Source organism: Giraffa tippelskirchi, chromosome 1 (genome assembly GCF_054371585.1).
Source record: "Giraffa tippelskirchi isolate mGirTip1 chromosome 1, T2T-mGirTip1v1.2.pri, whole genome shotgun sequence".
NCBI lineage: Eukaryota > Metazoa > Chordata > Mammalia > Artiodactyla > Giraffidae > Giraffa > Giraffa tippelskirchi.
The window spans coordinates 162,236,591-162,308,679 of record NC_137275.1 but is presented as its reverse complement, the minus strand read 5'-3'; the positions used below and the strand labels follow the sequence as shown (position 1 = coordinate 162,308,679).

The window sequence follows — 72,089 nt, the reverse complement described above, 5'->3', positions numbered from 1 at the left end:
TCTCTCTCTTTGCAGTGACAACACTTTTTGCTTGTTAGTGTATCCCTCCATGACTCCTCCTTTCACATATGTGGATCCGAATCCGGAGTCAAAAAGTGTATTTGACGGACACACGAGTTTTATGATTCTGAAATGAAATCGAAAAAAAGATAATTTGTTGGCTAGATATTTGCCAATAAGGCTTTCAGTCACTAAGAGCTGGGAAGAGTCCCTGGATATCATGGATCTAACAGACTATCTGAGCCCCTGAGTCAGTGATTCTTAATTTTGATGACCCTCATACCTGGTTCCTGATTAGGCACCTGCAGGGGCACTGTTTTGGGGGTGAGGGAGAGCCCAAATTTGACAGATGGTTTCTGTCTGTTTCAGAAGTTGAGAGCTTCCCAGGTGGATCAGTGGTAAAGAACTGGCCTGCCAATGCAGGAGACATAAGAGACGTGAGTTCAATCCCTGGGTTGGGAATATCCCCTGGAGGAGGGCATGGCAACCCACTCCAATATTCTTGCCTAGGGAATCCCCATGGATGGAGGATTCTGGTGGGCTACAGTCCATAAGGTTGCAAAGAGTTGGACATGACTCCAGTGACTTAGCATGCATGCATGTGTAGTCAGGTATAATGTATATTTGGGACTTCTGTAGTTTCCACCAGCAATGGTTAAAGGAATGGGCTCTGGAATTAGGCCTATCTGGAAATTAATTCCAGGCCCACTGATAATCGATCAGATGTGTGACTGTGGGCAAGTTTCTTAAACTTGGTATGTCTACAAAATGGACATATTGCTCAACTCAGATAAATTAATTAGATAATCTGTTAATGCACCTGGCCTAGATGGGTGCTCTATAAATGTAGGAGTGATTTTATTTTACACAAATAGCCTGAGCATTGGTCTGATTTTAGTCACTGCCATTCATGCTAAATGACACTAACTGCTTTAATGCTTTACAGTTCTGTTTGTTAAGTTCCCCATCTTCCTCCAAAGTCCAGGTCCTCTAGGTTCTATATCTGAATGTCCCTCCCCACTTCTCTCCCACAGTCTGCCTTACTTACTCTGATACAGTTGCATTGTGCCACTTTTTGTTCATTGAACACACCAAGCACATTCCTACCTCAGGGCCTCTGTACTTGTCATTTTCTCTGTCTGGAATGTTCTTCCATCAGAGAGCAACATCTCTTTAGGTCTCTGCTCAAACATCTCTTATCAGTGAAGCCACTCTATATAAGATAGCACCCCTTCCAGACACTCCTTATTCCTCTTGTTGTTTAGTCACTAAGTCGTGTCCCACTCTGACTTAAAGGCTTTTTTGTTGTTTGTTTGTTTTGGCTTAAACAACAGACACTTGTTTTCTCACAGTTCTGGAGGCTGGAAGTCCACAGTCAGGGTGCAAGAAATGGTTAGGTTCTGGTGAGGGCTGTCGTCCTGGTTTGCAGACAACCACCTTCTCCTTGTGACCTCACTGTGTTCCTCAGAGCCTGTCTGCAGAGAGACAGTGATTGATTTCACGTCTTACAAGTCCACCAATCCTTTCAGCTAGGACCCTACCCTAATGATCTCATTTAACCTTCATTACTCTCTAAAAGCCCTTCTCCAAGTACAGTCACATTGGGGGTTAAGGCTTCAATATGTGAATTTTGAGAGGACTTAGGTTTTTTTTCATGGCACTTATCTCCATCTGACATATTATGTACTACCTTATTTGTTTGTCTGTCTTCCTTCTATAAAGTCAGGGGATTTAATCTCTTTTATTCACTGCTGTGTCTCCAGAACTTAGCTGCTGCTGCTAAGTCGCTTCAGTCGTGTACAACTCTGTGCAACCCCATAGAGGGCAGCCCACCAGGCTCCGCCGTCCCTGGAATTCTCCAGGCAAGAACACTGGAGTGGGTTGCCATTTCCTTCTGCAATGCATGAAACTGAAAAGTAAAAGTGAAGTCGCTCAGTCATGTCTGACCCTTAGTGACCCCATGGACTGCAGCCTACCAGGCTCCTCTGTCCATGGGATTTTCCAGGCAAGAGTACTGGAGTGGGTTGCCATTGCCTTCTCTGCCAGAGCTTAGAACTGGGCTTAACACATGATAAGTACTCAACAAATGTCTGTTAAATTAATGAATGAAAGACCCTTATCTGCCACTCACAAACGGGTGACTTAATCATTTAATCAGCACATATTCACTCACTACATGTCTTCCTTAAGGTGCTGTTCTAGGTGCTATTGGAAATACAAAGAGTTTTAAGATATAATCCTTACTCTTAAGGAGCTTACAGTCTAGATTTAGAAAAATAACATACACAAAATGACAAACTAAATAAAACAATATAAAAATAGCTAAAAATACAAGGTAGAATATAAACAGCATAGACATTGAGATAAATCAGGAGTCAAGGAGAAGGGTATTCCTTGGATGGGCTGGGCAGAGGTTTCATAAAATGTGAACAAATCCTTACGAGATGCTGGACTGTGACTGGTGGAGTACTGAGGGGCTGGTAGCAGTGGACAGTCAGAGAGGAGGTATCAGTCAAGACCTGCAGGTATATTAGACGGCATTGGGCAGGTCAGTATGGGTGGGTGGTTTCTCACAAAAGTGGAATTTGAGGTTGTGGATGGCTTTGCAAGCTGGAAGAGAGTTAGGGCTGGTGGCACTGGCCTGAGGCACTGAGCTGGGAGTGAGAGTTGGAGGGTAGACCACATGATGTTTTCAGATGATGCACCTGTTGATGTAAAGGAGCACTGAATTTGGAGATACCTGCCAACAGAGGAGGCTTTGCAATCAGCCAGGCTGAGGACATGGGAGACTGAGCCACACACCAGACAGGAAGGCTGGCTTTGAAAATAAACTCTTGATTACACAGAGATTGGTTAGACAGCTTGGGGATTATCCAGGCCTCCTGTCTTATTTTTCCTATATTAATAGTTAGTGTTTTGGTCATTTCACGGTTCACTGGCCCCTTTAACCAGGTAAGAAGGGCGAGACTCAGTTGTTTAAAACTTTTCTCAACTGCAGTTTCAAAATTGGTTTGTAGAGGACCAGAGACTTGGGTGCAGGGCTTTTATGAATATTTAAAAAATAAAGATCATAGGGGAAGTCCCTGGCGGTCCCATGGTTAGAGTTCTGCACTTTCACTGCCAAAGGTACAGGTTCAATACCTGGTTAGGGAACTAAGATCCCAGGAGCCTTGCGGTGCAGCTGGAAAAAAAATAGGTGAGCATTAAATTTAATATTTTCTAAATGTTAATTACATCAGGCTGCCTGTCTATCAAGGTAGTTTACATCACCTGCCCATCCCCAGTCTCACATGCCCAGAGACAGCGATGAGGACTCTCTCCTATAAACTGTTTCAGCTGTTTCCCCTCAGTGCTCACAAGTGTATTTTGTTTAGAAACTGCTCCGCTGGCAAGGTGTAACATCAGAGTCAGACAGGTGTTTTGCTGGTCTGGGAGGCCCTGTAAGGTCAATGGCCTACTGCTTACTCCTGTAAGAATTATCTGCTCGTGTCTATTTGGAGACACTGTCTGCTCCCTTCTCCCCATACTCAAATGATCAAGGCAGAGTGGTTTTAGTCTCTGAATTACTTCTTGTTGCTTCAACTGGCTGCTGGGTGTTCTTTTGCTAATAGCCTATGTGACGGATGTGAATTTAATTTCTCAAACACATTAGAATGATCTAATTATGACTTGGAATCTTGGCAAGCCTTCAAATATGGACTTAGAATTTTTCTTATGATTTCACTGACAGTTGAATTAAAAAAAAATCATTGCCTACAAAGGAAGGAAGCTCCTTCAACGTTCTAAACCTAAGTAAGAATGAAAAAATGCATTCATAGAAATGCCTTCTAAAGCCCATTAAGATCTGCTTTCCCAGAGGCAATAATTGGTACAGTATTATGTGTAGCTTTTCCCTCTATTCTGGGTTTTTATTAGTGGCTGCTCCAAATTTCAGTATGGCCCTGCTGAAGCTTAGTAGGATTGACTCAGATTGAGATTAATTACCTCTTGATTGGATGAGATTCAACTCAAGGTAGGGCTGGGACCCAGGTCCCTGGGGATGGTTATCAAATAACACAAGCAGCATCGCATGAAAAATCCCTTGCCTGTCATCCTGAATAACTCTATTGCACATGATAAATTGTACTCCCAAGTTCTTTTGTTAGATTATTGTAATTATTGAGTAATTTTATGAGTAGCCTATTGTGGCTTTTTTCATTTAAAGTTTTGAAAGCAGTTAATAAGAAATAGAAATGAAATGATTGGCACCACCAAGTCATCACCTTCCCCAAAGCAGGCACCACACACTTTGTATTTTTCATATCAATTTAATTAATTTCATAGTTTTTAGAGATACTAATTTTACAACAGAAGTAAAAGCTAAATTGTACTTTTAGAAAAAACTTTTAAATTCTATTTCTAATTTGTTTCAAGTATGAGAAATTTGGTTAATAAAACTTTGTTTTACAGACACACAGACAAAACTAGCATTAATTTCATTATGGTGTAAATGTATAAAAAATTCTAGATAAAATTCCACACTTAATATCTTCCAGGAAAATTTATCCACAATATAGAGTTTTAACTGTATATTTCTAAATTTCCTGAAACTTATTTTGCTTTTCTGAGTACAACACAGAAAAATCAGAGCTCCTTTTTTTTTGTTCAAAGAAAGTCACTGGTTGAGCTGAGGTTATGTGTGCAAAATTTCAACCCAGAAGGATAATATTTTTCGAAAGGAGTGAGAACAGGGTTTTGAATGGAAGTGTGTGTAACTGGAAGAGGAGGGGGACGTTGCCACGTGTCCCTTCTGTGCTGCAGAAGTCACTGTTACAGTAACGTTAAGCTGCACTCAATGAGGCAGTTCCTCTACTTCCGTCTTGACTTGAAAAACATTTGAAATTCAGAAACCGTGATCCTGTAGCCAGAAGGGAAAATTAAAACATGTTAACTGAGGAAGTTCATTAATTTTTAAAATCTTTTATCTTCAGTCAGCAACCAACATATTAGAAAGACTTTAAAAATGTTTCAAAACACCAATAATCCACAGGGACAAATTGCAAAAAAAAGGAAACACTACAATGAAATTCTGCATCTGGTTGACATTTAAATAAAGCTGCCAGAGTACAGACAAATTTCAGGACAACTCTAGTGACATATTTTTAAAAGAGAGTGCAGAAAAAACATATTTGGCTGAGCAAATCTTAACACCACATGTGAGGGAACCATCAATATTATTACATTATAGATTTGCCAAATGACGCGGAGCATCTGGGAATACTATAGAGAATGCTGTAACTGGAACTTGATTATGTGCTTTCATATAGTGGACTGTGTACTGAGGCCAGTTCTAGTTCTTTTGAAAAAGATAAGCCAAGTCTACTGACTCAGTTCAGTTCAGTTGCTCAGTTGTGTCCAACTCTTTGCGACCCCGTGGACTGCAGCACGCCAGGCCTCCCTGTCTATTACCAACTCCCAGAGCTTACTCAAACTCATGTCCATTGAGTTGGTGATGCCATCCAATCATCTCATCCTCTGTCGTCCCTTTCTCCTCCTTGTAACTCTTTAAATAGATGAAGGTTAAGTATACAGATGTCTGCATGCATGGTGCAAACTGGGCTGAAGAAAAACCGTTAGAAAGAAAACACAGTGACAATGAAACTTGTGTTTGAGTTCCTGGGAGGTAGTCTGTTCATGTCAGTGTGAGGCAGGTGAAGGTGTCTTAGGCTGGGCTCAAGATGTGTCTCTGACAAAAGGTAAAATTCTTTGAGTGTAGAGAGTCCAACTGGTTCATAGATCTACACCGGTTCATACATCTACATAGATCTACACCAGCACTGAACTACTTTAGCTAAAAAAGTAACTAATTCCAGGCTCGTACAGTGTAAAAATTCTAAACCTTTTAAAAGAGTAAGTAATTACTGTGTGTGTTTGAGGGAGTCCTCCAAGTTGGCTGGAAAAGCAGGCTGCACTAGAAAAGCAGGAATTCAGTTTGTAGACCCTAGAATCTAGAGCCATGATTCACTTCTGCCACCTGTGTCTCTGATTCTAGTCCACTGGCATCAAGCCAAATGCTCAAAGGAGTATTTTGCTGGAGTGATTTATCACAAGGTTGTGAATTCTAGAAGATATCAGATCAGAGACCCAAGAAATTCTATCCAATTACTGTAATTAAATCTTACCAACTCAGTCCGTGGGGCTGAAGCTTTAATTGATATAAAAGCAGTGGACTCTCTGAAGTATTCTTCTGAGAATGGAGGAGCAGAAAGACTAGCCCATGACAACTGTTAAATCTGGCTAACGGATATATACATATTGTGTATCCATATGGATATATGAATAGCATGGATATTACACTATTGGATTATACTAATGGACATTACACTATTTGACCTGCCTTTGTATATTGTTTAACATTTCCATTATTAAAAGCAGAAGAAAAAGAAAGGGAAGGAAAACAGCTTAGCTTAAAGTTCTAGCTGGAAACCAATCTTAGCAGACTGATATAAGACAGTTAAAGATGAACCTGTTCTTCCCTGCATAATGAGGCAAAGGATTTTTTGGAAGAGAAATGGAAAGCCTGTGGGTCAGTTTGTTTATTTAGCAAGGTTTTGTTACCTTTCAGCCTCCCTCCTGCTCTTCAAAGTGAGAATAGTATTTCCTTCTCAATGCTTTCACACAGATAAAGAAATCTATAAGCATTCCAAAACTTTGTTTCCCATTGGCCACAAAGAAAGTAAAGTACTGGTTTTTATTTGGCAAATGAAGGAACATAATGGCAGCGTCATTTCAGAGAAGGGTATTGCTTGAACAGTCATTAATAAAACCAGCACAGTAGTCCCCTCTGTGGCTGTTCACAGCTATATATAATCTTATCAACTTGCTTACCCAGGGCATGATCTACTTGATTTGACAAAATAAGACAAGGGGGACCTCATTAATACCTTATGTTCAAAATGCTTTATGATTTTCAAATAATTCCAGGTTTTTTTTGTTTGTTTTCATTTTGAACTTAGAAAACTACTGGTATTGGTAAAGAAAAAGTATTTATTATCTCCATGTTATAAATGAGCAGCTGAGACATAGACAGGTCAAGGGCCTTAACCAAAATTTCTCAGGAATCTTGGAAATGATTTTAGGTCTTCTATGCTTTCAGAGCCTAGGGTGGTTTACACAGCTTCCTGTAACCTTGGCATTGTGTGGATTTGTCTTGGGTCATTTCTTAGTTTGGGGGATTGGTTTCCTTCAGAAGCAGCTGGGACCTAGGTCTTGCTAACTCCAGGTGGGAAGTGTGCTGGAATGGGAAGGTTCAAATTCAGATCTGGGTTCTGTTGTTGTCCTAGCCCCCTGGACAGGACAGCCTCTTAGAACCTGCATCTTTAACTGTCAAATGAAAAGCTGTGAAGAGTCGATAACACCAAGCTAGAAGGGTCCAGCACCAAAACTGACAAACTGTGTGCCCTCAATAGTTGTGAATCCTACTTCTCTTATCCTTTCTGGGAAATGCAGTCCAAGAGTCAATGCAAGAAAGCCCCCTCTCCATTCTTCCAGGTAGATGCTTAAAAGGCTAGGAGTGGGATTTAGAACCGCCCCCCCCCGCCCCCAACCAACCCCCGCCACAAGCAAATGACGCTTACAGTCTCTCTCTCTCGCTGATGACCCTTCAGACTTCCAATCGATCAGTGCTTCTGACCACCGACCTCACTTAGAAAAGAGCACGGGAGGGCTAGGGCGATTTCAAGCGGAGCTCTGCGTCTCAGCCGGGTCTAGTAAGTGCTGGTTAGCGCGCCCGCCCCATGGCGCCCCCGTGTGGCTTCTTGTGGTAGGGAGGATGCACCCGTCCCTGTTTCGGAGGAAGCTGGATCCTTGGGCAGTGGCCTGGCCCAGGGGGTCCCTGGCATTGGACAGTACAATCGGCTGGGGTCCACTAGGCATTGTGGGAGGATCAAAGCATTCTTGCGGAGTCTGAGGCAAGCACCCGGGGTTGCAGTTTTGTTAGCTTGGCCTCACCTCTCCCATAAATTTTCTGCGAAAGAAGGGGCAGGGGTGGAGGGCAGGGGGCGGGGTGGGGAGGCTTGGTGACCAGGAGGCGAGAATGCGAGTTTCTTGCACCTGCACTCCCATCCCGTTAAATCAGTGTGAAGCAAGTGACATCTCCCCTTTGCGTGCCCCCTTCAAACTCCTCATCTTCCTTCCTTAGAACACCCGCCTGCTGTCTGGGGTCATCATTTCAAAGAGAGCATTTCCTCCTGGCTCTTCAAGTTTATGTAGCACTTTGTAAGAGGGGCGCGCTCAAGCTGGGCTTTCGTCTTTCCCCATCCCCTCTCTCCCCACACACCTCCGTGGAGAAACCATCACACAAGCCTTTTTCAATTTCTCACCCCACCCAGAAGTATTTTTTAAAAAATATGGGAAAGACCTTTAGAGGTGATTTGGTTCAAGTCTTTCATTTTGCAGAGTAGCCAATCAAAGCCTAAAGAAGTAATGGTGAGTAAATTGGCCCAAGGTCAAGGGTTACTTAGTTGGCAAAACCAAGACTAGAACAGGAAAATCCCTGGAGACTCTTCTACTTTTTTTACACTGCTTATTTCATAGAGGAAAAGAATCTTAGAACTGTCTCAGGCAGGTCAAGTGCTGTGTAGAAGTGTCTGTGTTTTTGCCAGTTGGCTTCGAGACCTGTGATCACACTTCAGTCACTTGGATGTATGGATGGTTGCTTGCTATCTATGTGAATCCCGGGCGAGCAGGAGCCAAGTACAGTTTGATCCTCTTTTCTTAACCACTCCATCTCCATCCCCAGTCCATCAGGAGGGAGCATCTGTGCTATTTGTGTCACACTGTTGGAATCTTCTACTAGGTTAGAGTAAAGCTTGACCGTAGGGATGCTTCTGGTAGAAACTGGAAGGAATTCAGCCAGCCAGCAAGGACACATTTCAGGGAGACTTCCTGGGGTTAACAGCAAAGAAAATATTTTGGCCCTCTCCAGAGCCCAAACTCAAACCCCAGAGGGAGCTTAGCACAGAAGATAGGGATAGGGAGGCCTATTTAAGTGACCTGGTAATTTTTTTTTTTTCTTTTCTTAAAATTCAGGCATCTGGACTGAATCTGGAAGTTACAGCATCATGGAACCTTGATGACATGTGAGAACCCTCTTTGTCACTTGAATGAATCCACACTGGATCTGGGCTCTAGGGAACTGAATCTTTTGTGAAACTACTCCATGTCCCTTTCCTTCACTAGTTGACATTTTTGGGTTTTATTATCACATACTTGACTAGGATTTTGATTAGATAAGATCAGTAACGGAAATATTCAGGAGCAGAATATCACCAAGATGTCAAAATCAACACCAAGTTTGTTTGTTTCTAATTCTTTTCCCCTTCTCCTCTTCTTGTCCTTCTTGGACTTTCTTCATGCCCTTATGATCTGAACCATGAGTCCATCAATTGTAGTTTATATTTGTTTCTGTTTGAGAGAGAACTTGGAAACCATTGAAATTTACTCTTTACTTTAGTCAAGAAACCAGAAGCCCAGGAAAGTGAAAGGATTTACCCAATGGGTCCTACCAGGGATGAATTAAATTTTCACCATAATGCCTACACCACAAACATTTTGCTTTCCTCTTCTTCTCTACTTGATATTAATAGTTGGACTGTTGGGAAAATATGGAGAGTGATTTGAGTGTGGTTAAAGGCTGTCCTCTAGAAATGTTAAGGCCCAGTATGGGATGGGAGTAGAGGTGAACAGTTCTCAGGGATAAGGGTTCATGGTCAGGTAAGCATGAGGCCCCCAGGGGCTGCAGGGAGGCCCCCAGCAGGAGCTCAGTGTGCCTCCTGGTGTGGCAACAAGCAAGGACACGCCCACGGGAGGGAACCCAGGCCCCACTACAAGCCTGAGCCTCTACCTCCCCTGATGGCCATTTGGAATGGGTACTAAGAAGCCACGGACGCCTGCAGTTGCTTCATCTCCTAGAAGCTACTTGACCCCCAAGTGAATTGAGCCACATTTCCCAGCATGGAGGATGGAAGCTGCCTGGGGTTTGGGTCAGGCTGGCTGGCAGATCCTTGGATGTTCTAGGATTGCTTCACACACCCGGCATCTAACTCCATCCGCATCCCACAAAGGGCACATTTTTGTTTGAATGGTGTGAAGACTTTGACGTGAAGGGGGAGTTACTGTGGATCCTTTGGTCCCACGCAGTCACTGTGGAGCTGCGTGTCTCCTTAGCAAGTCCCATGCACACTCTAAAACTCAATTGTCCTCTCCGTTTGTAAAACGAGGGGGCGTTGACTAAGTGCGTCCCCTTCTGTCATAAACGCCTGTGATTTAAACTTTGCTTCCCACGGAGGAGGGATGAGAGCGCAGATCACATTGTCCTTTTTTGTTCAGCATTTTTTCCCTAGACATGCAGAACAGGAAGCAGGGAAAAGGAGACTTCTAAAGCCTCGCGGAGAACAGTTATCTTCCGCTAGCTGCCTCATCCCCTGGCCCCCTCCTCTTGGCTTCTGACAGGTCATATATTTGATTACGCAAAGCAAATTGGGAAATCGAATCGCCGCAATCCCATCTGGGATTATTTATTTCGCTGCGTCCACAGCCGGTCGAAGTTGTGACGTTAAGAGTAGCCTTCCGCGAGAGGAGGTGGATTTGAGGTCGTCTTCCGAAAAGAAACCGGAGCATTTATCAGCCACAGCAGAGCTCTTCTGCGATGCCTACACGGTTCCAAAAACCATTCACCACCCGGGGCGCTGCCAGCAGGTTGACGTCGCGAGGCCGCTCAGGCTGGCGGTGCAGCGTAGGCCTCACCTCCCGGCCTGGATGCTGGAAACTCGGGCGAGGACCCAGGAAATCGGCCTCGTATTTCCCGGCTTCGGGCCCCCTCGGGCTCTCCGCAGGCCAGTTCCTTGAGTTCACATGATAAAACTAAAACAAATAACTCCTAGGTACTGACCGTTTAGTGCGGGCGGGTCACCGTGCCAAGGAGTCTGCACATATCTTTTCCTTTAAGGTCAATTTCACTTTGCAGTTGTGCAGAGGGAGTTAAGGACCCTCCTCGTTGTCCCCAGTCAAGGAACCGCAGATCAAGCATTTTAACCCCTGAGAGCCTATTCCCAAACCCGGACTCTCGGCCTCCAAGTCGATTACCCTAGAGGAGCCTGGGCCCAGAAACCCCGCTCCATTCTAGCAGCCGGGGCCTCAGAGAACGCGGCGGGAAGTGGCCGGGCCAGGCTTGGGAAGCCAGGCGTCCTGAAGTGGGACCTGAACTGGCGTGGTGGGCAGCCGGCTGCGATTCTTAGCAATGAATTGACGGGCGAGCGCGGCCAATTTGAAATATGTTTTTCTTTTCTTTTTCTTTTTTTTTTTTTGAGAATAGAAAAGAAAGTCCCTATCATTTTGAAAGAGGGAAACTGCCCCCCCCCTTCGGAGAAGGCAATGGCACCCTACTCAAGTATTCTTGCCTGGAAAATCCCATGGACGGAGGAGCCTGGTGGGCTGCAGTCCATGGGGTCGCTAAGAGTCGGACACGACTGAGCGACTTCACTTTCACTTTTCCCTTTCATGCACTGGAGAAGGAAATGGCAACCCACTCCAGTGTTCTTGCCTGGAGAATCCCAGGGACGGCGGAGCCTGGTGGGCTGCCGTCTATGGGGTCGCACAGAGTCGGACACGACTGAAGCGACTTAGCAGCAGCAGCAGCAGCCCCCCCTTCTGTCTCCCCCTGCCAGGTTCCCTTGCTTGACTCGATGTGGGGTAGGGGGAAGTTAGCATTGCGTGTGTCGGAGATTCAAGAGAAAGGAAAGGGGTGCGAGATGAGAGAGATTTGGAGGCAAGGGAGAGGGAGAAGAAGGGGCCCCCAGCGCCGCCCAGCTCAGAAGGAAGACATTCCCGAAGCTACCCCCACCATGGGGGACTGGCGGAGACCGTGGCGGCCCGCAGCTGTGTAATTTACAAGAGAGACGCCGAATTGCACTTTGTAATTTGGTGTTGGTTTATAAACCAAAAGAACTGTTTCTTCGCCTAATAGATCTGCAGTCAGGGCCTGACCCCTTTTCAGAGAGGGCCCTGGGGAAAGGAGCTGGGTTCCTGGCGCCCTCACCTGTCAGTCAAGTTTGGGAGACACTAGGTGGCCGGGCCCCCTGGGGCTGCAAGGGCGGCCGCCCGCTGGTTAAATAACGTTTGTTAAACTCCCATTGTGTGAAAACTGTCCTCTTTATTACAACGGGCCAAAGATGGACATTCTTCCCATTTTGCAGATAAGGCAACTGAGGCCCAGGGATATAATTAACCAAATCAGGTAATGGATGGAACAACCAACAACCAGCCCAGGCTCTCTCACTCCTGCTGCCTCTGTATATTTAGTTTACTAACCAGTTTGTGCAGTCGTGGCCCCGCCTCCATCCAGATAATTTCTGATTTAATATTAGAGTTCCTCAGATTTTCCTAAACTCCTCCCAAGATAAAAACTTCCCCACTCCCACACCATTTCATCTCTCAGCAATTGGAGGGATCTTGATCTTCTTGGGGAGTTCAGGGTCAGGGAATGGAGTGTAATTCAACGGGATCACGATTACAGTTGCTTGCCCACAAAGTACCACAGGTGGGGTGCAAGGAGAATAGGACAGGATGGGGAAGGTACTTGGAGATGGGTGGGAAAGTCCGGAGGAAGCAATAGGGCTGTAGTGTATATTTTTAATGAGGGAGGAAGGGTGGGGGCTGGCATGAAGTGGAGGGAACGGTCCAGGACCCACCCATCTGGATCCAGAGAGCTCCACCCCTCCAGAAAATTCTCGGGCACTGCTTTCCCCAAATCTAGTCAGAGGCGGCGCAGGGGAAGGCACAACGGGCTCAGACTTCTGAGGGCCTCGCACTCTCGATACGCTTTCAGGAGCTGCCTTCATAGTCCTCAGGTGACCCCCTTCCCCCAACTCCTATCCCTTGTCCTAGTTTCAGCCCGCACGGTTTACTGTTCACAAATCCCACGTGTTTCTTCCTTGTGTAGCAGCTTTTACAACTCGAACTAGTTCAAGGGCTGCTCGCCTTGTTTATTTTCTGTTTAGGAAACAGCAGATCCCGCCCCCTTTCCCCTCTCATTCTCTCTTGGTTCCCCTTCCCCTCAATCGCGTTACCCAAAATTTGCAAACTTTTTTTGTGCCTTCCCTCTCCCTTAGGGTAACCACTAGTTTAGCAAACCTACTTTCTTAATTTTGTTTCTTAATATTTAAAACAACTAGCGAGGGGCTAATGATTTCCTGTCCTACGCCCCCTCCCGCGGTAAAAGCACTAAATTAAATAAAAACCCAGTCCTCCAACTGCTTGCCTAAGCAGCCAGCAGTGTTGGAAGTTTGTAGTTCGTTAGCACGTCTTGGTAGAAGCAATGAAAAGGCTGTGCACAAAGGTAAAAACGTAGCTAACGGGGAGACGCAGAAGGGCAGGTACTAAAATCAGAAGCCGTGCAGGGAAATAAAATAAAAACTAGGAAACCATTGTGAGTTTTTCTGGCTTGAAGCGAAGGGCTTCTCGAAGTTTGAGACTTAAGAACAGAGGCCGACCTAGGACCTTGCATACCAGTCCATCGCCCTCCCACTGCGTGACCCAGGGCTCCTCTTTGAACTTCAGTTTCATCACTGGAAAAAACGGGACAAATAACACACTTCTGCCCTCAAAAATTCAAACTCTAACATTGGTGAATAAATGCGCATTGATGAGCATAAGAAACTACGCACAAGGTTAAGAATCACAGTGTTACTAGGTGGTGCCAAACAGGAGTCTGTTGGCTCTTTGTCCTGTGTTTGAGCGGACACAGCTCCCATGTCACCCTCCGAAATGCCCAGAGGGACTGAGCAGCCGACAGCAATAAACAGAACTGTTTCTCTACTTCCTTCGCTGGGCATGGAAAGCAGCTCTAGGGAGAAGAACCCGCACAGAGAGAAATCCCAGTGCTTGGTAACTAGGGAAGAACTTTCCGCATCGCCAGAGGATCTGGAATACCTGCGCCTCCAGCACATCGCGTTAGTTTCACAGTAGTCTTTCCTAAGCTGCCTCGTTCCCACTTCTTCGAGCTTGGTTAATTCTGCCTGCCTGCCTGCTCAGTTGCTCTGTCGTGTCCGTCTCTTTGCGACCCGCCAGGCTCCTCTGTCCATGGGATTCTCCAAGCAAGAATACTGGAGTGGGTTGCCATGCCCTCCTCCAGGGGATCTTCCCGACCCAGGGATCAAACCCACGTCTCTTGCGTCTCCAGCATTGGCAAGCGGGTCCTTTACCACTAGCGGTTAACTTCTAACTTTCAGTAATTTCCTTTGTTTAACAAATATCTGTAGCTGGCCTACTATGTGTTCAGTGCACTGGCATTCAGTTTTCTAATCTGTCTTCTAAACCAATCCTAAGAGGCACTGATTATTTAAAGGTATAACTAGAAAAGTGTCCAAGTGACTTTATATTTAGTTCAAGAAATAAAATACAGCGTTGAATTAGAAGACTAATTCCCCTTTTTAGGCTTTCGGAAACTTAACCGTTATTAAACACTTACGTAAGAGATTTACGAAGGAGCCCTTTTCCCTCTTATAAATACATTCACGAATACCAAAAAGTTCTCTTTAAAAGGCGGTTTCGTTTAAAAAAAAATGCTTAGAGTGAATATATTGTACTTAGATCTCTTAATGGCACGTATATCCGTTCTCTCCCAAACCAGCTCATAGGAATTCATATAGAAAAAATATAAGTGACTTGGTGACCTGCCTGTCTCACGGGCGTGGTGAACGTTAACGAGGAACCACTTTTCACCTTGAGGATGAGAGGCGCTAGCCCCCAAAGTATCTGCAGGTCATTAAGTCCTCTAAGCCGGCGCTGCGGTGCCAGGTAACCATTGATTTATTCCTGCAGTAGAAAATAGGATGCCTCTGTGCGCTTCTCTTATTTACGCTCCTAACACTGGGTTAATGATGGAGTCGCGGACACACTGGTGATGCTGATGACTTAAGTTTTTCTGAAAGCTGCCTTGTCGTCTGTTACTTTCTCTTGAGGACAACGTGATTTGTAAGACTGTTGTCTGCTTATTTTCTGGCCCACGAGATCATTGGCGACTTCGCTCCCGCCGGCGCCGTCACACTTCGGTTTTAACCTCGGGACAGACTTCCCGGCTGCACCGAAGGCCGCCAGGGAGGATTCTGGCGGAGCGCGGCGGGAGGGGCGCGGCGGCCGCGAGGAGGCGGGGAGCGCCGGGCCATAGCGCCTCGGCCAATCAGCGTGCACACCGCCTGACAACTGGCCAATCAGCGGGCACAGAGCTCGGGGGCCCGAGCGGATAATACTAGGAAAGGGAGCCGAGGCTGGCGACTGCAGCCAGGGGCACTGCGCTGTTCGCTGCTGCTCGCGCCCGCCCGTCCGCGCGTTCCGGGAACTCGAGATCGAAACCTGGTCAAGACGGCCCAACCTTCCAGTTCAGCTAGGGTCAGAGAAAGCCAGAAGCAGAATTAAGCGAGGTGAAGCGCCTGGGTGCTGAGGAATGATCAGAGTTCGGGATGTGCGGAGCGTGGTCTCTAAGAATTTGACTCACCTTCTCCATGCTCCTTCTCTTCCACTGCTCGTCCACTGGACTCCGGGCCTCCAGCTGTCAGCCCCAGATTTCGTGACAGGGTGTGGCGACCCTGATTTCTGTTTGCAAGCACTGCCAGCAGCCCAAGAGCAAGGTCCCAAGGCTGGATTTCTTTTGCCTAGGCTGCTTAGCCGGGGCCTCAGAGTCTTGGTGAGTTGATGTGATGTTGCTGGGGTGGGCAAAGGGCGTGAATCATCTTTCCCTACCTTTCCTATTCTACTTGTATGTCTTGTCTTTAAGTGCAAATCATGAACGATGTACACAGAGCCCGCCTGGCTTAGTGCTGCTTGGCTGAAACACTGTTGATGCTGGACGGGTGTCTGCAGCTCTGTGCCCAATGTCCCCATGGGACTGTTGGCAGCAGAACAACTTTGATTTTTAGTTGATTAAATCTGGAGTATCCTGGGGTGGGGGGAGTGTGCTGGGGTGTGGAGTGGGTTTGGGGGAGGATAAGAGAACCTCTCCAAGCCCGACAGGTGTAGGAGGATGACAGGTGTGTGGGTATTGTGGGTGGTACCTCGTAGGGTCCGAAGGTCCCTTGTGATCTGAAAGAAAACAGTTCTTCCATGGACATTTTTATATTCATCATGGCTATACTAGTTGCACATATGGCAAAGCCTGACTAGTGGCCAAGGCCGTGGTAGTTGAACACACTATCTTTACCCAGGGACTTGTCCCAAAAGCGTGTGTAAAGCCAGAGAGGGCTGTGATTAAAGGTCAGGTGTTCACAGAGCACTTAGAATGCACAATAGGAACCTTGTTGGGTTGGGGATCCGTGAGGGGGCCTAAAGATACAAGAAATAAATGCACATGTGGTCTGGATGTGAAGGACATGTAGAGAAGTGGGCTTCTCAAGAGGTCGGAGGCGGGCAGACCAGGCGCTCTGGGCCCCAGGCCTGGGGCCGGTGCCTGACGGCGGTCGGTCGGTGGGTCTTTGGATGTTTTCTTGTCTCTCCAGAGTGCAGGCCACTGAGCATAGGCCCGGGCGAGGCGTGGTGCGCCATGGCGGACGGGCAGCCGGGTCCCGCCGTGGACTGGGAGATCGACGTGGAGAGCCTGGAGCTGGAGGAGGACAGCCGCGGGGCACCGCCGCCATCGCCGCCCGGGCCCAGCCCGCCGCCTGCCTACGCCTACGAGGACGACGACGACGCGGAGGACGAGGACGACGTCGACGCAGAGGACGAGGGCGACGGGGAGGAGGCGGCCGCATCCCCAGGGGTGCCGGGGCGGCCGGAGCGGCAGGGAGCCCTGGCGCCAAGGCCGCCCACGGCACCGCAGGCCTCGCAGGCGCCCGCCGGGCCCCCGGAGCGCGGCGCGAACGCGGGCGGCGGCGCGGAGCCGCGCAAGCTCAGTCGCACGCCTAAGTGCGCGCGCTGCCGCAACCACGGCGTGGTGTCCTGCCTCAAGGGCCACAAGCGCTTCTGCCGCTGGCGTGACTGCCAGTGCGCCAACTGCCTGCTGGTGGTGGAGCGGCAGCGCGTCATGGCCGCCCAGGTGGCGCTCCGGAGGCAGCAGGCCACGGAGGTGCGTACCCGCCAGCCGGCTCGCCCCCTCCCTGGTGTCTGGGGCCGCGGTGGGGGTCGGGAGTCGGGGAGGCGAGTTCCGCACACTCCGGCCTGGGTCTTCGAGGCGCCTGGCCCTGCCTCAGAAGGATGTGAGGACACCTCTGCCCACGCTGGCCTACGATGTCGGGAGGCAGGAAGCCATGGCCATCGCTGGGGAACTTGGCAGAAAAGATTTTGTGTTAAGAAGTAGGCAGAGAGGTCTTGAGAGTGGTTTAGTTCCGTTGGCGACATTATGGGAAAAGTAATTTTATTTCGACTTTTTATATTTTAACGTTTATTTAGTTGGTGTTGGGGGGAAGCGGAGGACAGAGGCCGATGCAGCGCCCTAAGTCCATGGCCGTATTACCCAGGTGATCGAGAGAAAGAACCACCCAGCACGTAGAGCTCACAGCGCTTCCGCAGTCACGGGCCATTTAGGAAAGTGCAGCCTATTTACGTGTGTGTTCAGTCGTGTCCTACTCTGCGACCCCACGGACTGTAGTCCACCAGGTTTCTCTGTCCAGGGGGTTTTCCCCGGCAAGAATACTGGAGTGGGTTGCCGTTTCTTACAGATGAGACCAAAAGTGACGTAGGAATTTAGAAGAAACGTCTGGCTTCGAGAACTACCTAAGAACCAGTTGACAGGTCTCTGCCGCCAGCGCGAGGCTTATGGCTGTGAGGAGAGCCTGAATCTTCTTTAAGGGAGAGAGAGGGTCTTCTTGAACCTCGGCCTGGGACTGTGTGTTTCCTTGTGTCCCTGCGCAAGCGCTCTCCGAAGAGAAGTTGCGCGGGCAGCTCCTACTTGGGGGTGGAAGGAGAATTTTTGATGTTACTTTTTGGCAAGAAGGGGCCGGGGAGTGGGCCACATGCAAGCCTTGGGCAGTGATCCTCATGGGAAGCCTCCCAAGGGCCCCAGGGTCGCTGGACTCCAGAGGTGCCTGGGCCGCGGCGCGGCCTCCTCCGGTGTCCCGCGTGTTGCAAGGCGGGCTCTGCGTTCGCTCGCGCTCCCCGCGGCGTGTGGGTGGGGAAGGGCCCGGAATTCCACCTACCGGGCGGTGACAGAGGGTGCGCCCGACTCTGGTTTTGCTCACCTTCGAGGGCCCAGTGAACAGCTTGGAGTTTTGGGCAAACCTGAAAACTTTCAACTTTTTCCCGTCAACCCTCTGTACCCGATCCCATCAGCCCTGCTTCGAGAAGGAACCTGCTCCACATCTCGGGCCAACGTCGGGTGCCCGGCGGCGTTTTTGGCCCTAGGCTGGGCTCCGAGGTCACAGCGGTTTGCCGCAGCTCTGTTTTAGGGCCCGGCTCCTACCATCTCATCCACTGTGGATTTCACTTCCTCCCCGGCTGTCCCCCCACTTCTGAATGTGGACTATGTCTGGATGACTCTCGCACGGTGGCCCCAGGGAAAGCCCGGGCCCTTGCCCCCCAGTTGGAGGGTTCGGACAGAGCATCTAGCTCATTGTCCTGGAATTAAGCAGTGCTGATGTTAATTCGTTTAGAATCATCTTCACATGGGATGGCAAAATAAATACGTTCAGAAAGAGGAGGATTGATTACTCATACCTCTCCCTTCCCTTACACTTTTTCAGGGCTCTGTTGATTATGTTTCTTGTGTTTACAGGACAAGAAGGGGCTTTCTGGGAAACAGAACAATTTCGAGCGCAAAGCAGTGTATCAGAGGCAAGTCAGGGCACCCAGTTTGCTGGCCAAAAGCATTTTAGAAGGTAAAGCAACACAGAATTATCTTTTTTTAAACTGTGTTCTCAGTGATTCTCATTATTCAGGCACATGGCATTTTCACTTACCTGTGAAGGAGCAGTCTGAGGGGAAATTGCTTTTTATTGGAAAGTTTGGGTTTTGGAAGGAAATCAGGATTTGGGAAAATTAATCTCACATACCTCCTTTTTTTCCACTGGTAATTTTGTTTTCTGCCTGGTAGTTAATGGGTTAACATGGAGTACATGTGAAATTTGCCCTAGTGTGAGGGATGTACAGATACACTGCCAAGTGATCCCAGAGCAGATGTCCTGGAAGGAAATAAATTAACAGAAAAGAAATCTTAAGTTTCATTTGGAACTAAATAGAATGAGACAAGTGAGTTTAACAGCTACCCACTGCCTTTAGTCTGGGCAGTCCAGCCTTTAATCCCTCTCTTTTTATTTGTACTCCTTTTCTCTCTGGATTATCTACTTAAATTGCAGTTATTCCACACTTCATTTTGCTATATTGACAGTTTGTAGATTGTAGAACGTGGAAAAAGTTTTGAATCACACGAGAAGTGGAGGTTGAATTTGAACAGAGTGATGTCTCTCCGTGTGTTTGTTTTCTCTAAAGCTTGGGGATATATTACTTTTTCTTAAAATACTACTGATTTTAAAAAATGGTTCAGTTTGGGAGTGGAATTTATTTATTGATATAATAAATAATATATTGACTGTCTCTCACCATTTAAAGAAAAGGAAAGTTTATATTTGCTCTAATTGCTGCCGTTTCATAAGGCTTAGGTTGAAAAGCAGATTTTTTTTTTTTAAGTAGGCATTTGAATTGTCTTTCCTGTGTGGCTTCTGAATTGAGCTGTTTCTGGACAGGTTTTAAAGTTTGCTCATGTCTCACACTGCACTGTATACTTCTGACCTTAGAATGGCTTCTCATGCATTCAAAATGAATTTGGTTACAAACTGGGTAAACAGATTTATAACCATAGGGACCACACTGATAAATTGAAATTGTGCCAAAGCAACTTGAGAAGTGGGAGGATGAAATGGAATAGAAAATTCAAGTAAATAACTTTCTGGCAAGGGCTCACCATAGAAATGTACACATTCATTTTCAAATTATATTTTATTTGCAAATGAGTATGATGGGTTTGTCACTATGTAAACACAAACATCACAATGAATCCTTCAAACAAACTTGACAGTGGTGAGTGCTTGGGGCTGATGAAATACTCAAAGTATTTTATGCTGCCAGGAATTCTATTTATGTTTTATACTAATCTTTGTTTTTTATTTTATCCCTATTTAAAAGATGTATAATGATGTTATACATGTTATAATGTTTAATCTATGTTCTAGTGATTGCTTGTTCAACCATTTTGGTATCTGGCCAACGTGATTAGTACTGGTGAAAAATGTTTTAGATCAGTTATTTTCCGTATAGCAGGGGCTACTCTGGCCTTTGTTTGTACTGGTAGTCAGAGGTGGGGTTAGGGGCCCGGTTAAATTGTTCACTGCAGAGTTTCTTTAACTAGTTAACAGCTCTTTTCAATTTTCTATGCTTTTCTGTTTCCTTAAGTCTTTCCTCTTTTTCTCCTCACTAATCTTCTTTAACTTTCTCTTTTTCCCTAGTTCTCCTTGGATTATTCTGCAACTGTAACAATGTGTACATAATGAGCCAACTTTAGAAAATAAAAGTGACATCAGCTCTAGGTATAGATTTTTTTTTAATAATGGAAAAAGATGACATGATAGTAATAAAGAATTGATTGAAGCAAGCTGAGCAGCCTTGTCTTATTAATATATAGGAGCCTGGGGAGAATATTAAAATTTGAGCCAGTAAAGCATGCCTGTCAAAATAAACAAACCTATCATAACAACAAAAACAACAACAACAACAAGTTACAGTATGGATATCCTTCCCTGGGAAGGGATTCCTTTTAAATTGAACCCATACTTTTGCTTTCTGTATAAAAATACTAGTGATATGGAACTGTACATAACTGTTGTGCTGATATGCATTGTTTCTGTTGCCTTCTGGATTTCCAGATTTTTCCTTGTTAGATGTTAATTTCTGTCATGTGCAATGCTTACTTATTTTAGGCTACCGCCCCATTCCATCAGAGACTTATGTGGGAGGGAGTTTACCTCTACCTCCCCCAGTAAGTGACCGGATGAGGAAAAGGCGGGCCTTTGCTGATAAAGAGTTGGAGAACATTATGCTGGAGAGAGAATATAAAGAGAGGGAGATGTTGGAAGCTTCCCAAGCTGCTGCCTTATTCCTGCCCAACCGTATGGTGCACGGTTCTGAGTACAGCTCCTACAAAAGTGCCTACAGCCCCGCCCCAGTGGAACCACCAAGCAAAGACTTCTGCAATTTTTTGCCCACCTGCCTTGATCTCACCATGCAGTATTCAGGCTCTGGGAATATGGAACTAATTTCTTCCAATGTCAGCGTGGCCACAACTTACAGACAGTATCCCCTATCCTCGAGACTTTTAGTTTGGCCCAAGTGTGGCCCCATTAGCGACACCCTCCTCTACCAGCAGTGCTTGCTGAACGCTACCACGTCAGTTCAGGCCCTGAAGCCTGGGGCCAGCTGGGACCTGAAGGGAGTACGACTGCAGGATGGACTTGGAGCAGATCATGACATGATGCCACTGAAATTGGAAGGCTCTCTGGTGCTGCCTCACACTCCTGAGGGCCAAATCTTAAGAAGTGACCTTCAGGGTCACCAGGCCCTCCCGGAGAGGTCTGCGTTCTCCCCACCCCAACGGAATTTCTCGCCCGTTGTTGACACGGACCCCCTGGCAGCTCAAGGGCACGTCTTAACCAAGATCAGCAAAGAAAGCACCAGGCACCCTCTGCCACTTAAACATAATCCATTCCACTCATTATTCCAACAAACTCATAATGACAAATCAGGTCCCGAGTTGAAAACATCATCTGTCAAAGAGGCCTTTGAAGAGGCCCCAAAGAAACCCAGAGAGTGTTTAGTCAAGGAGAACCAGAAATACACATTTACAATAGATAGATGTGCAAAAGACCTTTTTGTAGCCAAACAAGTCGGAACAAAACTCTCAGTGAATGAACCCTTGTCATTTTCTGTTGAGTCTATTCTTAAGAGGCCTTCATCTGCCATCACTCATGTCTCTCAGTGAATGGCTGCTTAAATGGAAAGCTGGATTTGCTGCCGTCTCAGAGGATTCTTACCAGTCACTAATTTTTTTAAAGATAAAAGTTGAGATGCTTGTATAAAAAAATTTCTAATGTAAATGATGATGATTAGAAAATTCTGTATATTCATATGCATGTACTTTACCTTACCACATAAATATATTTAAAGATGGAAATTGCTTATGTGCAAATTTTCAGGCTTTACATAGCATTTGAAAAAGCAATAAAATTGACACTGTCTTCTAAAAGACCCAGAATTTGCTTAAGTAAATAGTTTCTCTGTCTAGGTGAAAAAGCAAATGTCCATGAAATGTGTTCTTTGTTTTTCTGTGATTCTGTGTATTTTCAGGTGCTCTTAAAGGTTCCTGGGAGCCATAGGGGAACACTTACAATGCCTTAGTTGTGCATTTTGGAGGGCATCTAAATGTAGGTATTCAAGACTGAGGCAAAAATAGTTATAAGGAGAACATAGGGAAGATTTCGTTTATAGAATCTTCATTTCATGTGATTGGACAAAGTTGAATTAATTTGAAGGGAAATGAAGTTTAATATCATTTATATGACATAGGTTCTTGGAATGGGTCCCAGTTTCCTTCTCTGATGGGCATGTATATGTGGGGCCTCAGGCTTCCTTTCTAGGTTGAACATTCATTCTGTGATTTTTCAGGTTGCTGGGAGCCACAGAGCAGGTTCCCCTGCACATGGTGAACCCCAACTCAGCTCTGCGTTACTTTGTTCGTTCCTGGGATCTGGTGACAGCAGGCATTTAGCAGCAGATCTAGTCACAGCTCGCAGCTGATCTGGGAGTCTCAGCTTCATGTGTCCCCCATTTTTGCCAGTGTCAAAGGTATAGTTTTCAGTGTAGCTCTCTTCTGAGATAAAAACATTTTGTTTTCAAACTGCTTCAGCAGACAGTTGCCGAAGCCTGCAGATGTTTATCACAGCATAAGGGTGGCTTCTTGTTTCTTACAACTTTCTCCCTGTTTTTAAGTTGTTATCCCCTTGTTTTGTTCAACAGAATGTTATCTGTTGTTCTGTAAGATTGATAAAATGTCAGTAAGGCATTTGTGAAAGTATGAAATCATCCCTGAAGACTTCACCTGTGGACCTGGAATCAAGTACTAGTAAGATGTTATGGTCATTTCAAACACAAGAGCCAAATCCACCTCTAATTTTGCCATGGAGCGAGGTTTTACTTCCAACTCTTCTCTCATTGGGTAACAGGAACACTAGGTGGACATATGGAATGTGCCAAGACATTCAACAGTTTGAAGAATTTCTTTTTTGCTCTGAAAAACATTAAAAGTTATTTAAGAATGATTTTTTTTTGCTACTGATGAGCTCATATAAGGCTCAAGGAGTTCTCTGGATTGTTGTTTAAAATCAACAGCAGTTGCAGAAACAAGCCAGACTGTAGATTGATTTTCAGTTTGTACTTGTAAAATAACACTTGGTTTAGTTGAGTCAGGTTTTCTTATTTTTACTTTTGCAAAAGCCAGAGTGAATGGAATTATGCCAGAAAAAAAAGAAAATGAAAGCAGGCGGAGATCCCAGTAACTGTTAAAGATTCTCATTAAGTGGAAAGTGTTTTCCAGTCATGAAGTCCTGGTGTCAGAGACAGAATCTCACACTGCAGTTGCCCCTCTGCCCCCACCCCCAGTCATCTTTGTTTTATCTTTACAGTTACTGTTATCCTCCTATTAGGAATTTATTCTTCATATTAAGTATAAGGGCTTCCCAGGTAAAGAATCTGCCTGCAGTGCAAGAGACACAGGAAATGTAGAATCAATTGCTGGGCTGGGAAGATCCCCTGGAGGAAGCAGTGGCAACCCACTCCAGTAATTGTGTCTGAAAAATCCCATGAACAAAGGAGTCTGGCCAACCACAGTCCAAAGGGTTGCAAAGAATAGGACGCAATTGAGTGACTTGAGCATGCACACACACATTAAGTGTAAACTTCGCATTGAAACTAACTGCTGCAGAGGTAATGGGGGAAATCACATTAGAATAAAACCACATAAAAAATCCTATTGAGAAGGCTTTCTCAATCCAAACATGGATTTTTCTCTTTTTCTTACCCTATTTTAGTATTGGGACTATATATATATTTGTCAAATTTTTTACCCTTTTGTGTTCATTGGACATTTGAGCATATATTTTCTGACCTCTCTGTGTATCATTTGAATCTCATTAAGTGAATCCAATTGGCTGTGAATATTAGTAGTTTTCCTCACATTACTAGCGACCAAAATTTCACTGTTTTGAACATTTATGAGGGTCAGTACTTTCCTTGGTGAATATATTACTCTACCATGGATTAATTTGCTGTAATGATGAGTTCTTGGAATTTCACATCTACCATCAGCCACTCAGTGAGAGCTTTGTGCTTGGCAGTTTGCTGCTTTTAATCTTTTCTCTTGTGTAAAAGCTAGTATTTGGCTATATACAGTCTTCAGAGAATACTGTCTTCTACAAATTGAATTAAAATTTCAGTTTAAGTATTTTTTATGTTCAAAACAATAAATAGATTTGACTTTAATCATTTTTAAGAACTTAAGGAATAGCAAAACATGGACCTTTCCCTCAATTTGACTCAACAGTACAATAATGCACTTTAATAACCTATTTTCCTTCCATCTCAACGGATCAAGCAGTTCTGAATCCTTTACAATAATGCTTCTCAAGCTTTAATGCATGATGAGTCACCTGGGAATCTTGATAAATGCACATTCTGATTCTGTAGGTCTGGAATGGGCCTGAGCTTCTGCATTTCTAACATTCCTCCCAGGGCCTGCCTGTGTTGCTGTCTTCAAACCACACTTTGAATAGCAAATGTTTACATTTCTATTTTAATGCACATTTAACACACTCTTCTGTGCATGTTGGGTTCTAATGCAATAGAGTCGTCATGAATAATTTAATATTGGGTTAGCCAAAAAGTTCGTTTGGGTTTTTCTGTAACTATGAATTATTAAAAAAAAATTTCCCTCCAAACCCATAGAATATCTGGCACTGAGAGTGAATATTAATGTAAACTATGGACTTTGGGTGATTATGATGTGACAGTGAAGATTCATTAGTTAAAACAAACGTTCCACTCTAGTGGGGGTATTGATAAGGGGGAGGTTATACATGTGTTGGGGAAGGGGAAACATGGGAGATCTCTGTACTGTCCCCTCAATTTTGACATGTCAATTAAGAAAGTTCCCTTTCTTTCTGACCCTTTGGTGGCAGAAGTAGAAGACCTAGGCAAAATCATGAAGCAAACAAGTTGCTTCTGTTTTCCCTTTTTTTTTACGCCTAGATATTCTTTCAATTTGGTTAAAAAGTAATATGTATTTTCAATTGTGATAAAATACACATAGCATAAAAATCACTATCTTAACCATTTTCAAATGCACAGTCAGTGGTATTTAAGTATATTCACATTATGTACAACCATAACCGCCATCCCTCTCCAGAACTCTTCACCTTGCAAAACTGAAACCCTTTTACCCACTAAACAATAACTCCTTGCTCCCCACAGCCCTTAACAAACACCATTCTACTTTTATTTATTTATTTATTTATGACTGTGCTGAGTCTTCTTGCTTTTGCGTGGGTCTTTCCTCTAGTTGTGGAGAGCAGGGGCTCCTGTCTGGTTGGAGTGTATGGGCTTCTCATTATGGTAACTTTCGTTGCAGAGCACAGGCTTTCTAGTGCTTGAGCTTCAGTTGTGATGCATGGGCTCAGTAGTTCCTGGACTCTAGAGCACAGGCTCAGTAGTTGTGGCATACTTGCTTAGTTGCCCTTCAGCGTGTGGGATCTTCCCAGACCAGGAATTAAACCAGTGTCTCCTGCATTGGCAGATGGAGTCTTAAAACACTGAGCCACCAGTGAATTTGACTATTCTAGGTAACTTATGTAAGTGGAGACATAATATATTTGTCCCTTTGTGACTGACTAGTTTATTTCACTTAGAATATTATCTTCAAGTTTTATTCATGTTGTAGCATATGTCAGAATTTCCTTCCTTTGTAAGACAGTAGTATTCCATTGCATGTGTATGCCACATTTTCTTTATCCTTTCATCTGTTGGTGAACACTTGGGTTACTTTAATGCTGCTGTGAACATGAGTGTGTAACTATCTTTTCCCCTAGTCCTCACTTTCTTGATTCCACTTTCCCATCTTCAAGAACTCCGTTTTCTCAAGTATACACCCATCCCACAGGGTTTCCCTCTCTCCTAGTGAGTGAACCATCTGTATTTCTCACCAAGTTAGCTCTGCTTTGCCCAGAGAGGCTCCAGTGTCAGTCATGTACCTTTTAATGTGAGTTTAAGTGAGTATGGTATCACATCATCTTCATTTAAAAGCTTAATTCTAATTGTGGACTGAAAGACTTGCATTAACTTGTGTTAAGAAACTTTCTGGAATGTCTTCTGGAAAGTCTCAGCAGTGCTAAAGAGCAAAGAAATGGCTGAAGGTCAGGATGAAGTAAGAAAAGGAGAGTCTGCAATTCCCTGTAGAATAATAAAGACATCACTTCATTTTGAGGCTGGATTTTCAATTGGGACTAGAATTCTACTGGCCATCCTGATTTTATTTATTTTTAGATTAACTTTCTTTGTTCCTATTCTAGGTCTGTAAGCCTAGGCTTATTTCTGAATGAGCCCTAGGGCTGTTAATTTTTGATATGACTGGATTCTGTAGTTTGTAAACTTTGGTTTGTGGCACCCACTTATATTTATTTTAATGGTTGTACCAAGCTTTTAGCCTACTCTACCATCCTTAGTTATGTTGTTTTTTAGCTTGTTATATCTGAACATGTTTAGAGTATGTGATTATTCATGGAATTCAGTTTAATGAACATCGACTGAGAACTTTTTGTATGCCAGATACATGCTGGTAAGTGGGCCTGTATTATTTAGGTTCTTTCAAGTAGAAAAAAGAATCCAGAAGACTACTTCAATTATTTTTTAAAATAAGATTTTACTTTAAAGAGAAGGAAATAAGGAAGAGGGAAATCTTGACGCTTAGCAGGTCTCCCAAAGACTGGGACATGGTCTGAACACTATAAGGTTGTTCAGTCCAGGTCTAGCAACCTTGCTTCCTTGTTCCCTTGGCAATTAATGCATGACCTAGGGATAGTATCTGGAAGAGCTAGTTGCCTTTTCAATATCTACTCTCCTCTCCTTTAGTAACAGAGCCCTGGATTTATTTGGACTGGTGACATACCCAGCTAAAAGTCTGCATTTCCAGCCTGATTTGCATCTAGGTGTGGCAACCCACTCCAGTATTCTTGCCTGGAGAATCCCATGGGAAGAGGAGCCTGGCAGGCTACAGTCCATGGGGTCAGAAGAGTTGGACATGACTGAGAGACTTAGTACGCATGCACATGGCTATTGTGACACAGGTGGACAGCCATGGGTAGACTTCAGGATATCTAACAGAGACTGAAACCACAAGGAGGAGGAGCACATTTGGATTTTTTCTGTTTTGCCTTCTTTATTCCTGGAATTTGGAAGAATCCTGTAGCACATTATGACATTGAGGTTGGCAGCCATGTTCAAAGGAGGCTGAAGCAGAGAAATCAAAAAAGCCTAGATGCCTGTTTCTTTAGAGGATCTGCTATAGCAGCCCTCGATTGCTTTGCTCTGTTTGTTCATCTTTTTATGGGAGATACTATGTGCATGAGCTGTTGTCCCTGGCTAATGGTTACAAACAGCTGAATGTAATCCCTTCTGGTAAAGTGGGGAGGGTTCCTCCATTCTGATGAAGCATCTGCTGGGTGTGCCTGTTTTTCCTCTTTCCCACTCTCTTTTCTCTTAATTTTCCTTCCCTTCTTTATTATTATATCTACATGCATCTTTTGGCTTCTTTCTCTGCTGTTGTTCCATCATACTGTAACTCCTTCCTCCATACCAAGAGTAGGATCCAATGAGTTCTGCTAATTCCTGTTGTCTTCTTTCATCCAAGCCTTACAGGTAAGGTACTTGGACTTGGTCTCCGTGGGGCGTCCTGTGGTATAAGCCATGGCTCTCTCAATTAGGAAACCTCTCACTGGATATAGGGGGCTCTTGGAATATTAATATAATATATCCCCTTACAAATTAGTTTAAAATATGAATAAGACATGGTTCCTGCACCCTAAGGGCTCAGAGCCTACTGAAGCAGACGCATACATATGCTTAGTGGGTTTTTTGTTTTGTTCTTTACAAAAATCCAACTCTAAGATGATAATGATAAAAGAGCTAACTTATATTCTTCATTTTTTTGTCTGAAACTTTTCATGCATTATTTTGTTTAATTTACACAAAGTTTGTGAAGTAGGTATAATTGATATCGTCACTTCACATGTAAGAACACAGGCTTAGAGAAGTGAAGTAGCCTGCCCAGGATCACACACTGGGGACGTGACTGTGTAGGGAAGAATCCCAGGTCACTGGAATTTCAGAGAGTGTACTCTTAACCTGCATCTTATGCGACCTCACAGAAATGAAACGAAGCTCCTTTTCATGCCCATATCTTGGTGTAAGAGGATAGAGAGGTGGGAGGTCTGGGTTCCAGTTCATGCCTCCTCTTTCTGTCCTTTTGCTTCTCAGATTTTGTTTCCATCTGTAAAACAAGGGGTGATGAAATGGGCCTGAAAGACTTAGCTGTTGAAAGGCAGAGTTTGAATCCTGGTGGACCACATACTTGTCACGTGGCAAGAAGACTCAATAGAACCCCTGAGCGAGCTGTGGTGGCTCTGTCTGACCTATTCAGCCTGGGATCCATCTGTAGCATTAATCCTCTGGAAAGAGACTCTTCAAAATCCACTTTACGTGGAATAAAGCTAAATTGTCTAGGGGGACATCTGAAGCATGAACCAGAGGATGTGTTTAAGAAGCTTACTCTGATGCTGAAAAGCCTCCAACAGGAAACAGACATGGCTCATAGTCACTAAGTCAGCTCTAGTCTACTTTTTATATGGCATTTCTCTTCCTTTCTCCACTCACTTAAATGACCAATATTCTTAATATGAACCTGTTCCCTTAGATTGCTTCCAGGAGGCAGCATGGCAAACTGGAATGCATACAGGCTTGGAGTCAGGTTAAAGCGGTTTAAAATTTAGCTCATCCTTGGCCAGTCATCTCACTTCTCTGAACTTCCTTTTTTCCTTCTGTGCGGTAGAGACAATAACATCAGAGAGAATTGTTAAGAGTATTAAGTAGTTTAATGTATATAAAGGGCCTGATCCAAATCAAGTTGCTCTCCCTACCTTTGACCCGTGATATTCCCTAGAAGGTATTTCTCTTCACCAAGAGCCTGTAACTTCAAATATTCTGCAAGGAGAATTACATGGTTTTAAAGGCTAATTATTAAGATGGAAAAATTTAGCCTCGAGATTTTACAGAACTGTAGACTATGTCATTTAATTTTATAACATAATAAACATAAAATTATCATAAAAGCAAACACATGCTATAATAAAAATGAGCCATTTTGTACCCACTCATAATATGGACCTCTTTCCTAGATTTTAAACTATTAAAAAAAATAGGTGAAGAATGTACATGGTGCAAGACTATAAAGGATATACAGTGTAAAGTAAGCTCCTGAATCCCCTCTTCAGAATCAACTGCTATTGCTCATTCATTACATATCTTTCCAGAGATAGTCTATGGACACAGATGCATGAATGGGAGACGACGTGCGCAGAGTTCTGCACTTTGCCCTTAGTACTGTATCCTGGGACACATTCCATGCCAATTCATGTTGAGCTGCTTTAACGTTGACTTAATGTAGACTCGGTGTCTGCCATTCAGTTGAATTAGTGAATGCAGAACCCTCAGTACTGAGGGGTGACTATTCATTGTACTGTACCATTATATCTACAGGATTTGAGCTTCACAGATTTTGGTGTCTGTCGGGGTTCTCAGAACCAATCTCCCCATCCACTCCCTTTGGATAGAGAGAGAGAGGACTGTGCAACCTTTCACTGTGCAGAGGAGGACACTGTGGCTTACAGGAGTGTGAACTGTTCAAGGTTGCAGATCCCTTGATTTTCATTCTGGTGAGCTTTCCTTGTCACCAGGCTGTTGATGAGTATAGGTGTGTGCACAGATGTGTGTGAGCACATTGGCCAGTGAGTTAGCTAATACCTACTACTTATGACATGGTACCTTTCATTTAAAAGTCATAACAAGAGATACAGACACAAATGAGGACAGTGAGCTTGAGTAAAGAATCTGTTCAAGGTTTTTGGGTCTCTCAGGCTCTAAAATCCATACCCTTTGGCACTGTACCCAACTTTCTCTCTCCCTCTTGGAGGTGACAGTTTCAGGAAAGTGGGGACAAAGAATGCAAAGTGGCGTAAAATGATTAGATTTTGATTAAATGTAAAGTACTTCCCTGGTGGCTCAGACGGTAATCTGAAGAATCTGCCTGCAACGTGGGAGACCTGAGTTTGATCCCTGGGTTCGGAAGATCCCTTGGAGGAGGCCATGGCTACCCTCTCCAGTATTCTTGCCTGGAGAATACCCGTGGACAGAGGAGCCTGGTGGACTACAGTCCATGGAGTCACAAAGAGTTGGACATGACTGAGCGACTAAGTGCGCGCACACACACTTCCAGTAAAACAAATGACTTTGTTGAATCTTGAGGGAAAGGCACATTGTGTTGTATTGGCAGAGGTGAAGGTGGCTGGGAAGATGAGTCATTAGGAAGTGTGGGTCAAAGTTGCCTGCAGGTGTGGTGAGGGCATTACAGCTTCATGATGACAGCCCAGTCTGTAGGTGCTCTCAAAATGACACCGCTAACTGACTTCTTGTTTGTAAGAAACAAACCTGTCAGCCAACTTGGTCAGCATCCCACTTCCTTCTTTTAAACCATGGCATGTGTTGCCCGGTTTCATTTCCCTCTTTCCCCTGGAAAGTGCTCCCTTATCAGACTTGGAAGACAAAAGCATTTGAGCCACCTTCACTCACAGTGAAAACACCACTGTATTTCTCATTTATGTTATAGGTTTAGATTCCTGCAGGGCCTGCCTTGCAGCACTGAATCACAGTGGATCCTAAGGCTGTGTCCATGACAAAGTGGATTGTGAACAGTGCATGACATGGTAATGTGGCCAGAGCCATGGTGGCTGGCTGCCTCCGGCCAGGATCTGCCTTTTTCTGGCAAGTTGAAAAGTACTCCCTCCTCACAGGTAGTGTCATGAATGTTTCCTCCCTATTTTGCATTGAATATGTGTGTATGTGTGTGTATAATCTTTGTTTTCTTTCCTCTCTTATTCCCTTATCATGTAGCATAAAATGTATTAATTTTATATCACTGTATTTAAATATTGTTAATTTTACATCATAGTCTATAAGTTATGGGATATGATGAAGAGTAAACATGACTTAAGGACTTTACCTCCCATTTGTCCTGAGGTGGAGGTTACTGTGAATTCAGCCTACACAATATAGTTATATCATGTTAGGCAGAAGTACGACCTTATTACTGTTTTATTTAAAGATCAAAGAGATGCATGTAGATGCCAGTTTGACAAAGGGTTAATCTTACGATGTGAACTTGGTGGGGCCACAGTGTGCCCAAGATTAAACATAATTTCTGGATGTGTCTGAGAGGGTGGTTCCCAATGAGATCAGCATTTGAGTCGGAGGACTCTGTAAAGTAGACTGCCCTCCCCACTGTGGATGGGCATTGTCCAGTCCATCGAGGGCCCAAATAGAATGAAAGATAGAGGAAGGAGGAATGAGTCCCTTTTTCCGGCCTCACTGCATGAACTCAGACATCTTATCTCATCTTCTGCCTTTGGATTGAGGTTTACACTTGGCTTTCCTGGTTTTCAGGCATTTGGACTCATACTGAATTACACCATTGACTGTCCTGGGTCTCCAGCTTGCAGATGGCAAGAATTTCAACCTCCATAATCTCATGAATCAGTTCCTCATCACTCACAACTCTTGTAGCTTTCCCATTGAAAACTCATTGGATTGGAGTTTGTAAATTTAACTCCAGAGCTCTGCTTGCCTTTTGGTGCACCTACTACCAGGCAATGGTGAATAGTTATGATCTCATGGATCAGATAGATACTGAGGAAACATCGATTAGCATGCTTTTCCATCCAGCTAGGGGAACTAAGGGAACACTCTTCATAAACCTCTTATTGGGATGCACATACTTTTTGCATAATTTTGTGCAAGATACGAATATTCTATGCCTTTCTGTTCTTGTCCATAAAGTGGAAATACTTACATGTATGTCACCGGGATGTCACACAGATTTAAATTAGGTCTTATATTGTGTGTACTCAATAAGTATACACTAACTTTGGGTAGTTACTATATCGACGTTTATCGTTTTCCAAAAATGGATTTTCCTGGCAGCTATATTCTATGTTCTAACCTGTCTTTTTTATTTGTGGGAAAGCCTTTTGGCTTAAAGCCTACCTTTGTGATCAAGAAAGATTTTTAGAATGTGGATGTTCATAACCAATAGGTTCCCAGATCACTGCCAGACATACAGCTGATTTTTAAACAAGTTGTATTTTCCTGGACTACACTGTTTTAAAACACTTAATCAGAATCCAACATTATTTCTGAGAAAATAAAGGATGCAATTTTTTCATAATTCATCACTAGAAAAACTTGGATACTTATTAGCAAAGAATAACTTAATTTTTTTCAGTATCTAAGTTTCTGCTAATGAAGTAATGACTGAAAATGGCTTACACTCAAAGTGAAGCCTACTGAGGATGAGAATGCCGGATATTAGATGTTGCCAAATCAGGACAGGATAGAAATGTTCCTCTTTCCAGATTCTTATTGTAATCTTTAGGTCTTTTATTCACAGGAGACCTAAACCCTAAATAATACAGAATAAACTAGGACACTGGAATGAAGGTAGGGGCAGGAGTATTTGAAAGGCATATTCATGATTCATTTATGCTTGTTCTCAAAATTCAATGTATCTTGAATAATTTTGGTAGTGCATCCTGTAGATTTAAGGCATTAAACAAAGTAAGTTTTTTGATGTAGACTAGATTTTGGGTTTGCAGAAATACCACTACCCTCCATAAACTGATATGTGCCTGGGAGAAGAATATCCACTCACCAACTCCTGCTGACAGGATTGTGTATTGGGTGTTGTGTTAGAATACTTTGTGTTGCAAGTGACAGAAATCTAACCCTTAAGTATTTAGTTTAAGCAGAAATGGAGAATATTTGAAATACAGGGGTTTCTTATATAATTGAAGAAGGATTTATAAATAAGATCTCAAAAGAAGCAAGGAAACATTCAGGCTTCCCTTCAGGAACAACTGGAACTGGGACATTTATCTCTGTACCGGATTCTCTCATGTCTAACATCTATCATGGCTTCTTCTTGCGGTATTCCTCCTTCATTCTCTCTCACTGCAGACCAAGTCCCTCCCAAGCATCATATTTCATAGCTTTCACCCCTGAGAATACTGACTTCTTACCTTTGTTCCATTTAAAAGTCCTGGGAAAGAACTCTGATTGGTCAGGCTTGGGTAAAGTACCATCCTTGGACCAATCAACCCTAGTCAGGAAGATGAAGAGATAGGGCCTAGGCATTGCTACCAGAGACCAGAAGAGAGACTCCTGAGTCAAGTAGACCCCATTTGGTACCAACCACAGTTTGGTAGTCCTAGGTCTCTTTAGGTGCTCAGGGATCTCTGCATTTCCTGAAAAAAACCTGTACACTTAGTATGTTCCTATGCTGAAATCCAGGTATGGAAATCTGGAGGAACTCTGGATGATGTACCTGGAGACCACATAATAATCTCTGGCCCAGGGGAAAAGATCCTCTTGGCCATAGGATAAAGATGTAGAGAAATTTCTTGCACCACACACCCTAAAGGAACACACATTTCTTAGAGCCAGGGGTGAACATGAGCACTTTGGCATTTTCTTTTCCCCATGAAAAGACATGTCAAACCACTGACACATTCATTTCCCTCACTTCCTTTGCAAGGGCTCATCCTCCCTCCCCATCTTTGAGATACTCAGTGGAGACACTCACTGGCTTTGATATCACAAATAATTTTTTCTTTTGGATGAAGGTGTTTGCTGAGGCAGCAGATTTCCCTGCTTGGTTCTTTATTTGTGCATTAAAATATAATAGGTCTGCAGTTTTAATCCTGGACCAGAAAGAACATAAAACATGTTTGATCTCTGGTTTGTGATGGAGCTCCTTAGGTCTTGGATAGATTACTTCTGAATAGGTACCCTTTGCCCAGAATTCCAGCGAGTACTCCAGGGCAAAGATAAACTGTGTCTCCAGAGATGAAAGGACAGTTGTTTTCCCACAAAACCTCATAAATCAGTTTTGATATTGTTTTTGTTTGATTTGATTTTTTTTTCAGGCACAACATTAGGACTCAATATGTTTAACTGAAAATATTTGTATAGGGTCCTGAGTTTTCTTTTGTGATGAAAAGTGTTACCTCAAAAAACGAGCTGATAAATTGCAAGGCAAAGTGAAATGACCATCCACCCAGCATCAGGCTCTGAGAGTCCAACATCTGATTGTACTTAGTGAGGAGGAAACTTGAAAAAAAATCAACCCAACTTTCATTTCTTGCTTCTTTTATCCTTAAGCTCAGCAATAAACTAGCACTCTTTGGTTAAAAAGTCAAGGGAACAGATGTATCATACTGGTGCTTCAGCATGTATGTTTCAAGCAGAGCACGTAAAGTATGCGAACGCCTCTCAACCCTCAGTGGGGAGAGCCTCAAGGAGCATGCGCCACACTGCTGTCAGTCACCAGGGCACATCCCTGAGATTATAGCTCCTCTAGTTCGCTGGAGCTTGGTACAAAGGGATGCGTTTCTAGAGGCTGGCTGCTCATTTCACAGAGAGGAAGTAAGTGGTTGACCTATACAGAGCTGAAACACTGACGTTTGACAGCTGGTAGGTCACAAGCAGAGCCTGGAAACGATACTGTTGAAAACTAGGGACAAACCTCAGAGGCAGTTTAAAAAGGCACTGAGTGCAAGGTCTCGAGTTCTGTCCCAGAAGACCTGGGTTGTGTTCCACCCGGCCCTTGCTAGTCTGCTCCCCAAACTAGGGCTATCTGTGTTTGCCTCGGAGAACTTTTAGGATGAATGACAGTGCGTGTGTCTGTGTTCGGTCTCTCAGTCCTTTCTGACTCTTTGTGACCCCTTTGGACTGAAAACTATCAGACTCCTCTGTCCATGGGATTTTCCAGGCAAGAAAGCTGCAATGGATAGCCATTTCTTCCTCCAGCGTATCTTCCTGACCCAGGGATCGAACCCGCTATTCCTGTGGCTCTGACAGTGCAGATGGATTCTTTACCTCCTGAGCCAATGAATAACAGTAGTGTGCGTAAAATGCTTTTCTTATGCTCTAGTGTAGACTGTATTTTTTTTTTTAATTAGAATTCATTACATATAAGAAAGGCTTCATTCAACTTTTTAAATTCAAATTCAAAAGCTGGAAAAGACCTTTGAAACGATCTGGTTCGACTCCTCATTTTGAGAGACTTCCTGATTTTGAGGCAGTGGCTTTTCCCAGGAAAGGATGGGCATAATAGGCTGGAAAAGACACAGGTTTTAGCCTTAGCGTGGTACTCCTGCTAAACCATGCTGCTGTCAGACTCTAAGTGCCACCAGGGCAGGGCCCCCACAAGTGTATTCAATGCCTGTTATGGTGCCTGGCATTCAGTGAAAGTTTGTTCAGTTGATAGATGAAACTCAGGGATGCTAAACTTTAACCAGAAGAGATCATTTTTTTGCTTTGTGTTTCAGCTTCTACGTCTTTCCGAAGAGTCAATGAGCAAAATATTGTGAACTGCTTATTACATAAGACAAATTACTAAACAGCTTAATATGTGTACTGAACAAAAAAATGGGATATTTGAAGGAAAACTGCTAACTGATGTATGACAGTGCAGTTGAAACCCTAATCATTCTTAAGCTGTTAGGAAATACTTTTATAGATGTCCGCTTTACACCTAGGATTATGATGTGTTAAATTGAGAAGAGAAGTTAAAGGACTGTGGTTACCAAACATCCTACAGAATATGCATAAACAAACAAAACTAGTGAACAAACTGTTCTCTTGATAGTCCCAAAATGCCTTTAGGAATTAGTAGTGGCTCACATCTTTTTTTCCTAAGAGTGAGGATCTAAAGATGCCTGTCCCTCTTCTCAAAAATGCCCTTTTTGTAGGCTCAGGCCAGGATTCTTGGCCTGGTTTTCTGCATGGCCATGCTGGCTTTGCTCAGTAAGCAAATGATTCCACAGAGAACCCCTTGACCACTGTTGGCCACCTGCCATCCACTACTCGTACCTCTTCCTGCCATGTAAGGAAGGATGGCCAGATGAAGGGCAGTTAGACTCTGAAGGTCTGGCACATGGGGGTTCAGTGTTCTAAACTAGAGGAGCTTCTGTTGAATCTGTCCTTCTTCGTTAGGGAGCAGAGCTGGATAGGAGCAGGTGGCTCCCCGGGCAGTCTCATACTTGGTGCCTTGATGCTCTGTAAATATGTATCCAATTTTTATTTAGGCTGTGTGGGAGAAGCATGAGTGGTGCTCTGCTTCTCTGTTTTCCCAAATAATTCAACTCCAGCCCCAAACATGCTTATCTCACATTTGAAACAAAAGCCTTGCATTCTGATTGAGTGGGGTTGTTTGTTCACCTAAATGATTGAGCAAGCCTCTTATGGTGGCAGTTTAAACAAGGTCACTGTGGACAGCCTTGCAGCTCATATGTAAATGACATCTGCTGGAGTTGTGCAGACTCTGCATTATGATCTTGTTTCCCTGAGTTTAAACAATTCTTATTATTTTTCGTGTGTTTCCCTGGGAGAGGGGCCACACACAGTCCCACCCCACACAATTTATAACTCAATTCTTTTCTAACCTTGCAAAGTGCTCTTGGTAACATGAGCGCTAGGAAAAATAATTTTTTCCATCTTGCTATAATTCTAGTGATATTTTTAGCACCTCTTAAATACTAGTACCCCAGGCAACTCCTACCTGACCTACCTCTTAATCTGGCTCAGTATGGAATAGAATATAAAAAAAGAGAAAAAAAGAAATTTGTGGTAATGAGAGATCACTGGAGACATTTACAAGCTCATAAAATATAGATGAACTTCCAATGTGTGATGCTTATCTAATGTGTGGATCACCATTTTTCAGAATTCACTGAAGATCCAAAAAATTAGGAGTCAAATCTATTTTGGTTCATTTTATTCCTCTTCAATGAAGGAAATAATAAACTATAAACTGTAAGACTTTATATCATTTCAAAGGGTTTTCATATGTATGATGTAATTTCTTTTTAAGGTGCAAACTTTTAAGTTCATAATACTTTACTGTCGTTCATTATTGGTCCATGTAAATCCCTCTTATTTTATCATTTTTTTTCCTCTAATTCCCCAACCTCCGCTCCAAGTTCCCTCTCCCCAATGTATTTCCAACTAATATGTTGATAATGAGTCTTTAAAGATGTGTGTGTCTTACTAAAATATAGAGTGCTGTTTGGAACATATTTGTGTTTTTAATTGTGATTCAATCTTGTATTTAATATCATATGGCTGTAGCTAGTTAGCTCAGTATTTTTAACTCCTGCAAGGTATTGCATAGTGAGCATCCACTGTATTTAAAAAATATTTTAAAAATTCTGGTAAAATATACATCACATAAAATTTACCATTTGATTATTTTCAAGTGTACAGTTCTTTGGCATTAGGTACATTCACATGATTCTACAACCATCACTACTGTCTTTCTGCAGAACTTGTTCATTTTACCAAACCAAAAGTTAACTGTTAAACACCAACTCCACATTCTCCTTTCCCTTCAGCCCCTGGCAACCACCATTGCATCTACTGTATTTTATTATTCCCCTACTGATGGACATGGAGGCTATTTTCAAGTCCCAGTACCACAGACCCTACCACCACCAATGACCTCATACAGATCCCCCATGAAGCTGTGCAAGAATTTCTCTGACTTAAAAGAACCAGAAGGAGATTTTGGAATCATAGAGGATACGCGGTTTTCTAGAAAGACTGTACCAGTTTGCAGTTTCCCCAAAGGTATCCCAGAGTTTCTATTTTGCTATATCCTGCCTTCTCTAGAATTAGCAACTTTTAATTTTCTTCAGTGGTAATAGTCTTATTTTCACTTAAATTTCTTTGTTTACTGAAGAATCTGAGTATCTCTTAATATTCTTTTTAGTTACTTGGGCTTCTGTTTCTGAGAATTAATTACCTTTGTAATACTTTGCTCATTTTAAAATTGGAATTCCCACTTTTTCCTTACGGATTTTCAGGAGTTGTTTGCATATTATTTGGTGCAAAGTTCTTGCTGGTTTTGTGTTAAAAATATTTCCCCCTAAATTCTCATCTCTTAATTTGTCTATGGTGTTCTTTATTATTTTTTTTAAGTTTTTATTTTGTATTGAGGTATAGCTGATTAACAAACAATGTTGTGAATTTCAAGTGAACAGCAAAGGGACTCAGCCAAATGTATCAATTCTCCCCCAGACTCCCCTGGGAAGTTGATTGTTGATGATCCATTTCCATCTGACAGTGGAAACTGATAATCCTTTTTCTTTCCTTTCCAGATGGGCAGTGGCTCATCACCTCCCATGATCAATCTCGTCTCAGTTGGGGGACAACATCATGTTGGCTTTGTCCTCTCTACCTGAAAAATTCTAGCATCTCTATTTGTACAAGAAGCCAGCTGTCCTTGTAAAATTCCTGTTTTTCTAATTTGTAACAAACTAGCCAGCGATGATGACAAAATAGGATTCCAGGGGCTGGGAATATAGGGGAATCATTAGGTTACCACCACCTATTTCTCTTTTATCTTTTTTATTCTTCAAGAAACACATTTTGTTCTTTCTGTTGTTGTTGTTCCCCAGCAACTTTATTTTGACACAATCAAATCAACAGTTTTTTAATGTTAGCATTTATGTTTTTAGTGTCTTGTTCCAGAAGTCTTCCACTAACCCTATATAAAAAATGTACCTATTGTACATTTTCTTTGCATTTTTTGTTCCCTCAGGTCTCATCTATATTTTCTTCATAAAGTTACCTCTCACATTTGTCCCTTTAATCTATCTGAAGTACACCTTTTTTACTAGTCTCGTATAAGTTCTAAGGTCCAGCCTTATTTTGCCTCATCTTGGTGATCTACTTTCCCATCAGAATTTATTAATATAAACGATTCATCCTTTTCTTCTTGTTTTGTGGTACCAACTTTATCTCACATAAATTCCTGTGTATGTGTGGTACTGCTTCTAAAAACTCTGTTCTTTTCCATTGGTCTGTGTGCCTACTCCTGGTTCAGTGCCATGCTGTTTGCACAGCTTTGTAATATGTCTCAGTATCTGGTGGGGTGAGTGTCTCCTCCTTGATTGTCTGTTTCAAAATTGCCTTAGCTATTTGTGGAATTTTACTTTCCCATATACATTTTAGTATGAGTTTATGGAGTTCTTTAAAAAATCCCCTTGGAAATTTGATGAGATTGCCTTGAGTAGATAGATTAATTTGAGAAGCATTGACATCATTCCAGTATTTCTCTATTTATTCAGACTTTCCTTTATGTACTTTAACAGAATATTTTTAGTGTTTATTTTATAAAGGTCATATGTTGTTAGTTCCTAGATACATTGTAATTTTTGTTGTGAATGTAAATGGCATCTTACTTTCTAGTTCATCATTGCTAGCATAGAGGGATATTACTGTTTTTGTAGATTTATCTTATAACACTCTTGCTAAACTCTAGAAGTTCTAATATTAATAATTTATTGAAACTCTTGAGTTTTCTCTGTGGTTAATGCTATTCTCTGAGCACAGTAAGTTTTATCTTCTTTGTCTAATCCTTATACTTCTTACGTCTTTTGTTTTTTCCTTTTTTGCCTTACAGCATTGGTCAGTTTCTCTTGTTAAATGAAGAAGTGATATGGGGCATTCTTGTTTGGTATTCATTATTAGTGGAAATAAGTGAAATGTTTCTCTATTATATGTGATGTTTAATATACGTTTGTGGCATGTAGTTTATTTAAACTCAGGGAAATAATTCTCTGTGATCACTGATCTTTATTGAATGCTTTGTTTGCATGTTCTTAGATAATCATATGATTTTTCTTCCTTCCTTCCCACATCACATCATTAAGCATCTGTCCTATGCCAAAGAATGCTGAAAGGATAAAGTGAGAATTGGAGATTATGGGCAGACTTTTTGGAGATAATGAACAGTACCAGGGGCAGGTAAATCTATGGCTCTTTAGGGCTTCATAGGAAGCAGTTGAAGGGATTGTGAGAGGAAAAAAAAATCTCATTAAAATTGTATAATATGGTAATTAAAAGTAAATTTATTGAGTATTTACTGTGTGTCAGGATCTTAGTTGGCAACTTTAAAGCTGTTATGTCTCTTTAAGCCTCATAATAACCGTGTGAGGTGGAGTTATCCTCACATTTTAAGGTAGAAGAAACAAAGGCTTAAAGAAGTTAAATAATTTTGTTGTTTTGTTGGAGTGTTGGGAATGCTGATTGCCTTGAGGAGAGGAACCAGGAAATGGGGGAAAAGGAGTAAAAGGGAAAATTTCACAGATTCCCTTTTGTTGTTGTTGTTCAGTCACTAAGTCATGTCTGACTCTGCGACCCCATGGACTGAAGCACACCAGGCTTCCCTGTCCTTCACTCTCTCCCGGAGTTTGCTCACACTCATATCCAGTGAGCTGGTGGTGCTATCTAACCATCTGGTCGTCTGCTGCCCTCTTCTCCTTTTGCCTTCAATCTTTCCCAGCATCAGAGCCTTAGCAAGTAATAGAGCCAGTGTTCAGACTCAGATCTGTTTCCAAAGCTCATGTCTTTCCCACACACTGTATCTTATTCGTTAAAAAATCTCTAATGATAATATGAAAGAGATATAAAGATGAATCCCAGTCAGTCATCAAAAGCAAAACAAAACAATTCCATCTCAATATGCTATAAATTTGGGGAAAAGAAAAATGAAATAGAGCTCCTTTGAGAAATTACCAATTTCAGGACTGGGACCATGAAGGTACAAGATGATCTTGGAACATGTTGTTATGCCAGAAAGTAAAGAAGTTCTCATAAAAATGATAGGGACCTGTCAAAAGGGTACAAGAACCAACTAAAGGGGCTCCTGCTGGTCAAATCTGGAAAAACTTGAGCATCAAAAGAAACAAGAACAGTAATTAGTTGTAATCCATTGAATAAAGTGAGAATCCATGAGTCTGTACTAACAAATATATAAATTGAAATAGGAGAAAAAAAGATGATTCTTCCTTTTGTACACGTAAACATGGAGGGAGTGGTGTAGTTGGGAAAATCACTGTTTTGCAACCATCACTGCAAAGATTGTTTTAGGCTTGAATCATCAGTAGATGCTAAATTCCCATGTGAAGCAGAATGTTTGCATGGTCTCAAAATGTCTGTCCAGAGGTGTGTTTTTTCTTCAGTGGAAGGGAGGAAAATAATAAATATACGTGGAGAAATTGGACAACACCTTAAGTTAGCAATAAAAATCATTTTCACCAAGGATGGGCTTGTGTGGCTCTAGATTTGATACTTCAAGGGTGCAATCTCATGGTATATAACCAAATCTAATCATAAGGAAACATGAGCCAAACCCAAATTGAGGAATATTTTATATGATAGTATTCTGTGTAATAGCTGACCTGTCCTGAAGGACTGAGAAGTGTTTCAGTTTAAAAGACATGAAAAGGACATGACATATAAAATTCAATACTGTTTGTGATCCTTAACTATATCCTATACTGGAGAAAGGAATGTTATAAAAAAAAGGTATTATTGGTACAATTGATAAAACTAGATTATGAATTGTCGATGAGATAAAACTATTGTATGTGTGTTAAATTTCTTGAATTAGATAGCAATTGTAGCACCATAAAAACACTTTGTTTTTAAGGACTATATACTGAAATATTAAGAGGAAATGGAGCATTTTCTTATGGCTCTGAAAGGAAATAAATAATAAAGTATGTACAGGTAGAAGAATGAGAAAACAAATGTGGCACGATGGTAATAATTAGTGAATCTGAGTAAAGGCAAAATGGAAGTTCTCTGTACAATTTTTGCATATTTTCAGAAATTATGAAATTATTTCAGAATGAAAAAAATATTGAGTAAGAATTAGTAAAGCCCTTTGTCGAAAATAATGACAGATTCTGGCAATCAACATTTGACCCGTACCATCTCTGTTTTCCCACACAATGGATGACAAACACTCCTAAAGGACACATTTGTCCCCAAGATGGACTTACTAGAAGCAGAGAGCTCCTTGTTGGTTATCTGCCTTCTCTTGCTTGTAAACCAGTACCATTATTATAAGGAAAGGAGGCGTTTGTTAGTGAATAGAGGTTTTTATTGTTTTCCTTTACTCGAAATGGTAGATGCCAAGCCTAACAGTTTCAGCCTTGCCAAGACTCTGTTTCCCAATTTGATATATTTATAATAATAATCTTTAAGAAATAAACCCTCAGTGACACCCTGCACCTGAGGGGAGTGAAAAACCACTGACTTTTGTTTACTCTCTGCTGTGCTTCAGGATTCTGTATGGAGCTCAAGAGTCATGTTGGAGATGTGTTTTGTGTGGTGTCAAGCAAGTCACCCAGATTGTATTATCACCAATGCTTTGCTTAGAAGTGAACAGGAATTCTATAAGTTGCATAATACTTCTATTTTTCTTTTCTTTAAAGTGAATTTAAAATTTTTAGTGAATATATATAAAATTGTGATGATATACATATAATGTATACTATAAAATTTATAATATAATCATTTTAAGCATACAGCTTAGTGGCATTAACTACATTCATATTGCTGTTCTACTATCATCGCTTTCCATCCACAGAATTCTTTTCATGTCGAAAAACTGAAATTCTGTACCTATTAAACAGTAACTTCCTTCTTTACTCTCCCTACCCCTACCCCTCCAGACCTTGGCAATCACCATTCTAGTTTCTGTCTCTGTGAATTTGGCTACTCTAGGTACCACATATACGTGGATACTATATTTGTACTTTTGTGACTGACTTGTTTCACTTAGCATAATGTCCTCAAGTTTCATCCATGGTGGCATGTGTCAAATATACTTTGCTTTCAAGACTGAATATTATTCTACTACATATATGCCACATTTTATTTGTCATTCATCTGTTGATGGACATTTGGATTTTGTCTGCCTTTTGGTTTTTGTGAGCAGTGCTGGTGTGAACATTGCTGTACACATTCATGTTCAAGTTCCTGTTTGCAGTTCTTCTGGATATATACCTAGAAGTGGAATTGCTGGATCATATAGTAATTCTTTGCATTGATCGCTGAGGAAGGCTTTCTTATCTCTTCTTGCTATTCTTTGGAACTCTGCATTCAAATGGGTTTATCTTTCCTTTTCTCCTTTGCTTTTCACTTCTCTTCTTTTCACAGCTATTTGTAAGGCCTCCTCAGACAGCCATTTTGCTTTTTTGCATTTCTTTTTCTTGGGGATGGTCTTGATTCCTGTCTCCTATACAATGTCATGAACCTCCGCCCATAGTTCATCAGGCACTCTATCAGATCTAGTCCCTTAAATCTATTTCTCACTTCCACTGTATAATTATAAGGGATTTGATTTAGGTCACACCTGAATAGTCTTGTGGTTTTCCCTACTTTCTTCAATTTAAGTCTGAATTTGGCAATAAGGAGTTCATGATGTGAGCCACAGTCAGCTCCCGGTCTTGTTTTTGCTGACTGTATAGAGCTTCTCTATCTTTGGCTGCAAAGAATATAATCAGTCTGATTTCGGTGCTGACCATCTGGTGATGTCCATGTGTAGAGTCTTCTCTTGTGTTGTTGGAAGAGGGTGTTTGCTATCACCAGTGTGTTCTCTCAGCAGAACTCTGTTAGCTTTTGCCCTGCTTCATTCTGTACTCCAAGGCCAAATTTGCCTGTTACTCCAGGTGTTTCTTGACTTCCTACATTTGCATCCCAGTCCCCTATAATGAAAAGGACATCTTTTTTGGGTGTTAGTTCTAGAAGGTCTTGTAGGTCTTCATAGAACTGTTCAACTTCAGCTTCTTCAGCGTTACTGGTTGGGGCATAGGCTTGGATTCCCGTGATATTGAATGATTTGCCTTGGAAACGAACAGAGATCATTCTGTTGTTTTTGAGATTGCATCCAAGTACTGAATTTGTGACTCTTTTGTTGACTATTTCTTCTAAGGGATTCCTGCCCACAGTAGTAGATATAATGGTCATCTGATTTAAATTCACTCATTCCAGTCCATCTTTGTTCGCTGATTCCTAGAATGTTGATGTTCACTCTTGCCATCTTCTGTTTGATCACTTCCAGTTTGCCTTGATTCATGGACCTAACATTCCAGGTTCCTATGCAATATTGCTCTTTATAGCATCGAACCTTGCTTCTATCGCCAGTCCCATCCACAGCTGGGTGTTGTTTTTGCTTTGGCTCCATCCCTTCATTCTTTCTGGAGTTATTTCTCCACTGATCTCCAGTAGCATATTGGGCACCTATCTACCTGGGGAGTTCATCTTTCAGTGTCCTACCTTTTTGCCTTTTCATACTGTTCATGGGGTTCTCAAGGCAAGAATACTGAAGTGGTTTGCCATGCCCTTCTCCAGTGGACCACATTCTGTCAGACCTCTCCACCATGACCCATCCGTCTTGGGTGGCCCCACACGGCATGGCTTAGTTTCATTGAGTTAGACAAGGCTGTGATCCGTGTGATCAGATTGGCTAGTTGTCTGTGATTGTGGTTTCAGTCTGTCTGCCCTCTGATGCCCTCTCTCAGTGCCTACTGTCTTACTTGGTTTTCTCTTACCTTGGATGTGGGGTATCTCTTCACAGCTGCTCCAGCAAAGCGCAGCCTCTGCTTCTTACCTTGCACATGGGGTAGCTCCTCCCGGCCGCCCCTGTCCTCAGACGCTGCCCCTGCCTCTTGAGAAATATGTATGCAGGTCAGGAAGCAACAGAACTGGACATGGAACAACAGACTGGTTCCAAATAGGGAAAGGAGTACGTCAAAGCTGTATATTGTCACCCTACTTAATTAAATTATATGCAGAATACATCATGAGAAACGCTGGGCTGGAGGAAGCACAGGCTGGAATCAAGATTGCTGGGAGAAATATCAATAACCTCAGATATGCAGATGACTCCACCATTATGGCAGAAAGTGAAGAAGACCTAAAGAGCTTCTTGATGAAAGTGAAAGAGGAGAGTGAAAAAATTGGCTTAAAGCTCAACATCCAGAGAACTAAGATCATGGCATCTGGTCTCATCACTTCCTGGCAAATAGATGGGGAAACAGGGGAAACAGTGGCTGACTTTATTTTTGGGGGCTCCAAAATCACTGCATATGGTGATTGCAGCCATGAAATTGAAAGATGCTTACTCCTTGGAAGGAAAGTTATGACCAACCTAGACAGCATATTAAAAAGCAGAGACATTACTTTGCCAACAAAGGTCCGTTTAGTCAAGGCTATGGTTTTTCCAGTGGTCATGTATGGATGTGAGAGTTGGACTATAAAGAAAGCTGAATGCCGAAGAATTGATGCGTTTGAACGGTGGTGTTGGAGAAGACTCTTGAGAGTCCCTTGGACTGCAGGGATATCCAACCAGTCCATCCTAAAGGAGATTAGTCCTGGTTGTTCATTGGAAGGACTGATGTTGAAGCTGAAACTCCAATACTTTTACCACCTGATGCGTAAAGCTGACTCATTGGAAAAGACCGTGATGCTGGGAGACTGAAGGCAAAAGGAGAAGGGGCAGCAGAGGATGAGTTAGTTAGATGGCATTACCAAGTCAATGGACATGGGTTTGGGTAGACTCTGGGAGTTGGTGATGGACAGGGAGGCCTGGCATGCTGCGGTTCATGAGGTTACAAAGAGTCGGACACGACTGAGTGACTGAACTGAACTGAACTTATAGTAATTCTATTTTTAATTTTTGAGAAGCCATCATACTTTTTCTATAATGGATACACTAATTTACATTCCCATCAGCAGTACACAAAACTTCCAGTTTCTCCATATCCTCTGTAACACTGTTGTTTCATTTTATTTTACTAACAGTCATTCTATTGCATATATCTCATTGTGATTTGAGTTGGATTTCTTTTAAATGCAAACTCCCTTGAGAAGGAAAAGCAAATATTATCAGATTATCAGTACTCTAGAGTGAGTGAATTTATAAGGTTTTCTTTTTTTCTCAAAATGACAGCTCCCTTTAGAATGACATGTATCTGGATGGAAAAGTACTTGTAGTATTTAATCTAACCCTGAGATAAGAGCCAGAAGGCCTTTTTCCAACCCATTATTATGAGGTCTTTGATAAGTCAGTATAATTCACAAAAGCCGCAACTTCTTTATCTGAAAAATGTGCATAATGCACTATAGCAATGGCCCTCAAGCTTTAGCACACATCTGAATCCCCTGGATGGCTTGATAAAGCACAGATTGCTGCACCAGTCCTCAAGGTTTCTGAGGAATTTGCATTTCTTCCAGTGGTGCTGATGTTGCTCAGGCCAGGGACCACACTTTGAAAATCATGGCTCTAAGGACTTGTTTTAGGGGTGAGATAATGTAAATAAAATAAAATAATTTCCTACAATTATTAAACACTGTGAAATGCCAGAGATTAATTTAATCATATGAGGACAGAGAGGTCTTGTGAGTTAGGCGGTGGAATCTAATAGCGTGATACTTTTCAGGACTGCACTAAATCTCAATGATTTGAGCTTTCTGAGAAGTGGGCTAATGAGGAGAGAGTAGGGGATATCATGAAGGAGATGGACTTTGGGAGTGAAGCTGGGGAAGTGTCAAAACCTCATTTTATCAAAGGCACAAGGTTGCCCAGGACCAGTTCTAGTGCCTATGTGAGGCTTCTGTATCAGTAAAGAATTGTTTAGGTGCAAGGATGAGAAAATTCAAAGAATGGGCATAATAGCTGCTTAAACAATTAAGGGCTTACTTTTTTTCTCATGCAAAAAGAACTCTAGAGATAGAAAGTTATTTGTATTGATTCAGTAGCTCAAGGATTTCAGTATTGAGGTCTGTCAATTTTTTGCCCTCTGTCATGCATACAACATAGCTGCCGCAGTTTCAGCCATTACACCTGCTCTCCACACACATATACATGGAAACAGATAAAGAGGAAAGGTCAATATTTGTGACAGGAAAACAAAACTTTCTCAGACATTTTTGTCTGGTTTCTGTTTATGCCTCAATGTCCAGAGCTTCCCTTGGCCATTCATAGCTTCAATGTGGCTGAGGAATGTTTCAGTTGAGTACATAGCTGTCTAAAACTAAATTGGAATTTTGTCAGTAAGGTGGAATATGTCTGTCCCAGCTTCATAATTTTTCCTGCCCCTAGTGATTTTAGGCTAAGATGGTCAGGCCACTGTGGGCAAAGCTGTTAGTCTGAGTTCTCTTTTTTTCTTGTATAACTTAATGTACTTTTTTTTTTACAGTTATTGTCATCATTAGTACTTTAACATCTATGACAAATTGGAGCTGGAGAGTACTTTTCACTCATGTTGGCTCAGCTGTTTCTCCGAGTCACCTTGGGAGATCATATCAGCCCTATTTTGTAGGTATGAGAATAGCTACTCCTTTTCCATTTGTATTTCTCTGAATCCTACCACTTAACTAAGTTTCTGTAGCCTGTCATCCTGCTTTGGTCTCTCCCACAATGTGGTATGCTTTCCAAATTCCCCAAATCCTAACATTTTCCTATGTCCCATTGCCCCTGGGAACTCTGTGGTGATCAAGCTAATCTGATGGACTGATTTATGGGAAAAACCACATTTAAGAGGTGAAATCTGAAAGTAAACTTTGGCTGTCATGTGTGCAAAAGTTTTTCAGTCTGTGTTCTCATCCAGAAGTTAATGCTTTTCTTAGCCTCCTAATCTACTTGCCATGGTGTAGAGGCAATAATGAAGTCCACCTTATGCATTTTTGAGAATCTCCTTGGAAATGTGCTTTGTAAACATGAAATCATATATTTATTTGCGGTTTCTCACTTTGAGTTTTCTTTGTGAGCTTGACTGGAGAGTAAATAATGAAATGATGTCTTCCCAGGACGGTAACATTGTGAATATTCAGGGAGATTTGAAAGAGGAAAGTCTGGTAGCTGGGCCATCAGGCTCCTGCCAGGAAGGTAACCTCAGAAGTAGATGTCCCGGGGAAGACAGTGGAAAGAAGGCAGAAAAGAAGGAGGCAGTGGCTAATGGACAAGGCTGGGCAGGTGAGATGAGAGTGGGAGGAAATGAGTGCTGATACTGATAGTCTTACTGAAGATGAAATAAGGGGGCCAGGTCAGGGACAGGAAAGTGGAAAGGAGGCAGGAAGGAAGACTGACTTGCAGGAAGCACCAGAGTGACTAGAAAGGAGATGATATTCCCAAGAAAGTAGGAGTCTGGGGAGAAGTGAGCCACCATAGATCAGTTTAGCCAATTTGAGTCCAATTCAGCAAACATTTATTAAAATTTTTCTAAAAATTTATTTAAAACATTAATTCTAATATAAATATAGTTGACATATATGTTACAGCTGTACAATATACTGATTCACAATTTTTAAAGGTTATATTCCATTTATGGTTATTATAAAAAATTGGCTATATTTTCTGTGTCATACAATATATCCTTGTAGCTTATTTTACATCTAAGAATTTATACCTCTTGATCCTCTACCCCTATTTTGCCCTTCCCTCTCCCCACTGGGAACCATTAGTTTGTTCTCTGTATCTGTGAGTCTGCTTCTTTTTTGTTATATTCATTATTTTATTTTTTTGATTCTGCATATGACTGATATAATACAAAAAAAGATTTGTCTTTCTCTGTGTGACTTTTTTTCACTTAGCATAATGCTCTGTAAGTCCATCCATGCTGCTGCAAATGGCAAAATTTTACTCTTTTTTATGGCTGAGTAATGTTCCATTATATCCTTTCATCTTCTGTATCCATTCATTTACTGATGGACACTTAGATTGCTTTCATATCTTGGCAATTTTAAATAATGCTGCCATAAACATTGGGGTACATGTGTCTTTTTGAATTAGTGTTTTCATTTTTTTCAGATACATATGCAGAGTGGAATTTCTGGGTCATATGGTAATTCTATATTTAGTGGGATTTTTTTTGCTCTTTTTTAAAATTTATTTTTGATACTGGATAGCCAACACAACATTATTTTTGTTGTGGTTTTTTGAGAAACCTCCACCCTGTTTTCCACAGTGTCTGCACCAATTTATACTCCCAACAACAATATATGAGGGTTCCCTTTTTTCCACATCTCATCAGCATTTGTTCAGCAAACATTTATCAAGTGTTATAGAAAAAAAATAATCCCTACCTCCTCAAAAAAAAAAAAAGGTCCTTGTGATCCCTAGAATTTGTGAGTCTACTATTTTGTATTTTGCTGATGTAATTAAGTTAATGAGCTTGAGATAGAGAGAGTATCCAGGTGGCTCAGTGTAATCACAAGCATCCTTGTAAGTGAAGGGGGAGGAGAAAGAAGGATCTGAAGAGCTTCTAGCGTTGAAGTCTGAGAGGAGAGCCATAAGCCATGGAAGGCAGGTAGCCTCTAGAAGCCAAAAAGCAAGGGGGATGGATTCTCTTTTACAGCCTTCAGAAGGCATGTCGCTGTGACAACACCTTGATGTTGGTCTACTGAAACTGTAAGCCTATATATATATATATATATATATATATATATATATATATAAATTTATGTATTTTTTTGTTTATGTCCACAAACTGATACTTTGTTATTGCAACAAGAAAAAACCTGATACATTGAGAAAATAGCAGATGGTGCTACAGATTGGGAAATATGAATAGATAAGATATTAATACTAGCCTTTTAGATGACTATCAACTCCCTGGTCCAAGTCAGTGATGGTCTAATTTAATGTGACCAGGAGGATTTTTGCTAAAATGTAGATTCTGACCAATGAGGTTTGAAGTGACCCCAAGATTCTACATTGCAAATATTTCCTAGGTGATGCCTGTGCTGTTTGTCTGGAAACTATGCTTTGTTTAGCAAGGGTCTACACTGTGAGTCTGTCCTAGGGGCTGGGAAACCAAGAACAGCAAAGCTTGTTAGTTATGATGGAGAAAATTGTTGGAATATCATTTGACACTAAAATTTAACAATATGAAACTTACTAGTAGAAGAAACTTCAGACTCTTTAAAGGATTGTTGTGATAAACAAGATGTTGTATGTGAAAGCCGTAGGCAATTTATAAAGGTAGGCAGGTAGCAGGTAATATGCACTGTGTACAAATTTTAGTTACCCCCTTTGAATGTCAGATGAAAGCAGTTTTGGCAAGAAAGTACAAGTGTCACTTTGGACTCATACTTCCTTAGCTAAAGTGAAGGAAGAAATACTTGAATTAAAAACATCTCAGTGTTTATCCCGGAGAAGGCAATAGCACCCCACTCCACTACTCTTGCCTGGAAAATCCCATGGATGGAGGAGCCTGGTAGGCTACAGTCCATGGGGTCGCTAAGAGTTGGACATGACTGAGTGATTTCACTTTTACTTTTCCCTTTCATGCACTGGAGAAGGAAATGGCAACCCACTCCAGTATTCTTGCCTGGAGAATCCCAGGGACGGCGGAGGCTGGTAGGCTGCCGTCTATGGGGTCGCACAGAGTCAGACACAACTGAAGCGACTTAGCAGCAGCAGCAGCAGCAGCAGTAGCAGTGTTTATCCCAGTCATTTTTCTTTTATGTCTTTAAAGTCCTCTGTTCTGCTCTGGTTATACTACACATATGGAATGCAACACTTGAAAACAAAAAATGTACAGAGAATAAAATAGTAGTCACTTGTAACTCCATAATTCAGAAATTACCAGGAACTAGAATTTTTCCAAGAACTTGATTGATTTGATACTCTTTTAGTCTGTGCAGACTTTTGTCTCCCTTAAGTATTTTAGAAAAGAATAACTGTATGCTCTTGTGTTGTGCACTGTTATTAATATCCTGTAGTGATATTGTCTTTAATAATTCTATTCACATTAGGGAACACTTTACCATAAAGCAATAGTTCTCAACTGGGGGCTATTTTGTTCTTCGGGAACATTTCACAATGACTGGAGACACTTTTTTATTGTCATGACTGGGGGTAGGTTCCTGCTGGCACCTAGTAGCAATGCTCTCCAACATCCTACTATGCACAGGACAGCATCCACAACATTAATTATCTGCTTCAAAATGTCAGTGTTTAGTTTGAGAAACTCAGCTGTAGAGCAGAGGGTTGCAAATTCTACTGGTCATCAGTCACCTGAAAGGCTTGTTAAAGCAACAATTGCCCCCTACCAAATTTATGACCTAGTAGGCTTTAGAGGAGGCTGAGAGTTTTTAGTTCTAACAAGTTGTCAGGTGATGTTGATGCTGCTGGTCTGAGAGCCGCACTGCGAGAATATTTCCATAGGGCTTAATAGTTATACGACTTTAATTGAACCCGTATGAACTATTAGCTCCTTAATTTGGATCCTGACTTATATTTAGTAGTTAGGCTTATCATATCGCTGTTGTGTTGCAAATATCACTTGGGCACAGGCCAGGTCTCTTCCTTTCTTGGTATGTCCTGGGATGCTGAGAATAGGCCTGAGAATAGAAAATAGGTCTCATTACTGTGGACCAGATGGTTTCACTTGGCTCTGTGGACTGAGCACCATATAAATGGCTCCAAGGACATATGAATGAGTTGTTGGCCTGAGAGAGATTGATAGAGAGGGAAGAGATGGAGCAAGTGAATGTGGAAAGGAAAGAAACACCCATTTTTTATTGTGCTTAAGACACTCTCTCACTGTATCTTGAAACCTCAACACACCTGTGCAGAGTTTTGCAATTTCTTATAAAAACATGGCCTTTTAGTCTGAAATGGTAGATTTTCAACCTGACACTATCTTAATGGTATTGCAGTCAGGTTAACTTGTCACTGTCATCACACCAGCAGGCTCTCAAGAGGGAAGATTCATCACTTGTGTCTCTGGGTTCATAATCTCTTTTCCAAGCATCCTTTCTCCCACCTTGCCTCCTGTTGCCCCCAGTCCATTCAGCACGAGCAGAGCTCACTACCCCCTCTCATATAATGTATCATATTGAGACCTTACACAGAGCTGGCAACTGAATTCAGGGTGGGGGAAACTGAGGCAAGTTGGAACTGAGAGGGCTGAGGGTAAAGCATGGGTTAGATCAGAAATATCCCAGAAGCTGTGGGTCAGAAACCAAGGAAAAATTGTGCTTAAAATGAGGCAGTAGGTCAAAAACCAGATAAAGGTTAGAAAAGCACTGGGGACAAAGCATGCAGGAATGGGAGTGTTCACAACTGAAGTGAAGCCCTTTTTTTGAAGCCTCTTATGATTTCTGCTTGGCCAGTGAATATAATAGTGCTGGTCTGTGAAGTACTAAGCCGGTTTATCTGGTTGATGGGCAGACCTCAGAGCATAAAAAGAATAGTTGATAATATTCTAGATGGAGCACAAAGATGGGCACACAGGGATTTCAAAGATACCGCTAATATTTCTTTCCTTAAGCTGTGAATGCAAGTGGGGTATTTTATTACTATCTGCTACTTAGAAAGATATTAATCAAACACCTCCTATTCCTCTAAATAGTGCAACAAGATAATTTTCTCCCCCTTTCAGAAATATGGAAAGTGAGAAAGAGAGGTCATTTGCTCAAGGAAGTGTGAGGCTAGCATGGGGGTACCCAGTTTCCTCGGTCAAGGCCTGCTCTCCTCTCTTACCAAAGTATGAGGCTCTTTGGGTCACAGGCGGTTTCCCAGGTTTCCTCCTGATCATTGTGGAGTCCTCTCTGTGGGTTGGGGGTCACCCTGTTGCCCAATCATGGGTGCTCACAGCTCTAGTATTCCAGCCTGCTGAAATTTAGCCACCTTTCTACGAAGATTTTTTACCGGTTTCCCTTCAAATATTAAACAATTCTCAAACCTTAAAGACAGCAACTCACTTCTTTTCTAACCTGGGAATTTGAGGGGTGGAGAGTGGCATTTTGCAGCACTGAAAATTAAACTTGGTAGTTTCATAAGTATTTGACACAGTCATGCCTGATGAAACGTGTGAGCTGCAGTGCACATGGAAAGCCTGCTGTTTAATCAGGCCTACATCTGACCACATAGGAGCCCCACTCTCACCATTGTGAGTGAGAGTTACGCCAGCATTTCCTGTAAAACAGTCCTGCTTCACTCAGCAATGTTCCACCCTCATTCATGTGACTTGAGCAGGGTCTGAGTGGCACTGTAAAACCGAGTTTATGGCTCCCATGAGTCATGGAGCGGGAGAGCTGCGTGGTGACTGGAGCCAGCGGCAGAATCAAAGAGGCAGAAGGTGGGGACCATGGTTTAGGTGTCTTGAGGGCCTGGGAGTCATGGATTAATACCCACATGAGGGCATCCTAGGGGAATCGCAGCATCCTAAAATTTTGGAACAAAGTAGACCACCTAGTCCAGAGTTTTTACAGGACACACCCTGATAGAAAAACCAGGGCTGTGTCATTTTAGCTAGAGCCAAGACAGAGATGTGTGTTTTTATTTTGATAGTCTTTGCATCTGAAACCCGGAAGCTGCCTTGTGATAAATGTCTCAGGTCTTACTTTCAAATAAGATATATTTAAATATATTCTTTAAAAATACTTTTTCATCTTCACAGTTAACATCAGGGCAGCTAAACACTGTGATTAGAACTGCCCACCCCTCTTTGTAGCCAGCCTGGCCTGTCCCCATGGCCTGCGTCATTTTGCTGCAAAATGAGGTCTCAGTGGTTGCAGCCAGGTCGCCAGGTATCAGGCCTGTGGTGAGCACTCTGAGGCCACTTCCGTCTCAGCACTGCCCACTAGGTGACGCCTGTGGGTGGAAGAGGCTCTCTATAGTGCGGGCTTCCTTGCTTTCTTCCTTGCCCGGCTCACATCTTGCTGAGAAGATGCTTGCATGGCAAGAATTGAAATTATTCTGGCCTACTTGCTTGGAGAGTGCATGTGAGGATCTCAGTCAGCTCCTTCTTCTGAGGGATATTGATGTCTTTGCTTAGCATATGTGATGGTCTAATTATAAAAGAAGGAAAAAGCCAAAAGCCCAAACAGCTTTAAGTTTCTGGGTAGGTTTATAGCTGCTTTATCAATGTAAAAAAATAATGTCCAAATTAAGGTGACTTGCAATGGTCCTAGAGTAGTAAGCTTAACTATGAGATCGTGTGGTAAGAAGATTGGAGACAGATGTGATTCGAGCATTTGTGTGACTGTTTTATGCTGCAGCAGTGGTTCTCAAACGGGAGAGCATCAGAATCTCTGTGAGAGACTGGCCAGCTGCAGATTTCTGGGTCCCACTCAGACCCAGAAATTCCCGATTTAGAGCATTGTGGGTGGGGCCTGAGAATCTGCATTTCTAAGTTTCTAATGGGTTCCCAGGTGATGCTGATGCTGCTGGTCCAGGGACCTCACTTAGAGAACCACTGCATGACAGCATTTTGTTCTGAGTATGGGGGTAGGGAGGCGGAAATGGGCGGAGAGTGGGTGGAGGCTTGGAGCTGGGATATCGTGGAGGGGCAGGGGGACAGTGAACTGGGAATCTGTGTAAACAGAGGTTGTCTTTTAGTTATAGCAAAGTCCCTTCCCCTTTCCTTGTACAGCTTTTAAGATGTTCTTATTCCAAAGAATGCCAGCAACACATTGTACTTTTGAGAGATAAATCTTCTGGGCAGGGATAACTTAAATCTAATGACAAGTCAGGGACAAATAACCAGGCAGCTGGGCCATTGCTGGAGATACATTGAGGTGATTTATTTAAATTCACTCGATTGTTTTTCTAGTAGGGAAATGAAATAGTCTCCGTGTATCACAGGTGTTCAAGTGCTTTTTTTTTAATGGCTAAATATTTAAAGTGACAGTCAAGGTTAAGAAGGTTGTATGAAAACACATTATAGCTGGTGGTTTTTGAACATCTTAATTGAGATTCTTGGTTCTTTATAAAAGAGTGAGAGTGGGTGTGTAGGTATATATGAAAACAGTTATTCCCGTTACACCCCAAACTCCTCTTGAAATGTGTTTGCATGGCTTAAAGCATCTTTGTATGACATAGCTTCTTTGTATAGATTTTTCAATGTTTATGCCTTTTCTTTTTTCCTAAACTAATGCTTCTGTGCAGCACAAGATAGGTTAGTTTGATCTCCATTCCATAAGTGAGGACTGTGGGCCAGGGCAACTAAATAATAAGCCAAAAGTTACTCGGTTTAGCATCAAAACTGGAAACAAGAAGTCCTAGACTTTAGTTTCCAGGCTCCATCTCCATTTTTCACCCCTGCTTTTCCCACAGGACTGCTTCTATCAAAGCATCTCATGTGAAAATTTCCATGAAGTTTACTGTAGTTGCATCTTGTCTTCAGTTGTAATTGGGGTCCCCTAAGATCTAGTGGAATATCTAGCCCTCAGGTTGATAGCAAGGCAGGCAAGAATGTTCCTCTCTATCTTTCATATAATGACAGTTAAATCCCTTTCGCAAGAACATAGAGGTTTTGTTCTGTTTCTAATTTCGGAACAATAAGTTTCCAATGCACCACCACCCACCGGAAAAAGAGCACATGGTGACTGACAAGGTGAGGTCTTTGTTTGGTTGTATTTCAAATCTTGCTCTTTCTGAAATCCCTAATACTTTGGTTGTAAATCACTAAAAGGTGGATGTTCTCTAAAATGAATTTTGCATGAAATGTCAGCCGGAGTCTAGGGGACAGCTACAATATTTACGACTGGTGGTATTTCTTAGGAGAGAGAGAAGAAAATGAAGCCAATATAGTTTAGTACTAGGGGGTGGGGAATAAAGGGGTGAGGAGAGCAGATTTCTTTCACTCACTCAGATACTTTGTTTCAGTCATTTTCAGTGCAAACAGGGCTCATGGTGCTCATGGTGGAGAGTTCAGGGATGTTGATCCATATGGTAAAGAATGGGTTGGAAGAACTTGGGCAGCTGTGTTAAGAGGAAAATAAACAAACCTAAAACTACTATGGGAATGTATTTGTTAGTAGGGAGATTCTTTTACTAAGTCCTCTGTTTCTGAAAGAAAATTCAACCCTAGTCACAGCTCATGGTGGTTTGCTTTCAAAAGCAAACTGCTCTGTTTATTTGCGGGAGGAAATGTTGCAGAGATAATGTAACATCCACGTGTCCCTCTTCATTGTTGGGAAAACAGAGAACATCTCCGCCTGCCATTTGAGGGCCACTGAGTCAGATATGAACTTATATTTTCAATGTTTTCTCCGATTAAGTATTCCTCGCTAACTGCTCTAGTCCCATGGGCCTCTTGAGTATGTCTGTCCTGCGTCTTTGCTTGAAAACTCTCTCTGTATGGTAGAGTGAGTTTCTCTTCCTTTGTTACTCAAGTGGTTCTTCATTAAAAAACAAACAAACAAACACCTTCACTGAGGTAACTCCCTGTCTTAGCTCAGGCTGCTTTAACAAAATATCATAGACTGGCATGGGGAGGTGGTGGCTTAAGTAACAGACATTCCTATCTGAAAGTTCTGGGAGCTGGAATGTCCCGGATTAAGGTGCCAGCAGATTGTGTGTCTGATGAGAGCTCTCTAGTGGCAGCTTTCTTGGCGTCCTCACATAGCAGAGAGCATGCATGCTCTGATATCTTCTCATATGGACACTAATTCCATCTTGGAGGCCTCAACCTCATGACCTCATCTAAACCTAATTCCCTCACAGACTCCACCTCCAAATACCATCATATGAGGAATTAGGGCTTCAACATAGGAATTTTAAGGGGATACAGTTGATAAAATTCATGTACCACACACTCATTTAAAATTTGTAATTCAGTAGCTTTTTATTGTATTCAGTGTATAACCATCACCACAATATAAGTTTGGAACATTTTTAATAACTTAAAAAAATCCTGTACCCATTAGTAGGCTCTACCTAAATATATCTATATCTGGATATATAATTTCTCTGTGAAAGTGAAAAGTGAAAGTGTAAGTTGCTCAGTCGTGTCTGACTCTTTCCGACCCCATGGACTGTAGCCCACCAGGCTCCTCTGGCCATGAATTCTCCAGGCAGGAATACGGGAATGGGTAGCCATTCCCTTCTCCAGGGGATCTTCCTGACCCAGGGATTGAACCTGGGTCTCCTGCATTGCAGGCAGATTCTTTACCATCTGAGCCACCAGTAGATTGGCCTATTTAAGGTAGTTCATAAAAATGGAATCATATAGTATGTGACATTTTGTGAGTGGCTTCTTTTAGTCGTATAATGTTCTCAAAGTTTCATTCAAGTTCTAGCTTGTGTTAAATCTTTCATTTTTTATTGCCAAGTAATATTGTATTGTATGGATATGCCATATTTATTTATTCATCAAATGATGGATATTTGGATTTTTTCTGTCTTTTGGCTCATTGCCATAAGTAGTCATGTGTAAGTTGTTGTGTTTTTTTTAATGTGAATAAATGCTTTCATTTCTTTTGGATGCATACCAAGGAGTAAAATTGCGGGCTCATATGACAACTCTGTTTAACCATTTGTAGAACTGCCAGACTCTCTTTCAAAATGACTATACTATTTTTACTTTCCCACCAACAATGAATGAGAGTTCTGGTTTCTCTGTGTCTTTGCCAACACATACTATTGTTGTCTTTTAAATTTTAGCAATCCTAATGGGTGTGAAATGGTTTTGATTCATATTTCCCTTAAGGACTAACAAAATGACTGGTGAAAATATTTTATTAAAGTGAAATTTGCTCAGTCATGTCTGACTCTTTGTGACCCTGTGGACTCTACAGTCCACAGAATTCTCCAGGCCAGAATACTGGAGTGGGTATTCCCTCTCCAGGGGATCTTCCCAACCCAGGGGTCAAACCCAGGTCTTCTGCATTGCAGGTGGATCCTTTACCAGTTGAGCCACAAAGGAAGCCCAGACATTTTCTAGTTGGGTATATTTTATTTATATGGTATGAGGTAAGGGTCCAACTTTTTTGCATGTATTTTCCTACATTTGTTGAAGATCATTTGTTGAAGATTTTCCTTTCTATAAAATTGACTTGGTACCTTTGTCTAGGATCAGTTGACATAAACATGAGAACTTATTTCTGGATTCTCAGTTCTGTTCCACTGAAATGAATGTGGCCCACTATCTTGATTATTGTAGCTTTGTGTAGTAAGTAAGTTTTGAAATTGCCAAGTGTAAGTCTCTCAACTTTGTTCAAGATTGTTTTGGGTATTCTGGGTCCCTTGAATTTCTGTATGAATTTTAGAATCAGTTGTCAATTTGCGCAAAGAATCCAGCTGGGATTTAGGTAGAGATTGTATTGAGTCTTCAATTTGTATAAAGTATTGCCATCTTAACAGTATTATGTCTTCTGATCTATGAGGGTGAAATGTCTTCCCTTTTATTGAGGTCTTCTTAAATTTCCTTCAACAACCTTGAAGTTTTTGGAATATAAGGTTTGTATTTCTTATGTTAAATCTAGTTATCTTTTTGATACTGTTGTAAATGAAATTCTTTTCATGTTTGGGTTGCTCATTGCTACTGTATAGAATTATGACTGATTTTTTGGTATATTGATCTTTTATTCTGAAATCTTGCTTAATTTGTTCTTTAGTTCTAAAGGCTTTTTAGCAGATTATATAGAATTTTTTTATAGACAATATTATGTTCTTTGTGAATACAAAGTTTTATTTCTTCCTTTCTAACATGTCACTTTATTGACTAATTGTCTTGGATAGAATCTCCAGTACAGTGTTAAATAGAAGTAGTCATTTTTGTCTTGTCTGTAATCTTAGAGGGGAAAGCATTCAGCCTTTCACAATTAAGTGTAATTTTTAGATGCAGGGTTTTTTTGTAGTTGCCCTTGATCAGGTCGAAGACGTTTCCTCATATTCCTGATTTATTGACTGTTTCTATCATGAAGGTCTGTTGAATTTTGTTAATGATTTTCTCCATTTATTGAGATGGTCATGCCATTTTTGTCCTTTATTGGCATGATTGTGGTATATTGCATTGATTCTTTTTTTTTTGGTTGTTAAACAACCTTGCATTCAAGGGATAAACTCCACTTGACCATTATGTATGAATATAATCTTCTGTATGTGTTTCTGGATCCATTTTGCTAGTATTTTGATGAAGATTTTTGCATCTATATTCATTAAGAATGTTGGTCTAAAGTTATTTCTTTGTGACAACTTTGTCCAGTATTGGGTTTTGGTATGTGGATAGTACTGGCCTCACTGAATGAGTTGGTAAGTGTTGCTTCCAATTCTGTTTTTTGGGAAGGGTTTGTGAGGGATTGGTGTAAATACTTGTTTAAATATTTGATAGAATTCGTCAGTGAAGCCATCTGGACCTGGGCATTTTTTGTAGATTTTCTTAAAATTAATGATTCACTCTCTTTACTTTATTTGTTGAGATTTTCTAATTCTTGTTAGTGTCAGTAGTTGTATATCTATAAGAATTTGTCCATTTCATCTAAGTTGTCTAATTTTTTTTATAGTTGTTCATAATATTCATATATATACACACACACACATATTCTGTCAGTAATGGTCTTGCCTCTTTAATTTCTAAAATAGTAACTCATCTTCATTTTCATCATGGTCAGTCTAGCTAAAGGTTTGTAAATTCTTTTCAAAACCCACCTTTTTGTGTCAGTGATTTTTATTCTCTATTACAGTTTTTTTATTCACTTGTATACTAATTTCTATTTTATTCATTCTGCTGTATTTGGGTTTAGTTTCACTATTTCCAGTTTCTTAAGGTGGAAGGTTACATTGTTTTTAGATCTTTCTCAGTATCATCTATTACTTTAGCTATATATTTTCCTCTAAGCACTGGTCATATCCAGTAAAAATTGGTATGTTGTATTTTTTCATTCATCTCAATACATTCCATTTTTCCTTGTAATTTCTCCTTTGACCCAATTTTGAAGGCTATAATCCCAGAGATAGGATAATCCTTCCCAAATGAAAGACAGAAATGTTAAACTAATAATTTTGCAGCAGACTGAAACTTTGTCACAGATCAACATTTGGGAACTTTGGGTTTGTGTAAGTAATAGTATCATCAGCTTCATCAAAATGACTAATTTTATTTAGTGCATATTATTGTGAGTCAGGCATTGTTTGAGGCACTCTATCGTATATTGATTCACTTACTAACATAATTGGTGAGGTGGATATGATTATCATCATCATTTTATAGTGGAGAGAACTGAGGCACAAAAAAGTTGGGGAACTTGCCCAAGGTCCTGAGTGTCAGAGCCAGGACTCAAAGGCCAGAATTTGGCTCTAGCATCTGTTACCCTCAACTGCTGCAGGGTGTTATGGCAGGTTGGCTGAATGTGGTCCTGGACTGTGATACTGGTTTCGTTAGGGAGAGGAACAGCGAGGTTCACTAGAGTGTCCCAGAGAGGGAGACTTGGACTTAACCTTGTGAATGACAGGTTGAGTCAGTCAACAGTGATGATCTCTTGATGTGCATTGAATCAGAGAGCAGACAACGCAGGTTTGCTACCCAACCAGCTGCAAAACCCAGAAGCTAGAATGTCATTCTCAACTCTCTCTCACCCTCATGACCTGTCAGTCACTGAGTTTTATTAGTTCAACCTCCTAAATATATTTCTTGGTTATCTACTTCTCGTTTTCTTTGGTTCCATCCTATCCAGGCCATCATCATGGATGGCCTAGTTCATTTTAACAATCTCCTAACAGGCCTTCCTGGCTGTAGTCTTGTTTTTATTAAATCTATTCATTCTGCACACAAAATGGGTTTTCTTTTCTTTTAAAAACAGTTTTAATGAGGCATAATTGATATACCATAAGTCGTACATTAAAAATATTTATTTGGCTGTGTTGGGTCTTAGTTACAGCCCGCAGGATCTTGGTTGTGTCATGTGGGATCCTCCACCGTGGCTCACAGGCTCTCTAGTTATGGTCTGTGGGCTCAGTTGTTGCAGTATGTGGGCCTGGTTGCTCTGCAGCACGTGGGGTCTTTTGTTCCTCGACCAGAGTCTGAACCCATGTCCCCCACATTGCAAGGTAGACTCCAAACCATGAGACTACCAGGGAAGTCCCTGAATTGGTTTTCTAATAACACAAATCATACCTGAGGGCATACCTTTTTTTATAATCTCCAAATGATTTTCTTCTGCCTTTAAAACACTCCAAATATACACTCTAGGGCTTTCTAGTCTTCCCTTTTCCCTGCCCATATTCCCTTTCTTCTTCTAATCTCCAGCTATAATAAACATTGTTTTCTCAAAATGTCTTTTTAATTGCTGTTTGTTGAATAAGAACAACTCATTTTTACCAGGATTTTAAACATTTGATCATGAAAGTTATAACAATTTCCTAGGATGCCATAACAAACTGAGTGGCTTGGAACAACAGAAATTTTATTATCTCACAGTCCTGGAGGATAGAAGTCCTAAATCCAAATGTAGGTAGGTTTGGTTCTTAAGGCTGTGGGGGAGTATCTGTTCCTCAGGCATGCCTCAGTTTTATAGATGGCACTCTTCCTGTGTCTTCTCTCTATGCCTAAGTGTTCATATTTCCCCTTTTTGTGAGGTCAAAATCATGTTGGCTTGGAGCCCACCCTAATGACCTCACCTTAACTTGATTATCTGCAAAGACCCTATTACCAAACAAGGTCACACTTACTGGTACTGGGAGTTAGGAATTCAGCATCTTTTCAGAGGACACAGTTCAACCCATAAAGTATCTTATCCGGTAGAATTTATTTCAGAAACATTGAACGCAGATAAGGGTATTATCATGAGTAACTTTGCCAACCTAAATAGCTGTTGTTGGCATTTTTGTGTATCACCTTTCATTCATTTATATAAGCATTTTAGGAATCTTTTTTGGAACATGATTGGAACAACTATCCCTTCTCCAGGAAATCTGCCAAGAGCTTTTGACTGGCAGCCTTTGCCTCCAACACTCAGAACCCAGAATTCTCTCATCTCATAGATGCTCATTGAAATAATGGCTGTAAACGCATCAACAGAGGAGTGGAAGTGTAGCTTCACTCTGGCTGGGAAATTCTCTCACAGTGGCCAATAGAATGGGGAAAGTGGCCAAATGACAGGGATACACGGCTTTTTTTTCCCCACATTGCTTCTTCCAGGTACCACCCTGATGCTGTTTTTTGAAAGTTCTGTACTCTTACAAGAAAGCAATATTTGTGTTTCTATCACTTTATCAAGAGGCTGTTATTTTTGGCTCTAAATTAAAAATGAAACTTTAAGAAAATTTAAAGTCTGGTTGGGACAGGTACAAGGGCAACTAGATTTTTCTTGATCCACTTCCTTTTCAAGCTAATCCTTTAGATTCTTCTGCCTGTTTCCTATTTTCTTCTTTTCCCCTCCTGCTCTTTCTTTTCGTCTTTTCCTCCTGTGTACAGATGAGACAGTCTCTTCTGACCATAGTTTCAAACTGCTCAGGACCAGCAGATGAACCTGCAGTAGGACTTGTGAGAGGGCTGGATTTGCTTGGAGCAGATTGGGGCAGTTGTGCAGAGTCCTGATCTCTGAGGTGGAAGAGTCCTTGGCGTTGGGCACTGGATACCACCCAGGAGGGAACAAGTGTGTGTGTGGGTACAGATGGCTTTTCCCATTTCTACTCAAAATGTCCTAAAGCACTTATTTGTGATGGTACTTGAACTTTCTGTGACTGATCTTTTAATGAACGTTTTGGAACCCCTATGCCCATGAGAAATTGTATGTTTATTATAGCATGGAATGGCTTTTCAGTGTTTTTGGTTATCTAGCATTTCACATTTCTGTGTGTTGTCACCATTTCTCCCCTTTCCCCCTACCAAAAGATTACCAAAGGCCAGACCTTGCTTTTCTGTGTATGGTAGCTGGTCTTAAAAACAATGAGCTATGCCTCCCAGCCTTCCCATTCTTGTGTGGTTCCCGCTTCTTGAACCTGGAGGACTGGACACACGGCTCACTTGTAACCAATAGCATATGATAGAAGTGATACTGTGTGACTTCAGATTCTGACATGACAGACCTTTTATCCCTTGGAACACTTGCTTTTGGGATGCTTCCTCTCAGAACTCAGCTACCATGATGTGAGGACCCCAAACCACATGAAGAGGCCACAGATGGTTATTCTGGTCTACCGCCAGGAGCACCTGCCAGTATGTGAGGTGACCACCCTAGATGGCTATCCAGTCCACCCTTCAGATGACAGCAGTGCTAATTGGCATTTGATCTCAGGACACGGGGAGACCTCAAGTAAGAAGTGCCTTACTGAGCCTGGTCAACCCCAGATCTGGAAGAGATAATAATGAACTATTTTTAAGCCACTAAATTGGGGCATCCTTTGTAGGCAGCTTCTCCTGGCCATGAGGCCTGGGTACCTGACTTAACCAGTGTACTTGGGCTTGACCAAGACATTCTATCCAGACTTTAAATCTAGCACGAATGATATAAAGGTAGAGTGACCTTGGAGAACTCATCATGGAAGCAGGGGGGCTGTAAAACATGCAGTGTCCAGGGTGGCTGCAGCCTTGACCAGTGCCTCTGGCCAGTCTTCAGCTGCACTGGCCAGTGGCTGGAGCTGGCAGCAGCATTCCTCCCCAGTGTTCCTGTGGTGTGAGTTTTGGCTACTTTCTGGCTTCCCAGTCTCCCTTCTTTCCACCTGCTTTCTGATCCCAATTCTTCAGATTTCCTGGGAGCTCTCTGAAATTCCCTCAGTCTTCTTAGTTAATTCCTTTTCTGCTCAAATTAGCCAACTATCTACTTATACATGGTCAAAATTATAAAAGACACATTTTCTTATGTGAATGCAGTGACATCTTAAAGGGATTCCTTTGTTATAGATAAACTTGTATGTCAAAAAATTATGCTCTGCATGCAATTTATTCTCTGTTTATTCAGGGTTGGTTCCTGTCACATACAACTGGTGATCTTAATTGATATTATTCTTTGTCCTTCGTGAAAGTGACTAAAAAATTGGAGGCACACTCTTTTACATTTTGTATTTTCATCCTGTGAGGGTAGATGTGATATTTAGAAGTGGTTCAAAACTACTGGGAGCAGGTATCATGGTGGAGTAGTGGTGGGGGAACCACTGAACCTGGTAGGAGTCAGGGGATGTGAGTTTTAGCCTTAAAACTGTGGCTAATTCACTGTATCTATTATCAGCACATTGCTTCCTTTCTGTAGACCCCAGTTTCCTTATCGTTATGGATGAGAATTGAACAGTACTAGGTGATTCCTAATATTCCTTTGAGCTCTGAAATTTCCCAAGGTTGCCCATGTTGTTCATTTTAAGCGGACGTTTCATCTCAACATTGTCAAGAAGAGATCTTTGTGATTGATCCACTGTGGACCCCATCACCCTCAGGATGACTCTAGGGAACTCGACAGGAGGTATTAGAGATGCTCAGTAAATGTTTTCCAAGGGAAGGCTAAGTGGTGCTTTACTAGGTGCTGGGGGTTGCAGTTAAATTGTTTCTAGAGATGGAGACAGATTGTTACAACAGTGTGACAAACACTTGTACTGGAGAAGTTTGGTGATCCAGAAGGAGGATGCTAGTGAACTACCTGTGACGTTTGTGTGTGTGTTTGTACAGTGTGTAAGAACTGGATAGGGAATTCTTTAGAGGAGGTCTCCTTTTTGCTGAAGAAGTAGAGGAAGGGAGTTCTAGGCAGAGAGAACAAGAGTGAGATGGCCCCAAAGACCATGGAGACGTTTGGAGAACAACAGCAGCTCATTGTGGCTGGGATTCAGGCTTCCTGGTTGGAATGGGGATGAGTAGCAGTGGCAGGCGAAGCCAGGACTGGATCAGAAGGGGCCTTCTAGAACAAGTTAAGTAGGTAAGACCCTCTTCTCTGGGAGAGGAGCCATAAAAGTTTTTAATAATAAATGGTATTGGATCAGACTGAAACCACAAGGCTGACTTTTTAAAAAAAATTTTTGGTTAAGATTCTGGCTGTCAAGGGAAGTATCTTCTCATCTGTAGCCAGAATAAGGAGATGTTTTTTGTGTTATGTCTGGACAGAAGTTCGTAGAATGACCCAAATCTGCCTCTTCAGGGGCCAGAGTTCAACTTCTAAAGCTCCAAAGGGATTAAGGAACTTCTTGGTACAAGATAACCAATTTCTGTTAGTACAGGTATATATTTTACACACTCTTTGTAAAGGTGAGACTAAGGAAGAACATGAATCAAAGTATCAAATATTCTAAAGCATGTGTGGATTAAATTGGTGAAAGGTGAATTTTCTTTCCTTCATGAGTTAATGTCATCTTTTAAAAAATTAGAAACTTTACCAGGAGGTTTTTGAATTCTTAAACATCCACATACACGTGGTCAAAGTGATAAAAGACAGGTTTTCTTATCTGAATGCAGTGACATCTTAAAAGGTTTTCTTTGTTATAGTTAAACTTGCATGTCAAAAAATTATTCTCTGCATACAATTTATTCTCTGTTTATTCAATATTACTTAACAGTGAAGTTGATAGAAAGTGAGACAGCATACTTTTAAATTCTAAACTACAATTGTTGGACAAGAATCTTGACAATGCCAGACTAATCTCTTCTGATTGGTGCTGTATTGATAGGGGCTGACAACATAAACCCATGCTGGAATATTCTAATCCATCACCTGGCATAAGGCGTATTTTACTTTGGGCTTTGTGGGAAGATAATCCATTTGCATTTGTGTTTCAAAGTGAGTGTTTCTAGGGGCATGAATGTCCCAACTTGCTACCATCTCTTTATAAGGAGGGATTACAACAGGCAACCTTGCAATTAAAGAAATAGCAACGTATCTCTATAGAGGTGTCTGTGCTTTGATTCAGAACCACATTCACCCATATTGTCTTTGAAATCTGTCTTTTGTATTATGTTTCATAGCTATGTTTCTCCATCATATGGAAAAATCTGGGCCTAGATAAAAATCTTCACATAATGGCCTGTACCAGACTATTTGTCCTCTCTAACAGTCCTTTGTATCTTGGTAGAAATGGAAGAAACCAAACATCATGAAGTAGAGACATGTCATCGCCCATGTATCCTGTCAGAGGTTGTGACCTGCCAAATCCATAAGCAAAATAATGGTGGTAGTGGTTTCATGCCACTGAGTGTGGGAATGTTTGTTATGTGACAACAGAGAAGTAGAACAGCTATTACCATGGGTACCTGGACAGTCTTGGATAAAGGATCTGATGTTCCTAAAGCTTAGTTTTTTTCATCTTGAAATCTGTTTAATGATATTGATTATATGTTGACTACCTTTTACTTGCCAGACATTTGTATACACATATGTACGTGTACTTACCTACAGTGGACCCTTGAACAGCATGGGTTTGAAATGCACTTTCATGTGAACTTTTTTTTCACTAAATATGTACCACAGTACTACTTGATCTGTAGATGGATGAATCTGCAGATGCAGAACCCTGTATATGGAGGGCTGGCTGGATTATCAACTCTGAAGATGGTGCCATTAACCCCAGCATTATTCAAGGGCCAGCTGTATGTTGTATATCTATATCCACACACACACATACACATTATGAATATAAGTTGATTCACATTTTTCATGGCAGTTCTATAAAGTTGCTGAGAGCAGTTGCTAGAGAGTTGGGTTCCTGTGAGTCTCTAATCAAAATATTTTTACCAACCAAGCAACATTCACCCTGTTTTGTGCTTCTGTTTAAAGATCCCTTATTTAATGTATATAGTTGGCTTATCAACATTGAACTCACAGCCAATGGCACCATAACTCATGCCTGAATGACACTTGTCTAACATGTATTTCTCTGTAACGTACATCCTTCTTGCAGTTAGGAATACACTAGACAGCACTGCAGTGCTATGCTTGGGTTGGAGAGTGCCCATTTTACACAGAAAAATCAGAAACAAAAATGAGAAAAGCCTGGCACACTAAGTATACCCTGAAAAGACACTTGTTTTCAGTATGAGAGCTGAAATAAGTAGGCAGATTGTGGCCTTGTTTGTCCTCAGCGGAGTCTGTGTGCTTGGGGTAACTCATTTTTCATTGTGCTGTAAATGTTCACAAATGACTGTAGAAGTGCCATAAGTATTAACTTTGGGGTCACAGATTCTAGTGAGCAGGAGAATCTGTGGTAATGGGGATCAATAGTATATATAATCTCATTTAATTATCATGATAGCTCTATTTTGTAGGATTCAGTGTCTGTGGTTTCTTTTTTTTTTCACTGTCTCTACCAGACTGATAAAGACTCTCTGTGGAGTAGGCTCTTGTTGAAGAGAGAGGAATAGAGAGATGGAAGAGGGAGTGTGGAGAACGAGGGGAGGAGGAAAGGGAAAGGAAAGGAAGAGTTTTTGACAACCTCGTTTTTTTTTAAAAAGTTACTTTATTTTAATTGGAGGCTAATTACTTTACAATATTGCGGTGGTTTTTGCTGTACATAGACATGAATCAGCCATGGGTGTACATGTGTCCCCCCATCCTGAACACCCCTCCACCTCCCTCCCCACCCCATCCCTCTAGGTTGTCTGAGAGCACCGGCTTTGAGTGCCCTGCTTCATGCATCGAACTTGCACTAGTCATCTGTTTGACATATGGTAATATACATGTTTCAATGCTATTCTCTCAAATCATCCCACCCTCACCTTCTCCCACAGAGTCCAAAAGTCTGTTCTTTACTTCTGTGTCTCTTTTGCTGTGTTGCATATAGGGTTGTCGTTACTGTCTTTCTAAATTCCATATGTATGCATGACAACCTCACTTTTAAAAACTTTTATCTTGGAATATAGTTGATTAACAGTGTTGGGTTAGTTTCAAGTAAACAGTAAAGTGATTTAGTTAAACACATACATGTATCTATTCTTTTTAAAATTCTTTCCCCATTTAGGTTATAGAATGTTGAGCAGAGTTCTTTGTGTTATACAGTAGATCCTCGTTGGTAATCTATTTTGAACTCTTCTGCCCAAGACAGGAGATGTGAGTTCAATTCCTGGGTCGAGAAGATCCCCTGGAGAAGGAAATGGTAACCCACTCCAGTACTCTTGCCTGGGTAATCCCATGGACAGAGGAGCCTGACAGGCTACAGTCCATGCAATTACGAAGAGTTGGACACAACTTAGTTACTAAACAACAACAACAATAATATATGTCAATCTCAGGTTCCCGATTTATCCCTCCCCCCACATTTTCCCTTTGGTATCCGTAAGTTTGTTTCCCGAGTCTGTGAGCCTATTTATGTTTTGTAAATAAATTCATTTTGTAAAAAAACATTCCATGTATAATTGATAAGATATTTGTCTTTCTTAGTCTGACTTCACTTAGAATGATAATCTAGGTCCATTCATGTTGCTGCAAATTAGATGCGTGTGTTTTTGGCTATTCCACAAGGCTGCTCCACCACTGCCATTTAAATCTGGAATGTTAAATGAAATGCATGTAATGGAGAGATGCTATTTGAAATATCCAATTCTCTTTTGCATTGTTTCTGGCATGACTTACCTCTGTTGTGCCAGAGGCATCCATTTGCCTCAGATGATAGGGAAGTTATAGCAGAGATGCTAAGAGAAGACAAAACTAATACAGGCATGTTTCAGGGATATTATGGGTTCCATTGCAGACCACAGCAATAAAGCAAGAATCACAATAAAGAGAGTTACCCAATTTTTTTGGTTTCCCACTGCATGTAAAAGTTGTATTTACACTATAGTCTATTAAATATGAGATAGCATTATGTCTAAAAAAATCTCTATACCTTAATTAAAAATAGTTAATTGCTTAAAAATGTTTTCCATCATCTGACAAATGGAAGGTTGCCACAAACCTTTCATTTGTAAAAACTATATCTGTGAATTATCATAAAGTGCAATCAGAGTATACCTGAAATAGCAGCCAGCACTTTCATAGTGCGTAGTGGTTGTGAGGTACTCTTCTGTGTATTATCTGTGTTAATTCTATCCTCACAGTAGTCCTACAAGGTGGTAGAACCCAGGCAGCCAGGCCATAGTCTACCACTCACCCTGCTGCCTTAAGGGTACCTTTCCGCAGTCAGTTTTTGACATGCAGAGTAGTCCAGAGCAAAACAATATGCTTAATTGAGGCAACATTAGAGAAGGCATTCCTCAATTTCCTTTTGTTGTTGTTCAGCAACTAAGTCGTGTCTGACTCTTTGTGACCCCATGGCCTGTAGCACCCCAGGCTCCCCTGTCCATCACTATCTCCCAGAGTTTACTCAGACTCATGTCCATTGAGTCCATGATGCCATCCAACTATCTCATCCTCTGTTGCCTCCTACTACTTTGTCAGTTTCATTACTCCTACAATAAGATGTAAGCCTGATGACCAGAGATTTCCTTTGTAATGTAGAAAAGCCACCCCTTTACTTGAAGGTGTAGTCTCCATGAGGAAACATATAGCGGGGAGGTGCAGGCAGATTGGAAGAAACAGAATGCTTGTCCCTTCTTCCTTGTTGGTCTGTGGGGGAGGGAGACAGGGATGCAGAAGCAGAACAGTATTTAATCACTTGGGTTATGGGTCTATTAATTAATGCTTTGGTGGCTCTGATGGTAAAGAATAAGCCTGCAATGCGTGACACCAGGGTTCGACCCTTGGGTCAGGAAGATCCCCTGGAGAAGACAGTAGCACCCCGATCCACTATTCTTGCCTGGAGAATTCCCTGACAGAGGAGCCTGGTGGGCTACAGTCCATGGGGTTGCAAAGAGTTGAACATGACTGAGCCAATAACACACACATGGCTCTATTGGCCATCTAGGTCAGAATCCCGAAGAAGGAACATGTTACATGCTCTGAGAGGAAGATGGAAAGAAGGAGACTTGTAGGAAGTTGATTTAACTGTAGGAAGCCCTCTGTATCTGAAAAAATCGTCACTGTGGTGGGATCAGGCAGAGGAAGAGTGGAGTCTGGGTTACTGCTTACAGATGTGCAGGTTGGGCACTGCATAACTCCACAGGCCACCATGTACTTAGACTTTGATGGAAATGCTTCACCTCCTAGAGTTGTGCCTCTTTGTGGCCCTGGTCTGACTTGGCTTTCTGGAGTCTGTGTGTCTGAAGTCTGTTTTAGCTCCTGTGTGTGGCATGGAAATGAGCAGAAACTCCCCTGTCCCTTGGAGAAATACTGGCTGCACAATCAGGATGGGTATCCTCAGCTTAATAAGGCAGAAACTGAGGGCTGCAGGATCACTCCCTGGACTGGAAATCCAGTGGGAGGCAAATGCAGACCTCTGAGGAATGTGAGATGCTAGTGCAAACTGAAGGAGGGCCATTTTAGCACAGAGCACCTGCCAGGCTTCACGGAGCCCATAAAAGGGATCCCAAACTTATTGGCCACAGACTTGCAGCAAACGCACACAAAATTAACAGTGACCAAGTCATCACAGAACCCTACTGCTGCAAAAGACAGAGACCAGAGCACTCTGCTTTATAAAAATGAATAATCTATAGGCCTTGCCTTCAGATTCCTTATAGGCACTTGGGAAGGATAGACTGACATAAATCAATACAGATGACATTTGAAAATATAGTATTAGAAGTATGCCTGAGATAATGTGAGGATACAGTGGGGAGTAGATTCAGTGGCCTGGGGCACAGCAGGCAGGAAAGCTTTTATAGGAGAGGTGATGCCCTCATGGGTTTTGAAGGATGGTTAGGAGTTTGTCAGGCCCACTAGGCAGGAAGGGATTTCATGTAAGACCTGGGGATGTGAGAGAATCTGGGCTCTCCATATATGAGAAGGATGCATTTGCTGGACTTAAAAAACCATGCAGAAGTGCTTGGGGTTTGATGTTCTGTGGTCATGGTCTAGATATACTTTGTAATCTTATCTTTGAATTTTAGTTTTGGAGGGGAGGTTGATGGGACAATTGAGCATTTGCTAGCAGCTTGAAGTGGTGGCTTGCTGTTGGTTTCACCTCCTACAGCCTCTCTAGGAGGGGGTCTTGGCCTCCTATTCCAATTCTCCAGAGCCCTGCATGGTGTCCTTCTCTTCTCCCTTTCCCTGGCCCCACATGTTTCCCACCATGTCTTAGAGCAGGGCATGCTGGTGGCCATCACCGCCCTGGGCTGGCACCACCGCCGCGCATTTTGCTGGTCACCTAGTGGGTATGAGCCTCTTGACCATAACCTGGTCCACATACCCAGGGCTTCCTAGCCATGCCTACCTACCATGGATTGAGATAGCAGGTCCTGGGGAGGAGAAATGCCTGGCTTGACTTCTGAGACCATTGCTATAGCGTAGCATCTCCATCCTGCTCTGGTGGAAGGGGAAACTGACATGCATGCTCCAAGTCACCATGATACCCGTGAGGGTCTTGATTCCCTGAAAGTATTCCTATGCCTGAGGGAGTACAATATTAAATAACAAAAAAACTTCATGACAGATCAAGAGAGATTGTAGAACACAAAATATCTTTTATTTCAGAGCTTTTAATAATATCACCCCACTTTTTTTTTTAAATAAGAGATCTGGCATTTTCACTTTGCCCTAGGTTCCAGAAATTATGTAGTCCTGGCTATAGGGGGCTGAATGAATGAATGAGAGGAGACAGCTCTGAGTATAGTTCCCCAGCCACCACATCTTCCAGTCACCCATTTGGATTTTAAGTGATACCACTTCATAGGAGCCCTTATTTCTCACTTTATAAATGAATAAGTTTCAGAACAGTGATTCCAGTTCTCCTGGAAAACTGATGAGAGAGCCAGTGTCAGAGGTTCCAACTCCAGGATTCACCCTGCTGTTAACTCTGGAGGCACCTGCTCTTTCATAATCCTCCATGGCCCGAGTGATGTAAAAAAAAGAAATGCAAGGTTAATGCTCAGGGAAAGAAGGACGTTTGATTTATTGTATCAGGAATGTGTTAAATCGTACCCTAGTGGCTAAGAGTTAATACATCTTCCAAAGCAGGTAATTTACGGGCAGGCAACTGAGAGAAAAGAATATGGGATCATAAGACATTAGCTCAGAGGCCGGTGGTGCTGGGGAGCATCTTTGAGTGTATATAGCCCAACTGTTAACACACAGTGAAACTGAGACTCAAGAGGTGAAATGACTCACCCAAA

General features: G+C 41.9%; 1 protein-coding gene and 1 long non-coding RNA gene across 13 annotated transcripts; both read left to right on the top strand.

Annotated features, from left to right (window-relative positions):
- Positions 1–15,310: 15,310 nt before the first annotated feature.
- Positions 15,311–22,258, top strand: DMRT2 (doublesex and mab-3 related transcription factor 2). 12 transcript variants are annotated; one of them, XM_081503639.1, is made up of 6 exons: positions 15,311–15,458; positions 15,587–15,721; positions 16,530–17,095; positions 18,740–18,842; positions 20,466–20,546; positions 20,937–22,258. In XM_081503639.1, exons 3-5 carry the CDS (start codon positions 16,574–16,576, stop codon positions 20,519–20,521), a joined length of 681 nt encoding a protein of 226 aa, XP_081359765.1. In that variant the 5' UTR covers positions 15,311–15,458; positions 15,587–15,721; positions 16,530–16,573; the 3' UTR covers positions 20,522–20,546; positions 20,937–22,258. The 12 variants fall into 12 exon arrangements, with proteins under 12 accessions (XP_081359765.1, XP_081359676.1, XP_081359754.1 ...); XM_081503550.1 differs by lacking the exon at positions 20,466–20,546; XM_081503628.1 differs by having other exon boundaries at positions 15,311–15,721.
- Positions 22,259–27,446: 5,188 nt separating this feature from the next.
- Positions 27,447–34,573, top strand: LOC145511283 (uncharacterized). Its single transcript, XR_014057743.1, has 3 exons — positions 27,447–27,975; positions 29,872–30,047; positions 30,998–34,573. It is a non-coding gene; the product is annotated as an uncharacterized LOC145511283 (long non-coding RNA).
- Positions 34,574–72,089: the final 37,516 nt, after the last annotated feature.

Coding starts and splice junctions, on each gene's coding strand:
- DMRT2 (XM_081503533.1), top strand. CDS start 16,376: ATGCACATGTGGTCTGGATGTGAAGGACATGTAGAGAAGTGGGCTTCT. Junction 17,096..18,739: donor GGAGGCAGCAGGCCACGGAG/GTGCGTACCCGC, acceptor TTGTGTTTACAG/GACAAGAAGGGGCTTTCTGG. Junction 18,843..20,936: donor GGCCAAAAGCATTTTAGAAG/GTAAAGCAACAC, acceptor TACTTATTTTAG/GCTACCGCCCCATTCCATCA.